The sequence below is a fragment of the Pseudorasbora parva genome, chromosome 18 (genome assembly GCF_024679245.1).
Source record: "Pseudorasbora parva isolate DD20220531a chromosome 18, ASM2467924v1, whole genome shotgun sequence".
NCBI classification, from domain to species: domain Eukaryota; kingdom Metazoa; phylum Chordata; class Actinopteri; order Cypriniformes; family Gobionidae; genus Pseudorasbora; species Pseudorasbora parva.
Genome location: NC_090189.1, coordinates 10281135 through 10353223, shown reverse-complemented (window position 1 = coordinate 10353223; position 72089 = coordinate 10281135). Strand labels below are relative to the sequence as shown.

The window sequence follows — 72089 nt, the reverse complement described above, 5'->3', positions numbered from 1 at the left end:
TCAATGGGGGAAGAAAAAAAAACATTTGTGGTGGTTTTCCTGCTTAGAATAGGGCACTATAAATATTAGCAATAAATATATTATTAATTTATTAATGTATTGTTGTCTCAAGGGAGCATTGTTCCACAATGGACAAATTGAAACATTTGACATTTTCATGTAGAAAAAAAAAGAAATATATTTTTGAAAACATCAATTTCTTTTGTTGGTTAACAGCTTACGACCCAAGACCAGTAGTGAAAAAATTAAGACCAAGAGTCAGGAGTGCAATTAATTAAAGAAACATTTACATCTTAAAACAGCAGAACCCTGCTTCAAGTCTCATAAGGAGTTTGTAGGCTGCGCTGCCTCTCTCACCGTCTCGTTGCCCCGCCCTATCATACATACAATTGTCCCAACAGTTATACTGTTTTCAAGGTCTATCCACGTCATCACTGCAATGTGGATGCTTCTGATTGGCTCAGAGAAAATGCACAGTCATGGCAAATTTCCAAATATTATCAGTTAATCTGATGCATGTCTCCATAGACATGTCACTTGTTGACGCTTTTACCCCAGAATTAGGCCAGAAGTGACCTTGCAGATCTGGAGGAGGCACCAGCTTGCCCAGAACAACCCAGCTCTTAGAATGTCCATTCTTAACACTGATCTGTAACACAGAATACAGCACACATACAAAGATACACAGACTCTTCAAGGTTGGAGCTGATTAAGCTCTAGTTGTAACTAGAATGTTCCCCAAATCATACTGATAACACGCTTTCTCTCAGTGAGAGGTATAGACAATAGTACAGGCAACATTAATCTTGACTCTTTAGTGCTTCAGTAAAAAAAAAAAAAAATATAATAAATGAAATTAAAGACAAATCCATATTGGAAGCTGGGCTAAGTGAGCAAACACTGGTTCTGCATCCCTAGCATGTTAGGGGTGTGATACCTCCAAAATATAAACACACAAAACCTTGCTATCAAGTGTTTAGTGATGCATCACACATCTCTAGGCAAGTCACTCCTCAGAGACCAATTATACACTTTAGAAAACAAGAAACAGTCAGTGGTTCTCTTAAGCAAAATCATAACTGAAAAGAATCATTATAATAACATATAAATATTGATTAAGGCTTTGATTAAGATTTTACACAGGTGTTCAATGGGATTTAGATCTGGACCCATTGCTGGCCACTGCAGAACTCCCCAGCACTTTGTTGCGATCCATTTCAGGGTGCTTTTTTTTATTGTGGGGTAATTGTCCTGCTGGAAGATCTCAATGATCCCATGATCTCGGACGCAAACCCAGCTTTCTGACACTGGGAGCTACATTGCGACCCAAAATCCTTTGGTAAATACTCAGACTTCATGATGCCTTCAAGGCATCACAGTCAAGGCACCCAGTGCCAGGCAAAACAACCCCAAAACAAATTTGAACCTCCACCATATTTGACTGTAGGTACTTCATCATTTATTTGTAGGCTTAATTCCATTTTCAGTGAACAGTAGAATGATGTGCTTTACCAAAGAGCTCTATCTTTGTTTCATCTGTCCACAAGATGTTTCCCAGAAGGATTTTGACTTCCTCACATATATTTTTCAAACTGTAGTCTTGCTTTTTTATGTCTCTGTGTCAGCAGTGGGCTCCTCCTGAGTCTCCTGCCATAGCGTTTCATTTAATTCAAATGTTGATGTATAGTTTGCGCTGACACTGATGCACCCTGAGCCTGCAGGACAGCTTGAATTTCTTTGAAACTTGTTTAAGGCTGCTTATCCACCAACCGGATCATCATGCATCGCAACCTTTTATACATTTTTCTCTTCTGTACAGTGCCATGGGTTGCAAACTTCTTGATCATGTTGCGCACTATGGAAGATTGTTGATATTTTTCCACAATTTTAGTTCAGTCAGGACCACTTTGAGAATGAAATTTATTGACAATCTTTGATTTGGCGAAAGGCTTAGGCTCAAAGATGCTCGAGCTGCCATACTAGGCAGCTCGAGATACAACCCTTGAAACAGAATTCCCCCAGCCATCATAATAACCAAAACATTTCTTAGCATATATTACAGAAAAGTAGAAATGGTAACAATAAGAGTTCTACACAGAATCCAATACTCGATAATGAAGATACTAGTGCTGCGTTCCACTCCACTTTAAGACACGCAAACTTCCCTAAGCACTTCCCCTTGTGGGAATCCCTGCCGCCATTTTGAAGTGCGTTCCACTTTGTGAAGTGGACAAGGGAAGTTTATATGGACAGACCCTTGCTCCCTCGATTTTGACCGAGTGAGCGAGTCTACTTCATATGCACACTTCAGGCAGCTTCATATACCAAAATGCAACGCGATTTTGACGTCACCACATATCGCGTTTAATTTACCCCACCACAATCAACTCTATGATATTTAAAAAAACATTTAAAACAACCCAAACACATCCATATACATATAGAATGCTGCATTAAACAATTTCATAAAGAAAAAGAAAAAATAAATAAATAAACTCCATAGTGGATTCCAAGTGATCAAGGGCTTAGGGCGTTCCAGTCCATTGCAAAGTTTCCGCCAGTAGTGGGCACTCATGCAACGTAAGCAATGACGCACATCCGAGTGAGGGAGGGAAGTTTGCGAGTGAAGTGCATGATAAAAACGAACTGGAACGCAGCATAGGAGGTGAAGGGGTGGAGGTTGGTGTAAATGTCTGTGAGTTTGAATGAGCTTAAATACTATAATTGATTAGAGTAGGTGGAGTAACAAATCAGCTGAGCGTCAGCTGATAACGTTTAGCGATCAGTTGTCTGCCTGAACTACGCTTGAATACCATTCGATCACTCAAGCTCCATTTCTCAGACAGTTCTCTTTTCCATGCTTAGTGTGGCACAGAGAGAAAGCTTTTCCATGCTTAGTGTGGTGAGTTTAAAGGAGCATCACATGCTTAAAACAAATTTATTTATACACAATTTTGAGTGCCAATCATTTTGCCTGGCTCATTTTTGGAGTTTTGTGTGAAATTATGTGAAATAAGCTTTTTTTCCTTTTCTTTTTGTGTTGTACCAGTAAACACAAAGGAAATAAACTGTGTATAGCAGAACGTGTAATTTCAATACTTTTCTGTGAGAAATACTTCATAGCTGAACAGGGGGTTAACCATGGTAAAATGCATTGCCACAAGTCACTTTGAATGTAAGTATTTTTAGTTTAAAAAAATACATGTATTAATGTATTATTATTAATTCATTCATTATTTGTTTTACATTGTTTTCCGCCCTCCTGCATACTTCCGCTCAATTTTCCTTCAGTACTCCGTCTGGGACTGCGGCATATTCTTAGGTCTACACCGTCACAGGACCATGTCACAATCATGTCACGGACCATGTGTATGGCGCATTCCCGATCACAAAACTCTCCCCTCCACCGTGAATAAAACAAACTTCCGAAGGCATGGGTTTTAGTTTGTCACTGAAGTGGTATGCAAATTTATTTTTATGGATTAGGATTTCCATGTGAGAAACAAAGGCTAAAGGCGCATGACATCCATCATGGCCAAACCTTAGCGATTGGTTATGGCGGATCCAGAGTGGCTCTGGGCAGATCCAATAGTTTTAAACTTCAGAGTACCAACCTTCATGGAAGTAAACGCTTGTCAATGGAGAGTGGCCAGACTATCTGTACAAATGAAATTGTGTGTCTAGTAAGACCAGGCTATAGTCCACAGAAAGAAATGCACACAATTGTAAAGTTCTATTCAAATGTTTCAGAACATTTGAATGAGCATCAATAATTTTTCAACCACATACATTTGCTTATGTTTCCTTTCATGTGACATATCCTTGATATATAATTGCAAAACAACTTTGAAGTCAGACTACAAAAACAGGACAGAGTATCATTTACACCCAGAAAGACTGGACATTCACTCTTCAGGTGATAAACACTCTTTTTTGACTTCATTTGTTTATTCCATTCAGTGATATGCAAAAATAAACACGATTAGCACTGTAAGAGTTATGGACAACTGAGATGAATTAGCTGTTGAGTAAAACAGGACAAGGTGCTTTTTTATAGAGATTTTGAATATAACCTATTTTTTATCAAGCTCTGCAGTCAACTTCACCAGACTTAAAGGATTAGTTCACTTTAAAATGAAAATATGACCATGATTTATTCACCCTCAAGCCATCCTAGGTGTATGTGACTTTCTTCTTTCAGACGAATATATACAGAGTTATCTATCTGGAATGCAATGGAGCAGTGCCTTCAACATAATGCAACTCTAAATGAGAGGAGGCCAATACACCTGCCGCAGGACATCTACCTGGAGGTACCAGGTAGATCTACCAGGACATCAACACTTAGGACATCTACCTAGAGCAGCAGCTTCAAGATAATGACTCTCAGACGAGAGGAAGCCAGCTCACTCACCACAGGGGGATTGTTAAGGCGCCTAGAGGGTCGGCTTCTTGAAGTCATGATCTATCTGGAGCATAACTTAATGCCTTTTGACTGTCTCAGTTTGTGTAAATACACTTGGGGTTTAGAGTATTTATTTTTTTCCCACATTAATTACACACGTCTAGTACAATTGTGTGGTTTTGTTTCATTAGTATAGTGTATATTTTTTTCTTAATAATAAATAATAATGCGTTTGATTTATATAGCGCTTTTCAAGGCACTCAAAGTGCTTTACATAGAAGGGGGGAATCTCCTCAACCACCGCCAATGTGCAGCATCCACCTGGATGATGCGACGGCAGCCATATTGCGCCAGAACGCTCACCGCACACCAGCTGATTGGTGGAGAGGAGACCGAGTGATGAAGCCAATCAGGATATGGGGATTATTTGGAGGCTATGATGGACAGGGGTCAATGGGCAAATTTGGCCAGGATGCCGGGGTTACACCCCTACTCTTTTCCGAAAGACATCCTGGGATTTTTAATGACCACAGAGAGTCAGGACCTCGGTTTAACGTCTCATCTGAAAGACGGTGCTCTTTTGACAGTATAGTGTCCCCATTACTATACTGGGGCATTAGGACTCACACAGACCACAGGGTGAGCACCCCCTGCTGGCCTCACTAACACCTCTACCAGCAGCTACCTGGTTTTCCCAATTGGTCTCCCATCCAGGTACTGACCAGGCTCAGCCCTGCTTAGCTTTAGTGGGAGACCAGTCTTGGGCTACAGGGTGATATGGCTTGATTTACCCTGAAAGAATGGAAGTGAAATGTGACAACATGCCCCATAGGCCACCTATGCAATATGAGCAAATGACAGCTTAAAATGTTATCTGATGTAATATAAAAAAAAATCCAAAACAAAAACATTTTGTCAATAAAATACAACTAACAACTTTTTTAAATAAAATAATGGCATTTTTTATCATTAAAAATACACACAATTTTGCTTTTGTCAACACACATATACAGCATAGTTAAAATCAGAATAATAATTAATCATTTCTGAACATTGACCCTAAGCCCTTATTTCTCCTTTTCCCATGGTTTCTCAAAAGAATTCATAAAAGTATAGAATATAATATCATAGTTCGAAAAGGGGCTAATTGTAACGCCGTTTCCTGTAAAAAAAAAATTAAAATTAAACAAATATATATATTAAGTTAACTTAAAGAAAACTCTAAAACAATGCTGGCTTTTAACCCATGTGAGGGTCAAATATTGACAAACCCAACAATTGGTTAACATTTTTTTATAACATTTTCAACCCAACAGTTTTGTTTGCCCTATTTAGTCTCAGACGTCACGCCCACAGACCGTTGGCTGAATGGCTGATTCACATGGCACACTTATCTGAAAACACAGAGTTTCAAAGTCATCATCTGATTGGCTGAATTATACAGGATGTCCAAAAGACGTGTGTGTTGTGTTCTTTAAAGGTCCATTAGGAAACAAATGCCAAGACTAGAAAGGGCCCTTAAAAAGAAGAATGCTGTCGTGTTTACAGCTGTGACAATGAGCACTTGCCATGATCATCTAAATGCTGGATTTTTATATGTGAAGTTTGTGGCTCCATTGTTGCAGTAAACTTGCACAACGTACTTGAATAATTTATGGATGCATGCCATTGACTTTACATTTTCATGCCCCTAAACATGGCGGAACTAAACAAACTGTGATTGGTTGTGTTACATGTCAGTCAAACATCCTCTTGGGTGGTCCATGACCAATTAAAGCTGAGACCTTATGCCAAATCTGAAGGTCTGGCTACATGAGACTAGTTCATATTTACCCCAAACATAAGTTGAAACAACCCAGCATTTTTAGAGTGAAAGTACAAGTATATTTTCTAAGTATTTTGTTTTTATTATAAATATACTATGTTTTAAGTATGTAGCAAGTAACTTGAGAGTAATAGTAGCATATGCCAAGGTTTTGTTTTGTCTTAGTTTTCATTGTGTTTAGTTGTTATTTTCCAGTTTGTCTCATTGTGCCTTATTAATTAACTTGTTAGGTTCTTTTGTTTTCCATCTGTGCAAGCCCTCAGTTTCAGTTTCTTGGCTTGTATGGTTTATGTACTATCAATAAAAAAAAAAAAAAAAAACTTTTAGTTTGCTTCCTGTTTTGTTATACCCTTAGTTGATTAGCCTATATTAACTATGTACTTGGGCTAAATGGTTTGGATTGGCTCACCCAAAGATTGCGACTATATCCTCCATGTCCCAATATCGGGAGTAACTTACACATTCCTCCAGTCCTTCCTCAAGCCCAGATGGTGACTTCTAACCATGCTGACCTAGCAGCAAATGTGGTGGATCCTGCGATTTTTCTCTATCTAGGTGGCTCTGAAGAAATCTTCCCCTCTCCAGTCCCCACATCCAAAGTCTTTTTCAGTGATTGAAATTTCAATCCGTTTCAGTGAGAGAAGTTCCCAAGTCCGTTCTATAGTGATTGAAATTCTAGAGACTGAGATCCAAGAGCCTGCTCCCAAGGACAATATTATGCCACAAAAACACTTGAATTAATGAATTACTAATATGTGTATTCAGTCTTTTTCAAATTAGTTTTCCACAGAGAATTAGAATGTTTTTCTATTCATGTTTACTCAAGATTGTCTGTCTTTAACCTCATGGTTTTCCCTTGATATATTTGCATAGCTAGTGTCCTAAGTGATGTTAGAAAATGAAATTGTATACTCATGGGTTTGTGACAGCTGGGAAGTGATTATATATAACAGCAGTGAGCTTTGTCAATCCAGAGAGATGGAACATCCATTCTTCAGGTGACAATCCATGTTCACTTTGACATTAATTGAGTAAAATAGGTTAGGTAAAAAAAGTAACAGAAACAATATTTTATATTTGAACTTAAGCTATGAAATATTATAATATAGCATGGTATTAAAAACTAGAGTGCATTTATTTTGTGTATAATTTAGGTATTATTACATTTGCTTACAATATTTAATTTTGCCTTTAAATTGTCTGCTTTTTAGACTTTCCTTGGATCATTTGGACTTCTTTGTTCCAGAACTGCAGCATTATTCCGTTGTTCTTCCGATTCTGACTGGAGAAAACCAACATGGAACTAATGAAGAATTTCACCACTCCTCATACTCCTGCCAACGTCACAGAATCTTCATTGTGGCAAATAGGCATATTAGAAATGTGTATATTGACCTTCAACTTCATATCTAGTTTTTCTACACACTCTTATGTTATATGGCTCATCATCACAGGAACAGGAAGTGGAGTCGCATTAGAGTTTTTCAACCTTAATCTCTCTGTTTGTGGGATCTTATTCTCCGTGAACTGTTTGCTCATTCTAGTCACAAAATGGTTTCCATGTCAAAGTCTCACAGCATTAACAAATGTTTTATTTGTGCTTACTGTTACTGGTTATCCTCTGTTTCAGTGTCTGATGTGTTTTGAGCGTTACTTGGCAGTGGTTCATCCTGTAACATTTCTGAAGTTCAAACCTCTCAGATATAGAGTGATCTGCTGCACTGCGGTCTGGATATTTATATCTGGAATTTGTTTGTTCTGCAGGTTTAGTTCTCTCTCATTTAACATGTATGTGTATATATGGTTGAACTCAGTGCAGTTCCTCCTCTTCCTCTCCATCCAGTTGTTTTGTCTTGTGGCTGTTCTCAGAGCTCTGAAGAAGTCAGGACCAGGAGAGAGAAGGAGAGAGAGAAAGGAGGAAAACCACATGAAGAGAAGAGCGTTTTACATTATTCAAGTAACTACTGCTAGCTTGTTTATCGCATATGTTCCATTTATTATCACTGGATTTTACTCTTTTGCGACAAAGCAGTTCATTCAGATCTTTTGGTCAGTTAGTTACATTTGTTTTATGCTGGCTGGTTTTCTTCACTTTGGACTTTATCTGCGTCGGGTTGGGAAACTCTTCTGCTTCTGTTCTTAAAAAAAAGTTATTAATTATTTTATCACCTGCTTCGTATCACCTTGTTGTGTTTCATTGTTTGTTATTAATAGGCTGAATATTACATGGCTTCTTAACAATAAATACATAGACAGGAAATATCAATTTGAGTAATTGTAACTTTTAATGACTGTAGAGAGACATAACCCTATGTTGAGCAGGTAGTAATTTAGTTATATCACTAAATTACAACTGTTATCATTTGGAAATATTTATGTTGCCATTCCCCAATCGGAATCATTTTCTCCAGAGAGACGGATCGTATAACAATTACATCATCTAGAATAGATATTTTAGGTTATATGAAATAAATGTGAATTTGTTTGAATAATTGTAGCACTCCAAATCATTTTTATAATGTTAGCTTATTCAGGGCTTTTTCTGATGGTGTTATGAATCGGTCACGCGGTCGGACGCCCCTCCCATGAATGTTGATTGACCAGCAGCGTTTCAACTCAGACCCGCCCTGAGCGAGCTCAAGCTGTCGTCGGCATAGTCCGCCACGCTGGAGCAGAATGGTGTCTAAGCAATTGTGGTGTTCTGTTCTTGGGTGTGATAAACACAGCAGTCATTCTGATGTTCCTAAATCCGAACCGCTGAAGACGCAGTGGCTGAGTTTTGTTTTCGTCGATGCTTTTATGTCTGCGCAAACCACAAAGCATTTCTCACCAGACTGCTTTATAACCGAGGGTCAGTATAAAGCAGATTTTGCTAAGAAGCTGCTCCTGAATAAAGATCTGTACCAGCTCTTTGCATCTCCAGAAGAAGTGTGTAGTTTGAAACACTTGCACGCTTCACGATGAATGCAGCTGAAGTTTACAGGCTAAGTTAAATTACAGCATGCTTTCTATGTATGACATTCTCCATATACTTCGTAATCCCACAATTATAATGAACAACGTGTTATGGTTATTGTGTTATTGCAAACTGTGTACGCTGGTTTCATGAGCTTATTTTACCCATAAAATGAAGAGCTCAGAAAAGCACTTACCTCTCCCCAGCTTATTATTACGGATCCCTGCTCATGACATGCAGTAAAAAACTAGTAGGCTAAATCGTACGTACAATTACCTCTATACATAAATAGCGTGCAGGTTTTACTAATTAGTTCCCTCGATTTATAAATCATGCGCACATTTTACTAATTCATTCTCTGCAATTTTTACAGCAAAATCATTGCTCAAAAAAACCCAGGAATAAACCAGAAATACAATAAAAAAGGATTTTAGTGAAAAGGCATTGTTACGTTCAAACTTAATTCGCACGGAAGAAGAAGTCAAAGAAGCTTTATGAATACTTCCTTGTTGATCTGCATGGCTTTGTCATTTTAAGGATGATGCCGAAGATATAGCTCACACGCATCTCTTCAAACTGTGGCATCATCTTATACCCCCGTGCTTTAACACCCACGATAGTTGAATATTTTGAAGGTACAAAGACACAGGAAGTATAAGGTTTCCTCTATGAATGAGTTCTCATCATGGAGGTCTTCAAGGAAACTGATTTTGTGGTCCCTCCTCCTGGCCACCAGACAGAAATCAGTCCTCTAGTTTTGAGCACATGGAGGTCTCTTGTTCAAATGACTAGTCTAGCTGTAATCTGGCCACAGCACAAGTCCCCACATCAAGTAATTCCTCAGTCTCTGTCATCGCATGAGGAACGCTCAGAGATAGATAACTCGAAGTCCACAGACCCAAGAAAGTCATCGCCCCCCACTTGAAGTGAATAGGCGCTCAGAGGTTGTGAGAAGGGACAAATGGATCAGTAGAACGAGCGATAGAGACAAACCTGTCTCTCGCTCCTCAACCAAATCCACACTTGAGCCCCATGATGGCCCCCTGAGTGCTGGCCCTTGGAAGTAAGTGAGATGTCTCAATGCTCACGCTCACCCTGCTCCAATGCCATGGGACATGAACATGGAGACACACACCATTTGTTTTGTTGATCACTCATTTATTTACTTTTTTGTCTTTCTACTTGTGTATTTGAGTATGAAAGAGTTTCTGCGCACTGCCTAGCAAATACTAACTCCTAACAGAAGGATAGAGTGCTTCAGAGAGCTGAGTCACACACACATCACAGAGTAGTCTGAAGACAAAAGACCTGACGATGCACCTGTGGCACAACTAATTATAGCCTCTGATGCTGGCGCATTCTGATGATGTCACTAACAGAGGTTATAAAAGCTCTAGGGGTGCGTTCCTTTCGACCGTATAAGTGGACTTTAAAGGGTATACACCATCTTAAGAGAGATTCCAATCCAAAGGGAGTAAACATTAGTGATGGCGAAGTGAAGCTTTCTGAACCAGTGAAGCTTTCAGCACAGTTGTATCAGAAAAAGGTTCATTACTCGAAGCTTTTCAAGTCAGAGCTCAACGAGGACCTCTTCTGGTGAAAGTGAGGGAAAGCGCTGTGTCGCAAAATGTTTTGCAACCGACGCATTATCTAAAAGCAAAAAGTGAATTAATGGATTGATTAATAAATTAACCAATATATTATATATGACATTATATGACACAATCTGTTCCATTGCATACTCCTAGTAACTTAAACCAATAAAGATATGATTTTGTATTGTGAATGTGAATATTTTTCCTGTTTGTAAACAAATAAAACTCACGAATAAAGGAAGTATGCTAAATAAATGCATGCACACAAGGAAAAACACACACTTTCACATGATTATAGAAGGATAAGCCTATACTTGTCTCTAATGTATGAAGTCATAGGCTAGTGTGGATTAAATAAATAAATAGATAAATATATGCGGCAGAACAAAAGCCAAATAAATGATCAACTTTATTGGGCGAAATCAAATGAAAGTGTTCCCACATTTCAGAACGCCCTCTCTTTGCAACAGGGTCCATAACAAACTCGCGCAATACAAAAAACCCGCTCAATGCAACGCAATACACCTCACAGGCACGCCCTGTGTCGCGCATTTTTAAACCTTTCTGAATCAGTCACGTGGGTGTTTGTGAAACGAAGCTTCGGACGTCATTGGTCACGTGGTTTTGATAGAACGAATCAAGCATCGATACAATGCTTCACAGAAAATAGTTTCATTTTTTTGATACACGCTTCGGAGCTTTGGTGTCACTGTTAACATCACTAGTAAACATGTTCAGTTTAAAGGGCACTGTGAACGGTGTAGGGAAGAAGGAAACATCAATACAAAAACAAAACAAAACAAAACAAAACCAAAAACTTAATTTTTGAGATCTTTCATGCAATTTTTATTCTTTTACTGATTTGTTGTGATCAGCTGCTAATACAATAAGAATAAACTTATGAGCATCATATGATACAATGTCATTTATCCGTCTGTTTCTCCAGCAACCAATGGGTGCTGACCTACTTCCACTTTCCGGTATTGTGTATTCTGTTCAGCAGCTAACCTCTATTACCGCGTACCATAATATCGACAGAGAAGACATTACATTGATTAGAATAAGTTGTGTTTAAATGTTGTTAACTTGAGCTCAGGTTTAACTTGTGCCGTTGATGGTTGCCATAAAATATTCAAGATTTTGTCGGAAACGTCTTGCTTCGAATATCAATAACTTTGAAGAAATTGTCCGTGTCCATCGCCCTATGATTTGACCTCCATGCCAAGGAATGAGGAGCGCAAAACAACGTGGCTTGCAGCTTTGAAACTAAAACACCCTTTAAAGAAAGTTTATGTTTGCGCTTTCCATTTCTAAAAAAAAAAAAAAAAGAATATTTGAACATACGGCATCACTCGCATGCATTGAATAAAGTTTACAAAGAGAGACCGTTTTGCCCACGTTTTCTTTTATTATCGCTGTTGGTGTATCACTGAGGAGCCAGTACATGTATCCATCGACAGAAACAAAGCATTATTTTCAAGTTACAACCCATATAGATGCGTCATCAGATGTGAGATGAACCACATATGTCCACAACGCAGACATGTTGCTTTATTTATTTACTTCCTTTATTTAACCAGGTAAATCAGTTGAGAACAGATTCTCATTTACAATGACGACCTGGCCAAGAGGCAGCACAAGCAGCTTACAGTAAAAACATAAAATTTATACAAAAATACAGTGATAAACATAAAATACTATATAAAACGCACAAATAACTAAAAACAAATAAAGCTATCTTGTATCATTGACCAAATTGAATTATTAAAGGAGGATAGTGAAATAAATGAACTAAGCTTTAGACAAGCATGTACAGGTCGCGGTTTCTGTTTGCGTCAGCACAATATTTCGGCCGTATTGTTTTGGTGATGAAAGTCTTTGATAGTCGGCCACCGAAAAAAATTGGCCGAAAATGGCCCAAAAGTGCATTCTCAGTTTTCGGCCAAAAAATTTCGGTGGCCGACTATTTGGTGCATCCCTAGTGTGTATCCACCTCTGTTTTTTTGTCCATTTGTGCTTCATCAATGGAGAATCACCGGCTTTTACAGCAAACAAGATACAAGCTTTAAAACTTACACAAGCTTCGAACGGGAAAAGGACAACTGACTTCCGGTTCAAACCCGCAATGAATCATGGGTTAATTCACTAACCAGAAAAAAAGGTGATTACAAGGGATTCTCAACTGGTGGGTATAGCTGTATCCATGCATTTTGTGAATGTGCGGGGTGACAGAGCTAGACCATATGGAAAGATCCGATACTGGTATGCTTCACCCCGAAAGCAAACCTCAGAAACTTCCTGTGCTGCGGAAGGATGAAGACATGGAAGTATCATGACAAACCAGTCCTTGGATCTGATTCGTATTTAAGTCACAATCTGTTTTAGAGTTAGCATCTTGAATTTGAGTTTCATGGCTGCACGATTTAGATGACAAAGATCTGGAACCCTTCTCTACAATATGCAGGACCCACTACATTATTGAGAAGCTTCCACTCTGCTAGGGGTTGGCAGACCAGCCTCTAGAGGACGGTGAAGTGGGATGGTGTACACTGTGACTGCACTACCCTGCGGGGGCTGCCCTCAGAATTCTGATGCTGATAGCATGAGAATGTTATCATCGTAATGAAATTATATTTTCGGTTATTATTTTGCCATACATGTTGGAGTGTGATTCTCAATGTAATCAGCCAGCATAATTTTATTACATTACATAATTTTATTTATGCTATTTAGACACTTTTGAAAATGTAGCCCAACCCAACCCCACCCCATCCCTAAACCTACTCATTTGTGTATTATATGATATAAAATACAGAATATAACAATTAACAAATACTCAATTTATTAAAAAAGTACAAAGGCCAAGCGATTGATTCATCCACTGGAGATCATGCCATCTGAAGAAATCTTACGTCAGATTTCATAAGCCCCTTTCACACTGCACGTTGGACCCGCAATATTCCCGGAACATTGCTGGGTCACCTTCTGTGTGAAAGCAACCACGTCCCGGAATTGATTACCGAATTGAACCTGGGTCGGGGACCTAGTAACATTGCGGGGTTCGACCCGGGACGAGGCCTGTGTGAACAAAAGCCAAAACTAATGCCGCAACGGATGTGACGTAGTGATGACGTAGTTATCGTGCGACTCCTAGAGCTTGTTTTTTTTTCAATTATACAACCCTGCAGTGTCAGAAGAGCTAGTCGATGTTTTAAATGCAGAGAGTGTTCGTATACAAAAGAAACTAAAATTAAACAAGCAGAAATGTGCGCAAACTGGACACAAGTCCAGACCACGGAGCTCCTTACTATCCTCGCTGAAGCTGAGATCGTTCGCCCGCTCAGTGCAACGGTACGTAATGCGGTTGTTTATGAGCAAATAAAAATAAAAATGCAACAGCATGGTTTCTCGAGATAGAAAGCGCAAGTCATCAGTAAGCTGAAGGCTTTGGAAAAAAAAAAAATCACCAAGTGCTGGATCACAACGGAAGGAGCGGCAGTGGAAAACTAGACTGGCAATGAGAACACTTCCATTTTGCCTTTCCTTATTCCTTGGCGCCAATCTTTTTCGACTCGTACATTATACGTCATATCCGGATGTCACGTGTCAACTCGATCCGGGACCGTGACGGGTTGTGTGTGAAAGCGCACATATTACGGTATTTCGCTGGCAGTGTGAATGGACCAAATCTAGCGGCCCGAGAACAAATGTCGGGTTGCATTATCCGTGTATTTGCCGGAATCACAGTGTGAAAGGGGCTATAGTGAAATTGCATTGGCTTTCGTATTTTTCATGACCAATTCAAGAGTCGTGTGTATCATTTGAATGAGTGAGTGCGCGTGTGTTCACAGAGTGGCAGGATCATCATTTCAGCGATTAAAACATTAACATCAACTCTGTTCTTTACATGAAGATATCATATTTTATAAAAAATAATGTTTAAATAAAAATGCCTTACTCAATTCATAGTCATCTCTCTCTCTCTTCAGCTTCATGTCTGGTCTTCCTACACACTCATATGTGATCGTGCTCATCATCACAGGAAGTGGAACTGCATCAGAGTTCTTCAACCTCAGTCTCTCTGTTTGTGGACTCTTTACTCACTCTATGCATATTGATTCCTGTTTCTGAGTCTCATTATAAAAACATTTTTTTTTTAGGATTTGCCATAACTGGTCATCCTCTTTTTCAGTGTTTGATGTGCGTGGAGCATTACTTGGCATTGGGTGACATTCTGTAACCTTTCTGAAGTACAAACTTCTCAGATATAGAGTGAGCTGCTCTGTTACTGCCTAGATTTCAAATGTTACTTCCTGTGGGATTATTTTGCCTATTATTGTCTCTCTTTGAGTTGTTGTTTGGTTTCATACTGGCACAGCTCATCCTCTTCCTCTCCATTCAGTTGTTCTGCTGTGTGGCTGTTGTCAGGGGAGAACAACATATTTTGAAAGGGGAATTAAGCATTTAGCATTCATTTATGCACCATTCCTTGACTATTTTTTTTCTTTCTAGTATCCTCACCAGTGAATATCTTAGGTAGTTAGGTGGTGATAATTTTACAGATGTTGTTATTGCAGAGATCTTAATAGTCACATTGAAACACAAAACTACTGAAACTAATGGGCTACTTCAGTCAAATGACTGGATTCCAGGGCAACGATCAGGCAAACATGCAAATGTTTAGCCTAATAATTATAATAATGAACATATTAATCCTGCCTAAAACCTCAAGCCTGACTGACTGTAAAGCAATGTATGCAAATATCAGTATGTTTTAACCACAACATAACCTCACATTTATTTAATGCTAAGCTAATAACATGCAGTTGCTTTTGCTACTGTCTAAACAAATATTTAATGCATCGGTGTGCTTTAATTCATATTGAATACATTTAAAGGACAACTCCGGCTATTTTTTAAAGTTTATCTTGATCGTTATATCTTTGTGAGTACAGTCTATAGGAAAAAAAAAAAAAAAGATCCGGATTGGTGCTTGCAACATAGAGTTATTACAGTTAATGTAATTAACTCTCTCTCTCTCTCTCTGTGTGTGTGTGTGTGTGGGGGGGGGGTGGTTGTGAAAAAAAACCTACACACTCTCTGTGTGTGTGTGTGTCGTTTCATGTTTTGTGAAATATTGTGGCTTGTCAATATAATAAGCCATAATTCATAAATTGCAACACTTTGCATTTGCGGCTTAAATGTGTTTCACTCTGTGTCCAGTTAAGCACTATGGATACAACTATTGTTTGCATAGCTTGACAATGTGTCCTGCACATTTCATATCATATTAACTTATGCACATGTACTTATGACAGCTGTGAAGTCAGACTATAAAATAGCAGTGCAGTTTATTTCAATCCCGAGAGACTGGATCTTCACTCCTCAGGTGACTTACTCTTTTTTCACTTTTATTCATAAATTGACAGTGATATATAACAATGTTGCTATCAGTCATATTATTGGGGTTATAGGGAGGCTAGATGGACATTCCTAGAGGGCCACTGTCCTGCAGAGTGCAGCTAAACACACCTGAACCCGCTAATCAAGGTCTTACTACATACTAGACACTTCCAGGCAGGTGTTGAGGCAAGTTAGAGTTAAACTCTGCAGGACAGTGGCCCACCAGAGGTCCATTTTTCGTACCTCGCTTAACACATCTGAGATGATTTGTCAGATCCTAGTTCTTATAATCATGATAACTGATCTGAGGCTAATTTGGCTAATTTCAAACGAATTTGTGGATTGGAATAAAATATTTGAATCAAATTATCTGAGATTACTGCACGTTCCTGTGTTCACTGAAGAGGGCAGATGCATCGATGCTTGAAACCACGATCAGCAATGCACCAATTGGCTGGCGTCAAGACAACGTAATGACATCATATAAGTAATTATTCCATCACAAATAAATCTCTCAGTCAAGTGTATCTATAGTACACATATACACAACATTATAATATTTTTTTTTTTAAATCTGTCAAGTTATTGTAATTATTATTATTATTTAAAGGTATTATTGCCCCGGTTCTGTAAGGAACTCTTTAAAAAAGTAGCAGTGGTTGGGACACATTTCAACGTCGCTTAAATGTGCACTAGTATTTTTCCTTTTAATATCATAGAAACCAGAGGTGGACAGTAACTAAGTACAATTACTTGAGTACTGTAATTAAGTACACTTTTTGAGTATCTGTACTTTACTTGAGTATTATTGTTTTCTGGAAACGTATGACTTTAACTTCACTATATTTGAAAGAGAAATATCGTACTTTTTACGGCACTACATTTCTATCAAGGTCCTCAATGTCAAAAGTCATTTCTGTAGCAGCTTTGAAAGTCAGTGGATTATTTTTTGCTGAAAAGGTGTTTGGGTTTTTGCAGAAAGCCTTTCAGGAATCACTCTAGTAGGGTCCCGTGAAGTTTAATGATTTCCCAGCTTTTTTTTTTTTTTGAACACCGATTTAAAGTTTGTAGCAAAATGGAAGAAGACAGATGTCAAAACTTTCATTTTGTCGAGTATTCACATAAAGTTGATTATGTCTTAAGTGAAAGTACACAGTTGGGACAATATCAGATGTGTATCAGTGCATTGGATCCGTGCATTTGGCCTTAAAGTGACAGCAGCTTTGTAAAGAGCTTTGCAACTTTTAAACAAGTATTTAAATTAGCTTGAGTTAGTCGTATGCTAGTATGTCGGATGGACCATCACTGACTGGCTTAATTCACCATGATGGCATAATGTGCATTTATACAACAATAAAAAAATAATGCATTGACATAGAAAAGGACATTTACTTTTGATACTTAAGTAGTTTTTTTTACAACTTCCACTTGTAACGGAAAAATATTTGACCAGTAGTACTGTTACTTTTACTCAAATAATGAAGTTGTGTACTTTGTCCACCTCTGCAAAAAACACCAGACCAGTGATATTTATTACAATACATAAAATGTTTCCAACTATTTGTAAATTGTGAGAAAAATTGGCGTTTTAACCAAGGAACCGGGACGTATGAGGGAGTCGGCTGTCAATTGCATCATATCTGCGTTACCCTCGGTTTCCGGTTTTATTTGGCAGAAACGCTTTACTCTTAGCAGTGTGAACAAGTGTCACAGCAGCCACTGAGCGAACGCACAGAATAACATCTTAACATAATTTTAGACACACTTAAATGTATCTAATATGATAAACAGAGCTGCGTTACTTTATTCTCATGACCGTAAAAGCGAAAATGCCTGTCCCGTCATAATAAAAGTCCTGCTGCTCATGAGCCATGCGTTGCATAACAATCTTTCCAGCGGCCTTGCTCAGCTCCTCAACACTCAGTCCTGCTCTGCTTCATACTAAAATAATGTTAATCCATTAACATCATTTCTGCCAGCGTCCTATCCCAATCCAATCCTGGATAGAAAAGTGCTTTAAAAAGATGCAATCTAATCCTTTTTACATTAAATAAACCCGAGCAGGTCTACGGTTACGGACCTGAGTGTCGAAGAACCAAACAATCCCAGATCATGCCAAATCAAATCAATCGAGTTGGCGATGTACGGAGAACAGATCCCAGAACAGATTGTGGACACCACTGGGCTGCTAAATAAAAGAGGCATAGCTCTATTTTATTATAATTGTTGTTATTAAACTGACATTGGTTTATTTGAAACCCGTACCTATAGCATTCTTGATTGCATTTCTCTCTCTCTCTCTCTCTCTCTCTCTCTCTCTCTCTCTCTCTAGAGTTCAGTTACAAAAATTATTTACACGTTATTATTTATGATACGAGTTTGTGCACAGAGAAGGCCGAACAGGAGAAAATGAACAACTCTGCAGTGAACTTCACCACACCTGAAACATTCACCAACCTCACATTATCATCACTTCATGAAGGGGAAATGCTAGAATGTTTTACATCAGCCTTCAATTTCATGTTTGGTTTTCTTATACACTCCTATGTTTTGTGGCTCATCGTCAAAGGGACAGGAAGCGGCATCGCATCAGAGTTCTTCAACCTCAATATATCTATTTGTGAGATCGTGTTTTCTCTGAATTGTTTATTAAGTATAGTTGTAAACGCCACAAGAGTTAACGGATTCACAACAATACCACAATTCTTACAAGGACTTGCGTTCACCGGCCGTCCTCTGTTCCAGTGTCTGATCTGTGTTGAGCGTTACCTCGCGGTGGTTCATCCTGTAACCTTTCTGAAGTACAAACCTCTCAGATATAGAGCGATCTGCTGCACTGTGGCCTGGATAATCACTCTTGGATCCTGTTTGTTCTGTTTGCTTTCTTCAATGTCATGTACGTTTTATATATATTCATGGTTTTTCTCGATTCAGTTGCTACTTTTCCTCTCCATTCAGTTGTTTTGCCTTTTGGTCATCCTCAAATCTCTGAAGCAGTCTGGACCAGGAGAGAGAAGGAGAGAGAAAGAGGAGGAAAACCACATGAAGAGAAGAGCGTTTATTATCATTCTAATAACTACTGTGACCATGGTTATTATGCTTGTTCCATATACTATTACTGGACTTGTCACTGCTGTGAAACAGTTTTATTCAGCTCTTTGGGTTATTAGTTTTATATGTTTTATGCTGGCTGGTTTTGTACAGCCTGTTCTTTACCTGCACCGGACTGGGAAACTATCCTGCCTCTTTTTCTTCATAAAAACTAAAATAGTGATAATTTGTTGAACTATAGGCTGCCAAGCTTTAACAAAAGGGCTTTTAATTTAACTCTAAACTCTTATACCCAGTTTTACAGACAAGGTTTAAGCTTAGTCCCAGACTAAAATGCATGTTTGAGCTGTTTTAACTGAAAGCAATTTGCACTGATGTGATATATCAGTGTCAGTGCCATTGTTTTTTCTCAAGATACGCACAAGTGTTTGTTTCTAAGACACGTTTTAAAAAGATACTTAAATGTCCTAATTTAATTAAGGCATAATCCTGGCTTAATCTAAACCCTGTCTGTGAAACCAGGTCTTTATGTTTATCTCAGTCTTACTATATTTGTCTTTGGTACTGCATTTTTACATTCAAAGTGAAAACTTTTTCCTTCCCAGGCCACACAATTTGTTGCACATTTCCCTTTTCTCTTGTGAATTTTTCTGGGATAACAGAGAATATATAAAACCTATATTGTGTATAGGTAATGCATTATGGGAAATAAATAAGAAATGGTAGATGATTTGGTTAAATGGGTTTTGTGATGTTAATACAAGTGTCAGGTTTCTTTTTTTTTTGTGCTGTGCTAAAAATCAGTTGTCTTCTTCTTCTTCTTCTTCTTCAATTAATTTACTGTGATGTGAGCTAGGAATACTTACAGTCCATTTGCTAAATAAAATGATTTACTGTTTTAAAGCCATCTAAACTCAAAAGCATTGAGGACCTCTGCTGGTTAAGGCATTGTCAATGCAATAAGAAAATAGGAGGGGAAAAAGCCTTTTTTCTTTTTTTAAAAGGCAGAGAGAGCGCTACGTACTGCAACTGATAAAAACACATGCAAATAGAACATCAGTAAATTAAGAAAACCTCTTCATCAGTTTGACAACTATGAGTGAAAAGTCATTCATCATCATATATCAGACATTGCCACCTTGTTGAATAAAGGTGAATAGCACTTATTCAATCATCAAATATTCAGTTATTGTCAGTTATATAATATCTATGTGTTAAAGAGTTTAGTGAGGCAATTAGAGATTAAGTTCTCTATCATTCTGCAAACTTGCATCAAATTTGTGTTGATTGTTTAAGATTGATTAGCTGTCAGCCAGATAAAATCCTTATCTAGTTCCTTGTCTACTCTTCTAGGTTTAGTCTTCCTCAATGGATATATCTGATCAAATATGGAGTTAGTCCGTGAGCCCATAATATCAACTTTTCCAGTTTGTTTAAAAAAAAAAAAAAAAAAGGAATTGAGTTCTGACACAGTCACTTATTTCCATGTTCCAGGTGTTCAACTCATTAGTCAAGCTTAACATGAAGCTTAAAGGGATTGTTAACACAAAAATAAAAACTGTCATTGTTTACACACTCTCAAATGTTTACAAACCTGTATGTCTTTGTTCTGCTATACAATGTAAGATATTTTGAAATGCGCATTTAAGTTGAATGATATTCTCATCTGTCCATGGAAGCACTGCATGTTTATTTTACCAGGAACACGTTAATGAGGTTGTGTAGCCATGAACACCATCCTACACACTAGTTAGCATATTCCGCTAACAATACTTTAAAGCCTTTTGAAATTATGGCTTATGCAAATTTCTACAAATGGAAATGGAAATGCAAATTATAGGCTTTTCAAATAAAGTGTGTAGTAAAATAGAAAAACATAAATTAACATTAACAATGGACAAAGGTTTTTTTTTCTTCTTTCTTGTCTAATCTCTGATCTCTGTGTAAAAAACAGTACCCCTCCCCCTAGGAGCGTCTCCTGACGCTCCCAGGAGAACCTACCTGTTGATTGTAATCATCGATAAGGGAGTGGTCCAGGATGTCCCTAGCAGGAACCCAACTTCTCTCCTCTGGACCGTAACCTTCCCAGTCCAACCGGTTATGGAAACCGCGTCCCCTCCGTCTCGAGTCCAGAATACGATTAACCGAATAAGTTGGTTCCCCATCTACGAGACGCGGCGGTGGGGGAAATGGGACTGGCGGATTAAGGTGGGAATGAAAAACAGGCTTCAATTTGGATACATGAAAGGGGGGGTGAATTCTCCTGTCCGCAGGAAGAAGTTTGAGGCGGACTGCCACCGGACTAATGATCTTGGTGACAGTGAACGGGCCAAAAAATTTGGGAGCAAGTTTATTAGACACGGAGCGGAGCGGAATGTTCTTAGTAGAAAGCCACACTTTTTGACCCACAACGTATACGGGAGGCTTAGACCGGTAGCGATCTGCTTTAGCCTTAGTGCACGCCCCTACCTGGAGCAGAGTCTCACGGGCTCTGGTCCATGGGCGGTGGCACCTCTGGACAAAGGCGTGAGCAGAGGGAACCGCGACTTCGGAATCCAGACTAGGAAAAATAGGTGGCTGGTAACCTAGACTACACTCAAAAGGGGAAAGGCCCGTGGATGACACTGGTAACGCGTTAGGATGAAGGATTCTTGGAAACCAAACATTGCAACACTCTCTCCAGATTCTGATTGGCTTGCTCATTTTGACCATTGCTCTGGGGCTGATAACCCCGAAGACAGACTAACTGTCGCCTCTAGTGACCATTTTTTTATTATTATTATTATTATTTATTTTTTATTTTTTTTAATTATTATTATTGTTTTTACAACTGTTTTTAACTATGCTTGTTTTAAATTTTTATTCGTCCATATTGTACTCTTTTTTTTCTCATGCATTTGTTACCACTGTTTTAATTAATTTCTATGTAAAGCACTTTGAATTGCCATTGGGTATGAAATGTGCTATACAAATAAACTTGCCTTGCCTTGCCTAGTAACTTACAAAACTCTCTCCAAAATTTGGACACAAATTGGGAACCTCTGTCAGAGACCACGTCCATCGGGAGGCCATGTAACCAAAAGACGTGATCTGCCATCGCTGTCTCCTTGGCTGAGGGTAATTTGGGCAAGGGAATTAAATGCGCTGCCTTCGAGAACCGGTCCACTACGGTCAAAAGAACCGTCATGCCATTAGAGGGTGGTGAAAAAATCTAGTGCTATGTGGGACCAGGGTCTCAAAGGAATCGCCAGCGGCTGAAGTAACCCATCAGGAGGTCGGTTAGACGTCTTACCAACGGCACAAATTCAGCAAGCCAAGACAAAACTGGATGTCACGAGCCATAATTGGCCACCAGAATCGTTGCTTTATTAAACTGCAAGTGCGGTTTACTCCTGGATGAAGCGATGTTGGAACAGTGACCCCATTGAAGACCGTAACTTCTCCGGTACAAATAATCGACTCGGTGGGCAACCGGGACCTTCGATTCGACCTCCCATGTGAGTGCAGAGATAACTATCTTCGATATTAATGCACTCGGGAGTAACCGGGCGTTCGGAAGGATCAAAAATGCGAGATAAGGAATCGGGTTTGATGTTCTTAGACCCGGGGCGGTACGAGAGAGAAAAGTCAAAACGTCCGAAAAAAAGTTTCGGGCTTGCCTGAAACCGAGCTTGCCTGGAGTTAAGTCTTTTGGCAGATCTAATATATTCAAGGTTCTTATGATCGGTCCAAACTATAAAAGGTACCCCCGACCCTTCTAACCAATGACGCCACTCTTAATACGCCTCGGCTGTATTAGACCACCTGAACGTAATTCTGGGAGAGGTCAAGGCGGTCAGAGATGCGGCTAGTTGGCTGAAGTTGCAAATAAAACGGCGATAGAAGTTGGCAAACCCCAGAAACCTCTGTAGGGCCTTACAGGAATCTGGACTTGGTCAATCTATCACAGCCTTAACCTTGTCAGGGTCCATACGCACTCCCTCAGACGAGACGATATACCCTAGGAAAGGAACAGACTGTGCATGAAAAGAGCATTTCTCCACCTTGACAAATTCCCATTCTCTAGCAACCTCTGAAGCACTCATCTGACGTGTTGAATGTGTTCCTGGAGAGACGAAGAAAAAAATCAATATGTCATCCAGGTAAACATATATGAACTGATCAACGATGTCTCTCAACACATCATTGACGAGTGCCTGGGAAATCGTTGGGGAGTTGGATAGCCCGAAGGGCATCACCAAATATTCAAAATGGCCCCTGGGGGTGTTAAACGCAGTTTTCCATTCATCCCCCTTCCTGATGCGAACCAAATGATAAGCTTTACGCAAGTCCAATTTTGTGAAGATGGACGCTCCCTGCAACCTCTCGAAAGCTGAAGACATCAACGGCAAAGGATAAGTATTCTTAACCGTGATGTTGTTCGGATGAATTTGGAGGCTAGAGAATCAGAAATATATTGCTCCATGGCCTCCCTCTCTGGGACAGAAAGAGAGTAAAGGTGGCCTCTAGGCAGAGACTTACCTGGAAGTAAATCTATAGCACAGTCATAGGGACGATGCGGAGGAAGAGAAGCAGCCCGGGACTTACTGAACACTTCCTTCAGGTCGAGGTACTCCGAGGGCACGTTAGACAAATTCGTCGGGGTAGGGGAGGAAAACCACATGAAGAGAAGAGCGTTTTATCTCACTCTGAAAAACAGAACGGGACAGGAGACGGACAAGCAGATACAAGACAGGACTCATAACATTTAGTGCTCCAAGATGACACAGAATTGTGTCCCCAGTCAACCCTGGGGCAATGCTAGATAAGCCAGGGATGACCGAGGACCACGGGAGCCAGTGGTGAGTCCAGGAGAAGAAATGAGATCTGTTCTGTGTGATTTCCCGATGTGATGAGTGTCAGAGGGCCTGTGGTGAGCGTGATGGATGGGAGTTCTTGACCATTGAGTGCGCTGACAGATATGGTGTTCTTGAGGTGAGTGATGGGTAAACCCAGGTTACGTGCCAAACATAAATCCATAAAATTACCTTTAGCGCCAGAGTCCAGAAGGGCTTGACAGGTGTGAGTCCGGGCTGCCCGCAGCAGTCTGACCGGAAGGAGAGTAGAGGATGAGGTCTTCTCCACGGAGATCCCGCCCGACAGTAGCCTTCCTCATAACGCCGGGCGTGGTCTTTTAAAGGACAGTTATTAAGGAAATGTCCGGCTCCACCACAGTACATACAAAGACCACGGGATCTCCGTCTTTCTCTCTCCTCCCGGGAAAGCTGAGCACGACCCACCTGCATGGGCTCGGGATCGTAGACGGGGCTGACCGCATGCCAACTGCTGGCCTGAGGGCATTCGATATTCCCAGACTGAAAACCCATCCTAGGTCGCTGTTCCAGACGGCTGAGCCAGGCATCCACCCTCAGCGCCAGCTCGATGAGTCCATCGATCTTCTCTGGTAAGTCCAGGGTGAGAATCTCCTTCTGGATGCGGTCAGCCAGCCCATGCAGGAACATGTCCCACTGTGCTTCCTCGTTCCATTTGCATTAAGCAGCCAGGGTGCGAAACTCGATGGAAAAGTCAGAGACCGAGCGGTTACCTTGGCGAAGATCGGCAAGTTGGCGAGCTGCCTTCCTTCCTCTCACCGCCCGGTTGAACACTCTCTTCATGAGTGTTCAATGAAGTGTTCTTGATGATGAAGATGAAGACGAAGAACACTCAGGACACAGGCAACAGGCGGAACACAGGGAACATCCAAACAATGCTCTGACAAAGACAGGTAGAATGCAGTGAGTCTAAATAGGTTGAGATAATGATCTGCAGCTGGTGCACTGATCAGCTGCGGCAGGTGGAAACAATGATCAGCCAAGCAGCAGCTCCGCCCCAACACAGACACACATACATACACACACACACACACACACACACACAGACAAGTGTGAGACAACGAATTCATGAACCGTGACAAATTAAATAAGACACATTAGAGGGAGTATTTTAATAATCCTATGAATGCATATAAAAAATGCAGAATCTAATCAAATTAATCGAATCGCATCGAATTTTACTCTGAATCGTCTCACATTGAATGGGACGTGCAACAACTAATGTTGTGCGTGTGCAAGATTTTATAAATCTGAATATTTCTGTGCGTATGCACGTCCTATATTTCATCCGTACGCCACTTCTGACGCAAATCCTACACAAAGTTTTATAAATGAGGCCCCAGGAGAGAGAAGTATTTGGTGTATGACTTTTTAATCCACATTTGAATACACAATTTAAGTTACATCACTCTATGAACACTATATATTTTTGCACCTAAACTGACCCCTACCACCAAAATCTAACCATTTCTCAAAATAAAACCATATCAAACAATACAAAGCTTGTAATTGGCAAAAAGAAAATGTATTTAAAATATCAAAATCTTGTGAGGCCACTGATCTTCACTTTCTGTCTTCTGAGATACCTTTACGATTTTTAAAGGCAGCATAGATGTATCCTCCGCTGCCTTTTATATCCCACAATCCTGTTCCTCCCATTCTGTGAAAGTTTGGCTAAAAAATAAAGATGGCATCTGAAATTTGTGGTTGGTGGTCAGGTTGTGTAAATGTTTGTTCGTTTTTCTTTTCTTTTTTTAAATGCCATTCCACCTTTTATGGCTATGTTCATGGCAAGAGGCAGATTTTTTTCCCTTTCTTTTTTTTTCTAAAAACTTTAAGACTATTTTGATATCCTTAAAAACCTTTTCAACAGAATAAAATAAGTTTATCATAGGGGTAGTAGTATTACAGTACAGCAAATATGTTTAATGGGCAGTGGATTCTGACAAGATTTTTTATTTAATTTTTTGTCCAACGTTTTCCTTATTAACGTGTTGTTATTTCTAGCGAGAAATTACTATTGTAATTAAATATTTGCTTAATTATCGCCAAAGCCCACACTATTTTGCTGTAGATCATTAAACTGTTTCACTGCTTCACTGCCTACAAAATCATTGCCTGATTAGAATTGCTTTTTTTTTTTTTTTTTTTATCAGGATATCCATCCGTCGTAAAGCTCAAATCCCACAGACACTTATGCAGGATTTCTTGTTTAAAGGGGGGAGTGTAATACTATTTCAAGGGTGCGGTCTAATGATATGTTTCTGACAAATTTACACTGTTAAAAAGCTGGATTATCATGCTAAAAATGGCCAGAATTTGGCCAAAAACAGAGGAGAGTCTTCTGGAAAAAAGAGAAACACAACAGAGCATATTATGATATATCATATTAAAATTAAAATCACCTTTGGCTCTGCATTTCAGAGATGGCGAGAAATTAGTGATTTGAAATGCTGTAAAAGCGACATAGAGATGCCGTTATTATTATTACTAATTAATTCATCATATTCATCCACACAGTCACACAGAGCCGAACAGAGGAGTAGCGCAAAAAAATCCCTTTCCTAGAAATCACATTCGCTGTGATAGAGAAAATGTACTGAGAAAATGTATAATTTTAAGGGGAAAATAAGTTGATTTTAAATTTAATGGCATCAACTGATCTCAAAAAGTTGGGACAAGGCCATGTTTACCAGTGTTTCCCCTCTTCTTTTTATAAAAGTCTGCTCAAGTTTAGGAATAGGAATGTTGTCCCATTCTTGTCTAACACAGGCTTCTAGATACTCAACTGTCTTAGGTCTTCTTTGTCGCATCTTCATCTTTATGATGCGCCAAATGTTTTCTATGGGTGAAAGATCTGGACTGCAGGCTGGCCATTTCAGTACCCGGATCCTTCTTCTACGCAGCCATGATGTTGTAATTGATGGAGTATGTGGTCTAGCATTGTCATGTTGGAAAATTCAAGGTCTTCCCTGAAAGAGCGACTTCTGGATGGTAGCATTTGTTGTTCTAGAACTTGGATATACCTTTCTGCATTGATGGTGCCTTTCCAGATGTGTAAGCTGCTCATGACACACATACTCACACAACTCAACCCCATAACATCAGAGATGCAGGCTTCTAAACTGAGTGCTGATAACAACTTGGGTTGTCTTTGTCCTCTTTAATTCGGATGACATGGCGTCTCAGTTTTCCAAAAAGTTAAATTTAAAATTTTGGTTCGTCTGACCACAGAACAGTTTTCCACTTTGCCACAGTCCACTTTAAATTAGCCTTGGTCCAAAGAAAACGCCTGCGCTTCTGGATCATATTTAGACATGGCTTCTTTTTTGACCTATAGAGTTTTAGCGGACAAGCAAATGGTACAGTGGATTGTGTTCACCGACAATGTTTTCTGGAAGTCTTCCTGAGCCCATGTTGTGATTTCCATTACAGTAGCAGTGCCATCTAAGGGCCCAAAGAGACTGGGCATCCAAAATGATTTTCCGCCCTTGACCCTTACACACAGAGATTGTTCCAGATTCCCTGAATCTTTGGATGATATTATGCACTATAGATGATGATAACTTCAAACTCTTTGCAATTTTTCTGAGAAACTTCTTTCTTATATTGCTCCACTATTTTTCGCCGCAGCATTGGGGGAATTGGTGATGTTCTGCCCATCTTGACTTCTGAGAGACATTGCCACTCTGAAAGGCTCTTTTTATACCCAATCATGTTGTCAGTTGACCTAATAAGTTGCAAATTGATCCTCCAGCTGTTACTTGTACATTTAACTTTTCCGGCCTCTTATTGTTACCTGTCCCAACTGCTTTGGAATGTGTAGCTCTCATGAAATCCAAAATGAGCCAATTGTGTCATGACATTTTAAAATGTCTCACTTTCAACATTTGATGGTATCTATATTCTTTTGTGGATATAATATAAGTTTATATGATTTGTTAATTATTGCAATCCTTTTGTATTGACAATTTGTACAGTTTCTCTCCCTACACAATACGTTTTACATATTTAGTCTCTTTTGTCTGTTTTAATGTTTTTCTCATTAGTCTGTCTAATTTTACATTGAACCATAATTCCATCCCCGAAACTGTTTGTAGCCTGTGGTAAATATTTTCAAAAATGTACCACTCATTAAAGCATCAGGTCACAAACTTGCATCAGCCTAGCTTTAATTTGTGTGCATCATATCCCATAAGATTTGCATTGATGTAAAAGCTTTCAAATGTAAATTTTCTACAAGAAAATAAAGACAAAAAATTAAATATTCAAATTCTAGTTCTAATGTTACTCGTCTTTTTAACATGTTTTCCACACTAAATATTTAAATATCTGGTATTGTATGGAATTCGTGTTGCATTCAGTCAAGCACATAAATACTTGTGACTCCATGTCAAGTCATTCAAGAGATTTATTTTGATTCATTGATTCAAGACATTCAGTATCCAGGTGACAGGACTCTAACTTGTTGATTATTTTCTGTTTTGACTGAATAATACATGAAATAACATTTTTTATTCTTTTGTCAGCAGGTCCTGGGGTTCGGGATAAATACTGAAGATATGAGTATGATTGTATGACATGTTATAAGATTTTCCATAAATCTAGGCATAGACAATATTTTATGGACTGCATTTATATAGTGCTTTTTACTTTAATTAGAATGATTTATGATACTTTTAGTGTACTTTTATCATATAGTGTACATTTTGCTATTTGGTATTTATAATCTTTACACTATGAATGTCTTGCAAACTTCTATGAAAATTTAACAAGTACATTATTGCACTCAATATCTGTATTTGTGCAATTGTGAACAGTTGAATGTCTCCACTGGAAATGGCTCTTCACCTGGAGCTCACCCTTCTAACAACATCACAACACATGAAGTTTCATCACAGGATGGACTCCGGATCGTTGTTCTATGCTTTAATCTACTGTCTGGTCTTCCTACATACTCCTATGTTATATGGCTTATTATCAGGGGAAGAAGTGGAGTTTCATCAGAGTTCTTCAACCTCAATCTCAATGTTTGTGAGATTATTTTCTCTCTGTCAGCTTTGGCCTTTCTACTGTCACAGATGTTTCCAAGTTTTTTGCCGTTGCAGCAATTTTCACTCGGACTAGCCATCACCGTTCGTCCTCTGTTCCAGTGCCTGATCTGTGTTGAGCGTTACCTGGCGGTGGTTCATCCTGTAACCTTTCTGAAGTACAAACCTCTCAGATATAGAGTGATCTGCTCTGTTATTGTGTGGCCAATGGGCCTTGGTTCCAGTTTGTTTTGTATGATTAGCTTTCTCTCACACAAAATTTATGCATTTACATGGTTCTTCCTACTGCAGTTCCTCCTCTTCCTCTCCTCCCAGTTGTTCTGCTGTATGGCTGTTCTCAGAGCTCTGAAGCAGTCAGGACCAGGAGAGAGAGGGAGAGAGAGGGGGGAGGAAAACCACATGAAGAGAAGAGCGTTTTATCTCATTTTGATAACTACTGTGACAATGGTAATCATATATGCGCCTTTTATTGTCACAGGAATCCTCTATATTCTAACACAACAAGAGGTTTCAGTTCTCTATCCAGTTAGTTTTATTTGTTTTATTCTGGGTGGATTTGTCCAGCCTGTTCTGTATCTGCACCGCACTGGAAAACTTTCTTGTTCCTGTTCTTTTTAAAATCTTCTACTTGTAACTACTTACAATTATTACACCTACCGCTTACTTTTGTTGATTGTAAAAAAGTGACTTCAGCCTACTTATTAAAAAAAATAAATAATCTTAAAACAGTACTTTCAATAAAGATAGGGTGAAAAATGTAATCAAATTTGTTCATAAATCAGTGTCATTTTGTAATCTGTTTGTTCTGTGCTTTTTTGTTTCTCTTTCAACACTTTACAATAAGGTTTCATTAGTTAACATTAGCTGATGTAATAACTAACAAACATGAGTATTACATTTCTTACTGGATTTGTTCATCTTTTTTTAACGTTAGTTAATAAAAATCCAGCTGTTCATGGTTTGTTCACAGTAGTTCACAATGCATTAACTAATTTTAACAGGATTTTAATAAAGTATTAGTACACATTGAATTTAACACTAAATTATAAAACATAAATAAATGCTTTATAAGTGACGTTTATTATTAATTAATGGTAATTAATGTAGCTAATTAATGAACCTTATTGCAAAGTGTTACCGTTAAAGGTGGGGTAATTGTTATTTCAAAACCATTTTAGAAAAAGGACTCGGGCAGAGTGGAATAACAAACTTGTAGCCAATCAGCAGGTAAGGGGCGTGTCTACTAATGATGGTGAGAAGAGCGCTCGCTCTCACTCTGTGCACGTCAATATTCAAAACACACAAGTCACGCATGATGGACTTTTTCATTGAATATTCGACCTGGATTAGTTACATAGATTCTGCTACAGTCGTTGCCTGGGTTACATATGTGTGGGGCGGAGCTATCAAAATAGGGCCGAGACCCTTTTGGGGGTAAGGGCGTGTGTGTTTTGGTGATTTGAAATATCAACGACGGTTACCAGAAAGCACTTACCCCACCTTTAATGAAATTAATGAAACATCGACTTCGGCTGTTCAAAATTAATTATTTGTTTCAAATCAGTAGCCTGTTATCAGTACTGAACTCTTATTATTTCACTATGGCAAGGTTAATTCATTTTTTCATTCTAGGGCACCTTTAATTTTATGAATTGCTTATGGCTGCAATGCAAAAAAAGATGATAGGAGGATAGTTAATTGTTCCTAATTGTCTTAATTTTTTTAATACCTCCCTAGTAATACACAACACAAGCACAACAAATGATTTCTTTGTAACTCAACAGGTGAGATATTCATTTTATTAAACAGATACATTGGTAAATGTAGATCTCTAACAGAGTTCATTGTATTAGCCAGCAGCCATATCACCCTGTAGCCCAAGACTGGTTTCCCACTGAAGCTAAGCAGGGCTGAGCCTGGTCAGTACCTGGATGGGAGACCAAATGAGAAAAACCAGGTAGCTGCTGGTAGAGGTGTTAGTGAGGCCAGCAGGGGGTGCTTACCCTGTGGTCTGTGTGAGTCCTAATGCCCCAGTATAGAGATGGGGACACTATACTGTCAATGAGCACCGTCTTTCGGATGAGCCGTTAAACCGAGGTCCCAACTCTCTGTGGTCGTTAAAAATCCCAGGATGTCCTTCGATAAGGGACACGGTGTAACCCCAACATCCTGGCCAAATTTGCCCATTGGCCTTTGTCCATCATGGCCTCCTAATAATCCCCATATCCTGATTGGCTCAATCACGCTGTCTCCTCTCCACCAATCTGGTGTGCGGTGGGCGTTCTGGCGCAAAATGGCTGCCGTCGCATCATCCAGGTGGATGCTGCACATTGGTGGTGGCGGAGGAGATTCCCCCCTTCTATATGTAAAGCGCTTTGGGTGTGAAAAGCGCTATATAAATTAATTGAAATGAATTATTATTATTATTATCTATTATGGAGGGTCATTTCATGATGGTTTTTGAAGCTGTGCTGGAATTTATTTTCAAGGGAGTACCATGTCTATTAATGGGTATAGCTACAGTAACATCTTCAGTCAGCTTGAGATTCTTTCTATCAGCCAGGTTAAATCTCTTAGTAGTGAATGTTTTATGAGCGGTATGATAACCATATTCATCTGCAAAGCCGAAGCACAACCATAGAAAAAAACAGAACTCAGTATGATGAGCACAGAGCATATGCATTCTGCTCTGTTTGCATTAGCTTGGTTTAAGGGTGCACACACAAACTAAAGTCTATGTTCATGTTTTCTCACACAGTAATAACCCACTCTGTGCAGCTCTTTTTATTATTAGCATGTTAGCTGGGGTTCAGGCAGCAATGACAGTATTTCATTTGTATTTAGCTTGTGGAATGCTTCTCCATTTATCAATTTATTAAAGGTGCACTATGCAACTTTCCGTCCACTAGAGGGTGCCTATTAAAAAAAAAGGCGTAGTTTGATGACGCCAAGTTTGAGCGTAGTATCTTAGGACATGTGGTCTTCACTTCACAGCTGGTGAAAAATAGGACATGGGCAGAAATCATGTTCATGGATGCGGTTATTAATGTTACTGTAGTGTAAAGCAGAGCAGGGCCAAGTGTTGTGGAGCTGAGCACAGCTGCTGGAGCGATTGTTACACAAACACGGGTCGCGAGCACCGGGGCTTTTATTATGACGGGATGGGACACAGTCGCCGGACGCCTGCACTATTTCCGCTTTTCCGGACATGAGTATAAGGCAAGTGGCAACCTCCCGCGATCTCTCTTGAAGCCATTACAGAGGTAATGTAAACTGCAATTCTTCAACTGGCCACTAGGGACAGGCTCCAGAAGGGAGCAGAATCGTATTGAGCCCCATGTTAAAATTCTCAACTTTACAGCAGAAAAAAAACATGTTTACAGTCTGGCACAAATTGTGGTTTTGGCCTATTACGGCTAATTTTGACCTTCATGACAACTGTGAGGGGGGAATCATTCGTTTTTGTTATATAAAGCCTTAAAGTTCTGCATTATTAAGGGTGTGGTTACAGGTGGATAGCCATTTATCTGCCGTATATAGTCATTGCGTCACCTAAGCTCCGCCCGCATCCCGCCTTTTTGCCCCTTTTCTGTTTTCAGTGTTTAAAATGATGTTATGACGTTACTCTGTGCGTTCGCTTGGCGCTGCTGTGACATGTTCACACTGCTAAGAGAAAAACGTTTCTGCCAAATAAAACCGAGGGTAATGCAGATATGACGCAATTGACAGGCAACGTCCTCAAACGCTATGCTAACACGTACCGGATCCTTGGTTAAAATAGCAATTTTCTCACAATTTACAAATAGTTGGACACATTTGGGATATTGTAGGTACTCAACTGAACAAAATATATAACAAGAGCCTAGTGGTTTTTGGATATTTTACTGCAAAAATGCTACATAGTGCACCTTTAAGCTGACTTCATTGCACTTGTCAGGTGATGGTTAGGTGCTTTTGCATTCAAATTGCAGTAAATGTTTGGATCTGAAGACCTTTTTAAAGCATTTTGGTGGTAATTTGGGAAGCCATGATTTGAAGCATTTATACCTTTATGCATTTTTTGTAGTAAACTGTTTTAAATATTCTTTTTTGTATTATACCCCCCCCCCCCTTTTTTTGTGCATATTGCTCAGCTGATATTGTTGCTTCAGTATAGACAAAATCTTTACAACACTATACAATCACAGAACACAGTCTGTCTATCAAGGGAAATATGATGACTGTGTATTTGCATGCCACTTTTTCACACTTCACATGACCCATTCCTGATAAAGAGGTGTCAGTTGAATCTTCTTCACACATTCACTTGGAAGGCAGACAGTCTAGCTATAATAGACTACATTTATAACCCTGTCTGCGTTTATTTTAATTTATAAATTCAATCATCCTCTCGTTGTGGACAACAGCACAGGACTGAGGTAAAATAACCAAGTAATTCAAACAGAACTGTTCTCTTTTACTAATGTGTGCTTTTAAAGTAGTTTTGATCGGGTTTACTCTGCACCGTCTCAGAATGTTCTGGTGGACTAACACTTGTATCTCTCATTCATAGATCACAGTTGTGTTTTTGACTGCACACAGTGAAGAGATGAACATCTCAAGCGATATCTTCTCCACTGATGGATCAAACTCTTCTGATCACTTATTTTTCAATGACACTGATGATAAAATTGGTTTAAATACGTTCTCACCTGTATATTTTATCACCTTTCTGTTGGGTGTTCCTATCAACTCCTATGTGATATGGCTTATAGTAAGAGGAACTGGCAATGGACTTGCAGCAGAATTCTTCCTTCTGAATCTCGCTGTCTGTGATATGTTCTTTTATATACAATGTTTATTATTTTTTTTAAGCTATGAATTTATCGATCTTTGGACGGCTGTGTTTTTTTTAGATGGATTATCCATAACCACTCGTCCTGTGTTTCAGTGTCTGATGTGTGTTGAGCGTTACCTGGCAGTGGTTCATCCTGTAACCTTCCTGAAGTACAAACCTCTCAGATATAGAGTGATCTGCTCTGTTTTTATTTGGCCAATAAGCCTTGGCTCCAGTTTGTTCAGCATGTTTAAATTTGTCTCACTCTATTCTTTTGAATTAACAATGCTCTTCCAGACCCTCCTCTTCCTCTCCTTTCAGGTGTTTTGTCTTGTGGCTGTTCTCAGAGCTCTGAAGCAGTCAGGACCAGGAGAGAGAGGGAGAGAGAGAAAGGAGGAAAACCACATGAAGAGAAGAGCGTTTTATCTCATTTTGATAACTACTGTGACAATGGTAATCATTTATGCCCCTTATATTGTCAATGTAATCCTCTTAATTCTAGCACAACAAGAGCTTCCAGTTGTCTCTACAATTAGTTTAATATGTTTTATTCTGGGTGGATTTGTCCAGCCTGTTCTGTATCTGCACCGCACTGGAAAACTTTCTTGTTTCTGTTCTTTTTTTTGAAATATACTCCTGACAATTATTACACCTATTGCTTGCTTTAGTTGTAAACTTGAAAACGTATAGGCATCCTTCATCCTGTAACCTTTCTGAAGTACAAACCTCTCAGATATAGAGCGATCTGCTGCACTGTGGCCTGGATTATTACTCTTGGATCCTGTTTGTTCTGTTTGCTTTCTTCAATGTCATGTACGTTTTACATATATTCATGGTTTTTCTCAATTCAGTTGCTACTTTTCCTCTCCATTCAGTTGTTTTGCCTTTTGGTCATCCTCAAATCTCTGAAGCAGTCTTGACCAGGAGAGAGAAAGAGGAGGAAAACCACATGAAGAGAAGAGCGTTTATTATCATTCTAATAACTACTGTGACCATGGTTATTATGCTTGTTCCATATACTATTGCTGGACTTGTCACTGCTGTGAAACAGTTTTATTCAGCTCTTTGGGTTATTAGTTTTATATGTTTTATGCTGGCTGGTTTTGTACAGCCTGTTCTTTACCTGCACCGGACTGGGAAACTATCCTGCCTCTTTTTCTTCATAAAAACTAAAATAGTGATAATTTGTTGAACTATAGGCTGCCAAGCGTTAACAAAAGGGCTTTTAATTTAACTCTAAACTCTTACACCCAGTTTTACAGACAAGGCTTAAGCTTAGTCCCAGATTAAATTGCATGTTTGAGCTGTTTTAACTGAAAGCAATTTGGACTGATGTGATATATCAGTGTCAGTGCCATTGTTTTTTCTCAAGATGCGATTTCTCAAGTGTTTGTTTCTAAGACACGTTTTAAAAAGATACTTAAATGTCCTAATTTAATTAAGGCATAATCCTGGCTTAATCTAAACCCTGTCTGTGAAACCAGGTCTTTATGTTTATCTCAGTCTTACTATATTTGTCTTTGGTACTGCATTTTCACATTCAAAGTGAAAACTTTTTCCTTCCCAGGCCACATACTTTGTTGTACGTTTCCCTTTCTTGTGAATTTTTACTGGGATAACAGAGAATATATAAAACCTATATTGTGTATAGGTAATGCATTATGGGAAATAAATAAGAAATGGTAGATGATTTGGTTAAATGGGTTTTGTGATGTTAATACAAGTGTCAGGATTTTTTTTTGTGCTGTGCTAAAAATCAGTTGTCTTCTTCTTCTTCTTCTTCTTCTTCTTCTTCAATTAATTTACTGTGATGTGAGCTAGGAATACTTACAGTCCATTTGCTAAATAAAATGATTTTTTATTTACATGCAAATAGAACATCAGTAAATTAAGAAAACATCTTCATCAGTTTGACAACTATGAGTGAAAAGTCATTCATCGTCATATATCAGACATTGCTACCTTGTTGAATAAAGGTGAATAGCACTTATTCAATCATCAAAGATTCAGTTATTGTCAATAATATAATATCTATATGTTAAAGGGTTTAGTGAAGCAATTAGAGATTTAGTTCTCTATCATTCTGCAAACTTGCATCAAATTTGTGTTGATTGTTTAAGATTGATTAGCTGTCAGCCAGATACAATCCTTATCTAGTTCCTTGTCTACTCTTCTAGTTTTAGTCTTCCTCAATGGATATATCTGATCAAATATGGAGTTACTCCGTGAGCCCAAAATATCAACTTTTCCAGTTTGTTTAAAAAAAAAAAAGGAATTGAGTTCTGACACAGTCACTTATTTCCATGTTCCAGGTGTTCAACTCATTAGTCAAGCTTAACATGAAGCTTAAAGGGATTGTTAACACAAAAATAAAAACTGTCATTGTTTACACACTCTCAAATGTTTACAAACCTGTATGTCTTTGTTCTGCTATACAATGTAAGATATTTTGAAATGCGCATTTAAGTTGAATGATATTCTCATCTGTCCATGGAAGCATTGCATGTTTATTGTACCAGGAACACTTTAATGAGGTTGTGTAGCCATGAACACCATCCTACACACTAGTTAGCATATTCCGCTAACAATACTTTAAAGCCTTTTGAAATTATGGCTTATGCAAATTTCTACAAATGGCAAATTATAGGCTATTCAAATAAAGTGTGTAATAAAATAGAATAACATAAATTAACATTAACAATGGACAAAGGTTTTTTTTTTCTTCTTTCTTGTCCAATCTCTGATCTCAAGAGGCTCCCAATCTCCTGATGCTCCCAGGAGAACCTACCTGTTAATTGTAATCATCAATAAGGGAGTGGTCCAGGATGTCCCTATCAGGAACCCAACTTCTCTCTTCCAGACCGTAACCTTCCCAGTCCACCAGGTACTGGAAACCGCGTCCCCTCCGTCTCGAGTCCAGAATACGATTATCCGAATAAGTTGGTTCCCCATCTACGAGACGCGGCGGTGGGGGAACTGGGACTGGCGGATTAAGGTGGGAATGAACAACAGGCTTCAATTTGGATACATGAAAAGCGGGGTGAATTCTCCTATATGCAGGAGGAAGTTTGAGGCGGACTGCCACCGGACTAATGATCTTGGTGACAGTGAACGGGTCGATAAATTTAGGAGCAAGTTTATTCGACACGGAGCGGAGCGGAATGTTCTTAGTAGAAAGCCACACTTTTTGACCCACGACGTATATGGGAGGCTTAGACCGGTAGCGGTCGGCTTTAGCCTTAGTGCGCGCCCCCACCTGGAGCAGAGTCTCACGGGCTCTGGTCCATGTGCGGTGGCACCTCTGGACAAAGGCGTGAGCGAAGGGGACCGCGACTTCGGAATCCAAACTAGGAAAAATAGGTGGCTGGTAACCTAGACTACACTCAAAAGGGGAAAGGCCCGTGGATGACACTGGTAACACGTTATGAGTGTACTCAACCATAGAGAGTTGTTGACTCCAGGATGAAGGATTCTTGGAAACCAAACATCGCAACACTCTCTCCAGATCCTGATTGGCTCGCTCAGTTTGACAATTGCTCTGGGAGTGATAACCCGAAGACAGACTAACTGTCGCCCCTAGTAACTTACAAAACGTTCTCCTAAATTTGGACACAAATTGGGAACCTCTGTCAGAGACCATGTCCATCGGGAGGCCATGTAACCGAAAGACGTGATCTACAACAGCCACCGCTGTCTCCTTGGCTGAGGGTAATTTGGGCGAGGGAATAAAATGCGCTGCCTTCGAGAACCGGTCCACTACAGTCAAAACAACCATCATGCCATTAGAGGGTGGTGACAAAATCTAGCGCTATGTGGGACCAGGGTCTCAAAGGAATCACCAGTGGCTGAAGTAACCCATCAGGAGGTCGGTTAGACGTCTTACCAACGGCACAAATTGAGCAAGCCAAGACAAAACTGCGGATGTCAGGAGCCATAACTGGCCACCAGAATTGTTGCTTTATTAAACTGCAAGTGCGGTTTACTCCTGGATTAAGCGATGTTTGAACAGTGACCCCATTGAATGACTTCAGACCATAACTTCTCCGGTACAAATAATCGACTCGGTGGGCAACCGGGCGGAGGCGTTACCTCTTCTAAGGCCAATTTGACCTTCGATTCGACCTTCCATGTGAGTGCAGAGATAACTATCTTCTCTGGCAAAATGCACTCGGGAGTAACCGGGCGTTCGGAAGGATCAAAAATGCGAGATAAGGAATCGGGTTTGATGTTCTTAGACCCGGGGCGGTACGAGAGAGAAAAGTCAAAATGTCCGAAAAAAAGTGCCCACGAGCTTGCCTGGAGTTAAGTCTTTTGGCAGATCTAATATATTCAAGGTTCTTATGATCGGTCCAAACTATAAAAGGCACCCCCGACCCTTCTAACCAATGACGCCACCCTTCCAACGGTTACCAATGTCTCTGTTACCAATGTCATAGTTACGTTCGGCAGGTGACAGACGATGTGACAAAAACGGGCAAGGATGCATCTTATCGTCTGAAGTAGAGCGTTGGGATAGAACTGCACCTACCCCCACCTCTGATGCGTCCACATCTACCACGAACTGACGTGAAGGGTCAGGGGCCACAAGGATGGGAGCTGAAACGAAGCGACTTTTCAGATTGGTAAATACAGCCTCGGCTGTATTAGACCACCTGAACGTAATTCTGGGAGAGGTCAAGGCGGTCAGAGGTGCAGCTAGTTGGCTGAAGTTGCAAATAAAACGGCAATAGAAGTTGGAAAACCCCAGAAACCTCTGTAGGGCCTTACAGGAATCTGGACTTGGTCAATCTATCACAGCCTTAACCTTGTCAGGGTCCATACGCACTCCCTCAGACGAGACGATACACCCTAGGAAAGGAACAGACTGTGCATGAAAAGCGTATTTCTCCGCCTTGACAAATTCCCATTCTCTAGCAACCTCTGAAGCACTCGTCTGACGTGTTGAATGTGTTCCTGGAGAGACGAAGAAAAAAATCAATATGTCATCCAGGTAAACATATATGAACTGATCAACCATGTCTCTCAACACATCATTGACGAGTGCCTGGAAAACCTTTGGGGAGTTGGATAGCCCGAAGGGCATCACCAAATATTCAAAATGGCCCCTGGGGGTGTTAAACGCAGTTTTCCATTCATCCCCCTTCCTGATGCGAACCAAATGATAAGAGTTACGCAAGTCCGATTTTGTGAAGATGGACGCTCCCTGCAACCTCTCGAAAGCTAAAGACATCAACGGCAAAGGATAAGTATTCTTAACTGTGATGTTGTTCAGCCCTCGGTAGTCAATGCAAGGTCGCAGAGTGCCACCCTTCTTACCCACAAAAAAGAACCCCGCCCCCGCTGGAGAAGAGGAAGGGCGAATGAATTCGGAGGCTAGAGAATCAGAAATATATTTCTCCATGGCCTCCCTCTCTGGGACAGAAAGAGAGTAAAGCTTGCCTCTAGGCGGAGACTTACCTGGAAGTAAATCTATAGCACAGTCATAGGGACGATGCGGAGGAAGAGAAGCAGCCCGGGACTTACTGAACACTTCCTTCAGGTCGAGGTACTCTGAGGGCACGTTAGACAAATTCGTCGCCTCACTCTGAAAAACAGAACGGGACACAGACGGACAAGCAGATACAAGACAGGACTCATAACATTTAGTGCTCCAAGATGACTCAGAATTGTGTCCCCAGTCAACCCTGGGGCAATGCTGAATAAGCCAGGGATGACCGAGGACCACGGGAGCCAGTGGTGAGTCCAGGAGAAGAAATGAGATCTGTTCTGTGTGATTTCCCGATGTGATGAGTGTCAGAGGGCCTGTGGTGAGCGTGATGGATGGGAGTTCTTGACCATTGAGTGCACTGACAGATATGGTGTTCTTGAGGTGAGTGATGGGTAAACCCAGGTTAGGTGCCAAACATAAATCCATAAAATTACCTTCAGCGCCAGAGTCCAGAAGGGCTTGACAGGTGTGAGTCCGGGCTGCCCACAGCAGTCTTACCGGAAGGAGAGTGAGGATGAGGTCTTCTCCACGGAGATCCCGCCCGACAGTAGCCTTCCTATTACCGCCGGGCGTGGTCTTTTAAAGGACAGTTATTAAGGAAATGTCCGGCTCCACCACAGTACTTACAAAGACCACGGGATTTCCGTCTTTCTCTCTCCTCCCGGGAAAGCCAAGCACGACCCACCTGCACGGGCTTGGGATCGTAGACAGGGCTGACCGCATCCCAACTGCTGGCCTGAGGGCATTCGATATTCCCAGACTGAAAACCCATCCTAGGTCGCTGTTTTAGACGGCTGAGCTGGGCATCCACCCTCAGCGCCAGCTCGATGAGTCTATCGATCTTCTCCGGTAAGTCCAGGGTGAAAATCTCCTTCTGGATGCGGTCAGCCAGCCCATGCAGGAACATGTCCCACTGTGCTTCCTCGTTCCATTTGCATTCAGCGGCCAGGGTGCGAAACTCGATGGAAAAGTCAGAGACCGAGCGGTTACCTTGGCGAAGATCGGCAAGTTGGCGAGCTGCCTCCCTTCCTCTCACCGCCCGGTTGAACACTCTCTTCATCTCCTCCGCCAGCGCCTGGAACGAGGAACAGCAGTGATGTTGGTTCTCCCACACCGCCGTCCCCCACAAAGCTGCTCAGCTGCGTCAGTAGTGTGAGGACAAACGCCACTTTAGATGCTTCCTTACTGAAAGTCAGAGGTTGTAAAGCAAAGAACATGGAGCATTTAGTCAGGAAAGCTCTGCAATAATTAGTCTCACCCGAATAGCACTCTGGCGACTATAAGGCGTGGTTCATGATGGTGGCTCGTAGTAGCGGGGAAAAAAAATAAAAAAAAAATAAAAAAATAAAAAATAAATACAATTTGGCGGTGGGCTGGGCACAGTGGGACTAGCGAGTTGTTGAAACAGGCAGAACACAGGAAACATCCAAACAATGCTCTGACAAAGACAGGTAGAATGCAGTGAGTCTAAATAGGGTGAGATAATGATCTGCAGCTGGTGCACTGATCAGCTGCGGCAGGTGGAAACAATGATCAGCCAAGCAGCGGCTCCGCCCCAACACAGACACACATACATACACACACACACACACACAGACAAGTGTGAGACAACGAATTCATGAACCGTGACAAATTGACTAAGACACATTAAGGGGAAATATTTTAATAATCCAATGAATGCATATAAAAAATGCAGAATCTAATCAACTTAATCGAATCGTATCGAATTTTACTCTGAATCGTCTCACATTGAATGGGACGTGCAACAACTAATGTCGTGCGTGTGCAAGATTTTATAAATCTGAATATTTCTGTGCGTACGCACGTCCTATATTTCAGCCGTACGCCACTTCTGACGCAAATCCTATGCAAAGTTTTATTAATGAGGCCCCAGGAGAGAGAACTATTTTGTGTATGACTTTTTAATCCACATTTGAATACACAATTTAAGTTACATCACACTATGAACACTATATATTTTTGCACCTAAACTGACCCCTACCGCCAAAATCTAACCCTTTCTCAAAATAAAACAATATCAAACCATGCAAAGCTTGTAATAGGCAAAAAGAAAATGTATTTAAAATATCAAAATCTTGTGAGGCCACTGATCTTCACTTTCTGTCTTCTGAGATACCTTCATCTCATCAGTTTTTAAAGGCAGCATAGATGTATCCTCCGCTGCCTTTTATATCCCACAATCCTGTTACTCCCATTCTGTGAAAGTTGAGCTAAAAAATAAAGATGGCATCTGAAATTTGTGGTTGGTGGTCAGGTTGTGTAAATGTTTGTTTGTTTTTCTTTTCTTTTTTTAAATGCCATTCCACCTTTTATGGCTATGTTCATGGCAAGAGGCAGATTTTTTCCCTTTCTTTTTTTTTCTAAAAACTTTAAGACTATTTTGATATCCTTCAAAACCTTTTCAACAGAATAAAATAAGTTTATCATAGGGGTAGTAGTATTACAGTACAGCAAATATGTTTAATGGGCAGTGGATTCTGACAAGATTTTTTATTTTATTTTTTGTCAAACGTTTTCCTTATTAACGTGTTGTTATTTCTAGCGAGAAATTACTATTGAAATTAAATATTTGCTTAATTATTGCCAAAGCCCACACTATTTTGCTGTAGATCATTAAACTGTTTCACTGCTTCACTGCCTACAAAATCATTGCCTGATTAGAATAGCTTTCTTTTTTTTTTTCTTTTTTTTTTTGATCAGGATAACCATCCATCGTAAGGCTTGGGGGGGGGGGGGGGGGGGTAATAGTATTTCAAGGGTGCGGTCTAATGCTATTTTTCTGACAAATTTACACTGTTAAAGAGCTGGATTATCATGATAAAAATGGCCAGAATTTGGCCAAAAACAGAGGAGAGTCTTCTGGAAAAAAGAGAAACACAACAGAGCTCATATTAAAATTAAAATCATCATTGGCTCTGCATGTCAGAGATGGCGAGAAATTAGGGATTTGAAATGCTGTATAAGCGACATAGAGATGCCGTTATTATTATTACTAATTAATTCATCATATTCATCCACACAGTCACACAGAGCCGAACAGAGGAGTAGCACAAGTAAATAGACTCCCTTTCCTAGAAATCACATTCTGACACTGAGAAAATGTATAATTTTAAGAGGAAAATAAGTTTATTTTGAATTTAATGGCATCAACTGATCTCAAAAAGTTGGGACAAGGCCATGTTTACCAGTGTTTCCCCTCTTCTTTTTATAAAAGTCTGCAAAATTCTGGGGACTGACAAGTTGCTCAAGTTTAGGAATAGGAATGTTGTCCCATTCTTGTCTAACACAGGCTTCTTGATACTCAACTGTCTTAGGTCTTCTTTGTCGCATCTTCCTCTTTATGATGCGCCAAATGTTTTCTATGGGTGAAAGATCTGGACTGCAGGCTGGCCATTTCAGTACCCAGATCCTTCTTCTACGCAGCCATGATGTTGTAGTTGATGGAGTATGTGGTCTAGCATTGTCATGTTGGAAAATTCAAGGTCTTCCCTGAAAGAGCGACGTCTGGATGGTAGCACTTGTTGTTCTAGAACTTGGATATACCTTTCTGCATTGATGGTGCCTTTCCAGATGTGTAAGCTGCTCATGACACACATACTCACACAACTCAACCCCATAACATCAGAGATGCAGGCTTCTAAACTGAGTGCTGATAACAACTTGGATTGTCTTTGTCCTCTTTAATTCGGATGACATGGCGTCTCAGTTTTCCAAAAAGTTAAACTTAAAATTTTGATTTGTCTGACCACAGAACATTTTTCCGCTTTGCCACAGTCCATTTTAAATGAGCCTTGGTCCAGAGAAAACGCCTGCGCTTCTGGATCATGTTTAGACATGGCTTCTTTTTTGACCTATAGAGTTTTAGCTGACAACGGCAAATGGTACAGTGGATTGTGTTCACCGACAATGTTTTCTGGAAGTCTTCCTGAGCCCATGTTGTGATTTCCATTACAGTAGTATCCCTATATGTGATGCAGTGCCATCTAATGGCCCAAAGAGACCGGGCATCCAAAATGATTTTCTGGGCTTGACCCTTACACACAGAGATTGTTCCAGATTCCCTGAATCTTTGGATGATATTATGCACTATAGATGATGATAACTTCAAACTCTTTGCAATTTTTCTGAGAAAATTCTCTGATATTGCTCCACTAATTTTCGCCGCAGCATTGGGGGAATTGGTGATCCTCTGCCCATCTTGACTTCTGAGAGACATTGCCACTCTGAAAGGCTCTTTTTATACCCAATCATGTTGCCAATTGACCTAATAAGTTGCAAATTGTTCCTCCAGCTGTTCCTTTTATGTACATTTAACTTTTCCGGCCTCTTATTGCTACCTGTCCCAACTGTTTTGGAATGTGTAGCTCTCATGAAATCCAAAATGAGCCAATTGTGTCATGACATTTTAAAATGTCTCACTTTCAACATTTGATGTTATCTATATTCTTTTGTGAATAAAATATAAGTTTATAAGATTTGTTAATTATTGCAATCCTTTTGTATTCACAATTTGTACAGTTTCTTTCCCTACACAATACGTTTTACATATTTAGTCTCTTTTGTCTGTTTTAATGTTTTTTCTCATTAGTCTGTCTAATTTTACATTGAACCATAATTCCATGCCCCAAACTGTTTGTATCCTGTGGTAAATATTTTCAAAAATGTACCACTCATTAAAGCATCAGATCACAAACTTGCATCAGCCCAGATTTAATTTGTGTGCATCATATCCCATAAGATTTGCATTGATGTAAAAGCTTTCAAATGTAAATTTTCTACAAAAAAATAAAGACAAAAAATTAAATATTCAAATTCTAGTTCTAATGTTACTCGTCTTTTTAACATGTTTTCCACACTAAATATTTAAATATCTGGTATTTTATGTAATGCGTGGCATTCAGTCAAGCACATAAATACTTGTGACTCCATGTCAAGTCATTCAAGAGATTTATTTTGATTCATTGATTCAAGACATTCAGTGTTCAGGTGACAGGACTCTAACTTGTTGATTATTTTCTGTTTTGCCTGAATAATACATTAAATAACATCTTTGTTATTCTTTTGACAGCAGGTCCTGGGGTTCGGGATAAATACTGAAGATATGAGTATGATTGTATGACATCTTATAAGATTTTCCATAAATCTAGGCATAGACAATATTTTATATTTTAATTAGAATGATTTATGATAATTTTAGTGTACTTTTATCATATAGTGTACATTTTGCTATTTTGGTATTTATAATTTTTACACTATGAATGTCTTTCAAACTTCTATGTAAATTCAACAAGTACATTATTGCACTCAATATCTGTATTTGTGCAATTGTGAACAGTTGAATGTCTCCACTGGAAATGGCTCTTCTCCTGGAGCTCACCCTTCTAACAACATCACAACACATGAAGTTTCATCACAGGATGGACTCCGGATCGTTGTTCTATGCTTTAATCTACTGTCTGGTCTTCCTACATACTCCTATGTTATATGGCTGTCACGGTTCATAGATTCCCTGTCTCACTCTTGGGTGCGTGTTGAATGTAGGTGAGGGCGGAGCCTGGGATTGGCTCATCCGCACCTGTGGCTGATCACCTGCACCAGCTGCAACTCATCACCTTCACCCTATTTAGTCTCTCTGTTTCTCTCTTGTCTTTGTCAGAGCGTTGTTGGATGTTTCCCCTTGTGTCTCCGTGTTGGTTGTCGTTTCCCCCTTCCGTGAAACGCTGGATCCCTTCCCGGATTACCTGTACCGATCTCCCGAGTCAGAGCTGCTCACAGCCTGCCCGTGTCGCCAACAGAGCCTCTCTCACTGCTCCGTCTTATCCGGACTTCATCAGTGTTCTGAGTTTTGACTTTTGTGACACAATCTGTCAAATAAACTGAGGTACTTGCTATTGAATAAACTGAGTTACTTGCTACCTGCCTCTGTGAATCTGTTACAATGGCTTATTATTAGTGATGGCCAAATGAGGCTTCCTGAACCACTGAGGCTTTCCAGCCCATTGGTTCACCAAAAGGTTCATTTTCCCGAAGCCTCATGAAACAGTGTGCTCCCTAGTGACACCTGCTGTGCAAAGCAATGTATCGCACACAAATCTATTCATCCTGAGCAACCAAAATTTTCTATTGCCTGTGTATTAATAAAGTATTTTACTCTGCTTGAATTAACCTATGCACACACAACTCACACAAACACACAACTTTGTGTTCAACTATTCAGGAGTTCTTTGGGTTAGTGAAGACAGTGAATGACTCAAATTATTGTAAAGGAATTATTATGAGTGCAGTGCTGATTGGGAGTGCAATAGTGCAGTGCTTATGGGACTGGGAGTGCAATAGTGCAGTGCTTATGGGACTGGGAGTGCAATGCTTATGGGACTGGGAGTGCAATAGTGCAGTGCTTATGGAACTGGGAGTGCAATAGTGCAGTGATTATGGGACTGGGAGTGCAATAGTGCAGTGCTTATGGAACTGGGAGTGCAATAGTGCAATGCTTATGGGACTGGGAGTGCAATAGTGCAGTGCTTATGGGACTGGGAGTGCAATGCTTATGGGACTGGGAGTGCAATAGTGCAGTGCTTATGGGACTGGGAGTGCAATAGTGCAGTGATTATGGGACTGGGAGTGCAATAGTGCAGTGCTTATGGAACTGGGAGTGCAATAGTGCAGTGCTTATGGGACTGGAATTGTGGAACAGCAAACTGCAACAGGGATGGGAAAAGTGTTTACTGGTTTTTATTTAGAAACAATTTTTTTTTTACAGTATTTGGACTGAGACGGTTTCTCTTTTTGGAAACCACCTCTCCAGCCTTAGAAAATACCCTTTCACAGGGCACCGATGATGCTGGACAACATAAGAATGTCAGTGCCAGCTTGTATAAATTGGGATATTGGAGCTTCTGTTTGTTCCAATATCCCAGCGGATCCTCAGTCCTTGGCAGATTTGTCTCGGACAAATAACGATCCACCTCCATTGTAGCATCTGCAGTCACACTGGAGCTCCGTCTGCTGTTATCTACTGTGCTGTCCAGCAGATGCCAAAGGTCACCTATAATTATACAAGGGAAAAAACTCACTTCTCAATGGTTTACATTACATGACAATACAAATGTGAAAATTCACACTACACATAGACTACTTACCACAGGTTGTAGATTGGCCAGCTTGTGAGGCAGGCAGCTGAGCTTGGGGTGTTGTATCCGAACTTCTTTTAACATTGATACATTCTGACTTCAGTCTTGTGATAGCTTCTTGCAGCTTCACTGGACTTAGGAACCCTAGTTTTTTTAACCTAGGGTCCAGCAATGTAGGCATTGTCATTACACTAATTGATTCCATTTGTAATGCATGCTCTCTGACACGACGAACAAGGTTGTCAGCCAGCTGTCTTGCCATATTTGATGTTAAGCCCTCTGACTTTCTTGCAATTGTGTGGTTTAGCATCTTCATTAGGGGAATAACCTTTGAAGCTGACACTCTTTTTTCTGCAGAAAGCTCTACTGTGGCCTGGTGGAATGGGGCCAGTATGTCGAGAGCATCTTTCATTGTGTCATACTCCAATGAAGTAGGAGGGCTCACATCTGTCCTTAAAGATGCTAGAGCTGCCCCCACTGGCTCTCTCAGGTCATACAGCCTTTCCAGCATGCTGTATGTGCTGTTCCAACGGGTGTCCTTTTTCTGTTGTGCTGGTCCTGAAGTAGGTGACAAGCTTCCTTCATTTGGTGCGAAGCTCATTCAAGGCTGCCACATCGTCAAAAGACTTCTTCACAATTAAATTCAATGCATGTGCAATGCATATCGCATGCCTAACATTTAATGCCCTGACACAGGCAATCATATTGGCGGCAGCATCCGTGACAAGGCACCTCACCTTATCCTTTATGCCCCACTCCTCCATGACCATAGTATGGGCAATAGCTAAGTTTTCTGCCGTATGGATGTAAGGGAAATGTTGCACCCGAAGCAAGATTGTCCCAAGCTGGTCATTGGCATCAATGAAATGACAAGTCACAGCCAGGTAAGCCTCCATGTTGATAGATGTCCACATGTCAGACGTAAGGCTAACAGCAGTAACATTGCCCAATTTCTCTTTGGCCTTCTACTTAGCCTCCTCATACCTGGTCTCAACCATGGACTTCAAAGCCTGAGAACAAAAAATGAGATTTGTTATTCATTCTGACTTGATAACAAATATTACTACTTTACTCTATTCACATACAGTACCTTTCTTGTTGGGAGAACATATGATGGATCCAGCACATGCACAAGCTCCCGAAATCCCACGTCCTCCACAACAGAAAAGGGCTGGGAGTCTTTGATGACCATGTTGACCAAAGCCTCATCCACCATTTTCTTTCTGTAATCTATAACACATTACAATGCTGGTGTATTGTAGGAGCCTAACACATGATTTAAATAATGAAATAAAGATTAAATATTACTTTGACTAATGCCTGGTGTGTTTGCAGCAGGTTGCACATCCTCATGCATTGCACGATAATGCCTTAGCATGGAGGAGGTGTTGTTGCTGTAAGTCAGCTCTTTGCGGCACAGCACACATTTCACCTTCAACATGCAGATAATACACATTGTGATTATACAGCCATATGGTGAGGATTATGTGATATTATGACAATAAATTATATACATTTATACAAACCTTGTTATGTGCAACCAATTCAAAATGCTCCCAGACAGGATAAGTTATCCTCTTTCTTGGTGGCTCCATTGTAAGGAGGACAAAAAGGCCTCTAGGTTTGCCTATAAGGTTTGCACTAGACCAACTTTCTAAGCTTTCCTTAATACAGTCTAGTGTTATAATAATAATAATGATGATAGTAATAATAATAGTAATAATAATAATAACAATAATAGTAATAATACTAGCAATAATATATATAATAATAACAGTAATATAGGCTATAAATATAATATAATCTATATCTATCTATCTATTTATCTATCTATGTCTCTCTCTCTCTCTCTCTCTCTCTCTCTCTCTCTCTCTCTCTCTCTCTCTCTCTCTCTCTCTCTCTCTCTCTCTATATATATATATATATATATATATATATATATATATAATTACGTATTATAGGTATTATAACTAGGCTAATTTACTGTAATAATCTACTGAACTATGTATAATTTACTCTAATAATCTACTAAACTAAGTATAATGTAATATAATATATAATACAAGCTATGATATATAATTCTAACTATGCTATAACAAACTCGCTACTACTCACTACTACTCGGTACAACCAACACCTCAACGCCAATGCAAACGCCTACTGCAAACCCCACAAGAGGCGCGAGGTTTCGAACCACTTTTATCCGGAAGCGATACTCAGGATGAAGCAATGACGTAATCAACAGAAAACGAGGCCTCGTTTGTCATCGTCACGTGATTTTCACGGAAACGATACAAGCCTCGAATCGGGGCTTCATCTGGAACGCCCCTTTTTGCTCGACACAAGCTCCGGAGCCTCGCTTCAGATGTCCCATCACTACTTATTATCAGGGGAAGAAGTGGAGTTTCATCAGAGTTCTTCAACCTCAGTCTCAATGTTTGTGAGATTGTTTTCTCTCTGTCAGCTTTGGCCTTTCTACTGTCACAGATGTTTCCAAGTTTTTTGCCGTTGCAGCAATTTTCACTCGGACTAGCCATCACCGTTCGCCCTCTGTTTCAGTGTCTGATCTGTGTTGAGTGTTACCTGGCGGTGGTTCATCCTGTAACCTTTCTGAAGTACAAACCTCTCAGATATAGAGTGATCTGCTCTGTTATTGTGTGGCCAATGGGCCTTGGTTCCAGTTTGTTTTGTATGATTAGCTTTCTCTCACACAAAATGTATGCATTTACATGGTTCTTCCTACTGCAGTTCCTCCTCTTCCTCTCCTCCCAGTTGTTCTGCTGTATGGCTGTTCTCAGAACTCTGAAGCAGTCAGGACCAGGAGAGAGAGAGGGAGAGAGAGGGGGGAGGAAAACCACATGAAGAGAAGAGCGTTTTATCTCATTTTGATAACTACTGTAACAATGGTAATCATATATGCGCCTTTTATTGTCACAGGAATTGTCACAAGCTCATTCTGAGCTGACAGGAATCCTCTATATTCTAACACAACAAGAGGTTTCAGTTCTCTATCCAGTTAGTTTTATTTGTTTTATTCTGGGTGGATTTGTCCAGCCTGTTCTGTATCTGCACCGCACTGGAAAACTTTCTTGTTCCTGTTCTTTTTAAAATCTTCTACTTGTAACTACTGACAATTGTTACACCTACTGCTTACTTTTGTTGATTGTAAAAAAGTGACTTCAGCCTACTTATTCAAAAAAATAAATAATCTTAAAACAGTACTTTCAATAAAGATAGGGTGAAAAATGTAATCAAATTTGTTCATAGATTAGTGTCATTTTGTAATCTGTTTGTTCTGTGCTTTTTTGTTTCTCTTTCAACACTTTACAATAAGGTTTCATTAGTTAACATTAGCTGATGTAATAATTAACATAAATATGAGTATTACATTTCTTACTGGATTTGTTCATCTTTTTTAACGTTAGTTAATAAAAATCCAGCTGTTCATGGTTTGTTCACAGTAGTTCACAATCCATTAACTAATTTTAACATGATTTTAATAAAGTATTAGTACACATTGAAATTAACACTAAATTATAAAACAAAAATAAATGCTTTATAGGTGAAGTTTATTATTAATTCATGGTAATTAATGTAGTTAATTAATGAACCTTATTGTAAAGTGTTACTGTTAAAGGTGGGGTAAGTGTTATTTTAAAACCATTTTAGAAAAAGGACTCGGGCCGAGTGGAATAACAAACTTGTAGCCAATCAGCAGGTAAGGACCGCTCGCTCTCGCTCTGTGCACGTCATTATTCAAAACACACAAGTCACGCATGATGGACTTTCATTGAATATTCGACCTGGATTAGTTACACAGATTCTGCTACAGTCGTTGCCTGGGTTACATATGTGTGGGGCGGAGCTATCAAAATAGGGCCGAGACCCTTTTGGGGGTAAGGGCGTGTGTGTTTTGGTGATTTGAAATATCAACAAAGGTTACCAGAAAGCACTTACTACCCCACAAGCACAACCAATGATTTCTTTGTAACTCAACAGGTGAGTTATTCACTTATTAAACTGATACATTGGTAAATGTAGATCTCTAACAGAGTTCATTGTATTATCTATTATGGAGAGTCATTTCATGATGGTTTTTGAAGCTGTGCTGGAATTTATTTTCAAGGGAGTACCGTATCTATTAATGGGTATAGCTACAGTAACATCTTCAGTCAGCTTGAGATCCTTTCTATCAGGCGGGTTAAATCTTTTAGTAGTATGTGTTTTATGAGCGGTATGATAACCATATTCATCTGCAGAGCCGAAGCACAACCATAGAAAAACGTCTTCCACAAAATTCATGCACTTTTGTACTTAAACTGCTGTAGGAACAAAATAGCGACCTTTAAACAGAACTCAGTATGATGAGCACAGAGCATACGCATTCTGCTCTGTTTGCATTAGCTTGGTTTATGATTGCACACACAAACTAAAGTCTATGTTCATGTTTTCTCACACAGTAATAACCCACTCTGTGCAGCTCTTTTTATTATTAGCCTGTTAGCTGGGGTTCAGGCAGCAATGACAGTATTTCATTTGTATTTAGCTTATGGAATGCTTTTCCATTTATAAATTTATTAAAGGTGCACTATGCAACTTTCCATCCACTAGAGGGTGCCTATTAAAAAAAAAGGCATAGTTTGATGACGCCAAGTTCGAGTGCAGTATCTTGGGACATGTGGTCTTCACTTCACAGCCGGTGGAAAATAGGACATGGGCAGAAATCATGTTCATGGATGCGGTTATTAACGTTACTGTAGTATGAAGCAGAGTAGGACCGAGAGTTGTGGAGCTGAGCACGGCTGCTGGAGCGATTGTTACACAAACACGGGTCGCGAGCACCGGGGCTTTTATTATGACGGGACGGGACACAGTCGCCGGACGCCTGCACTATTTCCGCTTTTCCGGACATGAGTATAAGGCAAGCGGCAACCTCCCGCGATCTCTCTTGAAGCCATTACGGAAGTAATGTAAACTGCAATTCCTCAACTGGCCTCAACAGGCTCCAGAAGGGAGCAGAATCGTATTGAGCCCCATGTTAAAATTCTCAACTTTAATGCAGAAAAAAAACATGTTTACAGCCTGGCACTAATTGTGGTTTTGGCCTATACAGCTAATTATGACCTTCATGACAACTGTGAGGAGGGATTTTTTTTTTTTTGTAACTCATTCGTTTATGTTATATAAAGCCTTAAAGTTCTGCATAATTAAGGGAGCGTGGTTACAGGTGGATAGCCATTTATCTGCCGTCTATACTCATTGCGTCACCTAAGCTCCGCCCACATCCCGCCTTTTTGCCCATTTTCTGTTATCCGGGAGCGACACGCGATGACTCGCTCGCCCCTACTTTACGCTTCAGAACGGCTTATCGGAATCCTGTGGGTGACATCACTACGTCCATATTTTTTTTTACAGTATATGGTATAAGGTAAAGCAGCTCTGCTTATCATATTAGATACATTTAAGAGTGTTTAAAATGATGTTATGACGTTCCTCTGTATGTTCGCTCGGCGCTGCTGTGACATTTTCACACTGCTAAGAGAAAAGCGTTTCTGCCAAATAAAACTGAGGGTAACGCAGATATGACGCAATTGACAGGCGACTACCTCAAACACTATGCTGACACGTCCTGGGTCCTTGGTTAAAATAGCAATTTTCTTACAATTTACAAATAGTTGGAAACATTTGGGATATTGTAGGTACTCAACTGAACAAAGTATATAACACTGGCCTAGTGGTTTTTGAATATTTTACTGCAAAAATACTACATAGTGCACCTTAAAGCTGACTTCATTGCACTTGTCAGGTGATGGTTAGGTGCTTTTGCCCAAGATCATGCAAATTGTATTAAATGTTTGGATATGAAGGCCTTTTTAAAGCATTTTGGTGGAAATTTGGGAAGCCGTGATTTGAATAATTCATACCTTAATGCATTTTTTGTGGTAAACGGTTTTAAATATTGTTTTTAGTATTATACACCCCCCCCCCCCTTTTTTTTTTTGCATGTTGCTCAGCTTATATTGTTGCTTCAGTATAGACAAAATCTTTACAACACTACACAATCACAGAACACAGTCTGTCTATGAAGGGAAATATGATGACTGTGTATTTGCATGCCATTTTTTCACACTTCACATGACCCATTCCTGATAAAGAGGTGTCAGTTGAATCTTCTTCACACATTCACTTGGAAGGCAGACAGCCTAGCTATAAGAGACTATAGATATAACCCTGTCTGCGTTTATTTTAATTTATAAATTCAATCATCCTCTCGTTGTGGACAACAGCACAGGACAGGACTGAGGTAAAATAACCAAGGAATTTAAACAGAACTGTTCTCTTTTACTAATGTGTGCTTTTAAAGTAGTTTTGATCAGGTTTACTCTGCACCATCTCAGAATGTTCTGGTAGACTAACACTTGTATCTCTCCTTCATAGATCACAGTTGTGTTTTTGACTGCACACAGTGAAGAGATGAACATCTCAAGTGATATCTTCTCCACTGATGGATCAAATTTTTCTGATCACTTATTTTTCAATGACACTGATGATACAATTGGTTTAAATACGTTCTCACCTGTATATTTTATCACCTTTCTGTTGGGTGTTCCTATCAACTCCTATGTGATATGGCTTATAGTAAGAGGAACTGGCAATGGACTTGCAGCAGAATTCTTCCTTTTGAACCTCATTGTCTGTGATATGTTCTTTTATATACAATGTTTTTGTTTTTTTTTAAGCTATGAATTTATCAATCTTTGGACGGCTGTGTTTTTTTTAGATGGATTATCCATAACCACTCGTCCTGTGTTTCAGTGTCTGATCTGTGTTGAGCGTTACCTGGCAGTGCTTCATCCTGTAACCTTTCTGAAGTTCAAACCTCTCAGATATAGAGTGATCTGCTCTGTTTTTATTTGGCCAATAAGCCTTGGCTCCAGTTTGTTCAGCATGTTTAAATGTGTCTCACTCTATACTTTGTATTTAACAATCCTCTGCCAGATCCTCCTCTTCCTCTCCTTTCAGGTGTTTTGTCTTGTGGCTGTTCTCAGAGCTCTGAAGCAGTCAGGACCAGGAGAGAGAGGGAGAGAGAAAAAGGAGGAAAATGGCATGAAGAGAAGAGCGTTTTATCTCATTTTGATAACTACTGTGACAATGGTAATCATTTATGCCCCTTATATTGTCAATGTAATCCTCTTAATTCTAGCACAACAAGAGCTTCCAGTTGTCTCTTCAATTGGTTTAATATGTTTTATTCTGGGTGGATTTGTCCAGCCTGTTCTGTATCTGCACCGCACAGGAAAACTTTCTTGTTTCTGTTCTTTTTTTTAAATATACTACTGATAAGTATTACACCTTTTGCTTGCTTTTGTTGTAAACTTGAAAACCTATAGGCGACACTTTTTAAATACAGTACCTTGAATGTAAAAAGTGAATTTCATTTGTTCTTAGTATACAGTAAACAGAGTGTAATTCTGTAATTGTTTGTTAATTGTTAGGTATTGTGTATAATTGCAAAACCCTGTCTAGCAAGCAAGAGTTACAAATTAATAAAAAGATACAACATTTTACTGCACCCTCATATTATTTGGTATTTACTCATTTGTAGATTGAGCCTAAATATGACAGAATTTAAATTTGTGTGTAAACTATTATTTAACTATGACTTTTTAAAATGAATCCTTGTTTATATATTTATTTTAATTTTTCTCGAATCAGTGGTTTGGAGCTCGTTTTAAAACTCGCCAAGGCATGTGATTTCAGGAAACCATTATAAAGTCATACTGATTCAAATCTTGGTTGGTTTGCTGCTTAGATGGCGTCGATCTGGTGAACAAGTGTCTGGTGGTTTTAACCCTTTCATATTCTAGGATTATTTTGAATTAATTAAAAAGATGATAGGAGGATAGTTAATTGTTCCTAATTAGCTTAGTATTTTTAATACCTCCCTAGTAATACACAACACAAGCACAACAAATGATTTCTTTGTAACTCAACAGGTGAGTTATTCATTTTATTAAACCGATACATTGGTAAATGTAGATCTCCAACAGAGTTCATTGTATTATCTATTATGGAGTGTCATTTCATGATGGTTTTTGAAGCTGTGCTGGAATTTATTTTCAAGGAAGTACCGTATCTATTAATGGGTATAGCTACACTCAAAAAAATGAATCATGGCATAATTTATAATTATTTATTTGTATCCCTTTGATTTTATTTAAATAATATGTTTTTTAAAACGTATGTAGCCAGATTGCTTAGAGTCAATGTAAATTTGTTAATTCTGAAAACTATTAGATTTAATCAGTTAAAAATTATGAATATGGTTTAAATAGAGCTAGCTGTGGAACGAGCCATATTCAATTAGTTAAATTGTATGAGATTGGTTTGCATAAAGTTTAGTTTATGGAAAATGGAAATGATGCCGATCCATACTCCAGTCGGTAGGTGGCAGTACTGCGCATAGACGTTTCTGCACCTACAAAGAAAAAGCAGCAGGAGCAGATGGAACTCATGGACCTGATTGTAAGGTAAGTTACATCTCTATCCATCGTATATTATTTGACTGTTTTCAGTGTTTATACATGTGTTAATAGTGCTGTTGATATCGTATTTTACTAATACCAATGCACTGACCATCAAATTTTAATTTAGTCCACTAGATAGCTTAACTTAACTTGAACATGGTGCTAATAAATAAAAGATAATATTAGCATCTTTTTTTTTAGCTACAAGTCCCTCGTCATTGGACAGTATTACACATATAACTAATTAAATCAAACCCAGTGTGATTTGTTTTGTATTTAACGTTAGCCTATATGAATTTCCGTATTTATTTTCATGAGTGCATGATTTTACTCAGAACTAATCATACTAGCTGTCTGAGATTATTGTTTGCTATATACTATCAGTATGGTCGCATGTCATTTTTTCTCTTTATAACGTTTTGAAAATGTACACTCCTCGCATTGTTGTCCTGCGGCAAAACATGAGGAGTCACATTGTAGACCAAACATAATGGTGGTGGTAGCTTATATGAGAGTACTAATAATTCTCTAACAATTAATGCTGGCTTTGTTATTTAATAAGCAAAAGTATGCATTTTGTTTTTAACTACAACTATTTTTCTTTTACAGATACCTATGGCACAAATGTATGGTGGACAACCTCCTAGACCTTGTATGTAAGCTACAAAAATGTATTTACAATACATAGAAAATTCAATACATTAAATTACTATCAATAAATCTCCGCTTGAAATGTTTATGATTTAACAAAAAGCATAACGTAACATGTGATCTTGTTTTATGAGAAGTTTATTCTGTTGTGTCCTTTTTCATCTTTATTTCAGGTTTGGAGTTCATGCGTATAACTACGGTTCCGCTGACATCAAAATACATCGGTCAACTGGACAAATACACAGATGACTTGAGTTTCTGATTGATGGGTTTTCCGTCGCAAAGGAGGATATGCAGGACAGAATATCCTCACATAATGGCACTGACAGCCAAAGTAAGTGTGTTTTTATGTATTGCATCATATGTTCTACTGGTTACCCTTTTGCCTTATTTACGATAATTGTGCGTGTATACTTGGAGTTAGTAAAAAATAATAATAATAAACTCTGTCAGTTACTACCCCTCATGTCTCTCCAACCCCTAAAACTTTAATTTATCTTTAAAACACAAATTAAGATATTTTTTAAAATATGAGAAATTTCTGTCCCTCCATAGACTGCTATGCAACTACCACTTTGATGCTCAAAAAGTTTGTAATGAGATCGTAAAACTAATTCATATGAATCATGCTACATTTTCTGAAGATTTTATTCACATATATTCATTCAAAAAATGTACACATCAGTTGTGGTAGACAGAAACTCAAGCATGTTAGCTTGAAGTGTGAGAACCAATGAGGTTCATTCTCATGTTACGCAGCACGTTTGAGCTTCAGCGAGAACCAATGAGGTTTGTTATCATGTTTCAAGCAAGTATGGTTAAGCTTCTGATGAATGTTAATATGCAAATAAAAGCCCCTTCACAAAAGTCTTTTCAGAAACTTTGGACTAAACCGCTCAATTCATATGGATTAGTTTTACAATTTCTTTATGAACTTTTTGAAGCATCAAAAAGTAGTTGTGTGGACTGGCAACAGAGTGACAGAAATCTTTGATTTCCTTAAAAATATCTTAATTTGCGTTCTGAAGATGACAGAATTTTAAAATTCAGCCTTATTTAATCTAACTTGATGACTAATTTCATGTTTTGTTTTTTCTTATGCTTATCTGAGAATGAAGACCTAAACATCAAGCGTGACTGTATCGTGAGGTGCCTGAATATGTGGTAAGTGTGAGTCAACCTTCTCTCTTTGTTATAAATGTAAATATAAATGGTTAGTTCACCTAAATTTTGTCATGATTTACTCACCCCCAAGTTGTTCCAAACCTGTATGAACTTCTTCTGTTGAACACAAAAGAAGATATTTCAAAGAATTTTAGTAACCGAACGGTTGACTGTAGGCATTGACTTCCATAGCAGGAAAATGGTTATAGTCAACTGTCTGGTTACCAGCATTCTTAAAAATATAATATTTTGTGTTCAACAGAAGGAATATATGGGTGCATTTGTGGGTGAACTATCCCTTTAACGTTAATTTTTAAATTTGCAACAATTAAACAACTTTGATTGGTTGGCTTGCAGGTTGACAAAATTAGCGTAGTATATTGGTGGAACATTTTAAAGGGATACTTCACTGATTTTTCATATTAAACTATATGTTATTCCCTTAACTAAAACGAGTTGATACATACCTCTCTCATCTGAGTGCGTCACTTAATCTCTCTGACACGCGGTGACGATCTGATAGCATTTAGCTTAGCACACTAAGCCCAGTTCATTCACTATGGTACCAAACAGAGATCAAGTTAGAAGCGACCAAACACCTCCACGCTTTCCCTATTTAAATACAGTTACACCAATAGTTGAACGATCAAGTATGATGACATAAAATAAAACGTGGCGCTTTTCTAAGCGGATTAAAAAGGAGAACTATAATGTATGGCGGAATAGCACTTCTGAGAGTACTTCGACTCGGCGCAGTAAAAAGTCCCGGCCGAAACATCTTCCCTCACATCTCCCCCTCCCCCCTATTGACAGAAATGAGAGAGTGAGGGGGAGACATGAGGGAGGATTTTTCAGGCAGGACTTTTTACTGCGCCGAGTCGAAGTACTCTCAGAAGTGCTATTCCGCCATACATTATAGTTCTCCTTTTTAATCCGCCACGTTTTATTTTATGTCCTCATACTTGATCGTTCAACTATTGGTGTAACTGTATTTAAATAGGGAAAGCGTGGAGGTGTTTGGTCGCTTCTAACTTGATCTCTGTTTGGTACCATAGTGAATGAACTGGGCTTAGTGTGCTAAGCTAAATGCTATCAGATCGTCACCGCGCGTCAGAGAGATTAAGTGACGCACTCAGATGAGAGAGGTGTGTATCAACTCGTTTTAGTTAAGGGAATAACATAGTTTAATATGAAAAAGCGGTGAAGTATCCCTTTAAGGGTATGGACTAGCTGTCTGAGTTTTTTTCCCCTAAGGTGATGAGTGCTTTTGCAAACTGGATGGTAAGGCAAATGGGTGATCTGTGTTTAGGTCTTTCTGTGGTTGTATTTGTGAGTTTTGAAAGTGTTCCATTTATTTTACATGTATACATTTTATTGCGTCTACATATCTGAAATGTCAGTTTGCTAAACAATGTGCCTTTAATATTTCTGAATTTAAAAATATGACTGTCATTGGGACACAACTCAATCTCTTTGTCTGTTCTCCAGGACTGTGAAAGTGAAGAGGCTGAATCTGGGATTGCACAGACAACAACAGGAATATATGCCATTCGGGGCATTCTGGAAGGGATTCAAGTTCTGCAAAACCTGCAAAGTGTCACGATTGGATGCTTTTTGGACTGATGTATGCCCTTAATTGCAATTCAAAAATATTGCATGTCACAGATTTGTAAAAATGTTTGTGTAATGTAAACAAATATTATCATTGAATCAGATGTGATCTGATTTATCTGTCTACCTCAAGTTCTGTCTTTCTCTGTTATCTGTCTACCTCAAGCTCAGTTCTTGAGCAAATGTCTTATTTCTGGACTTTGAAATTTTCTTTGCATATATTTGTGAAATGAGTTTGTTTGTGGCACAAAAAAAACTGTTTAAAGTATTCAGCCTTGAAGCAATAAATAAATAAATATATATAAAAAATGTTAAACAAGGTGGTCTGGCCATTTTTGTATGTTGTGATATGGGGGGGGGGGGGGGGGTGAATAAATATAATAAAATATAAATATGACTTTAAAATACATTGGGTTTATGAATAAAATTACTTAAATGGGAAGCATTTTAAGTAAATAGGGTTTATTACATAATCCAAAATCCTGTTTCTTATTTATTTAAAACAAATTGGATTTATTTAAACTTTTACATAAATCTCATTCTTAAACGTTTGATTTGTATATGACTTACACATACATATCACATAAAGTTTATTACTTTCTTTAAGTTAAAAATATGTAATCGAAATGGATGGAAAATTTATATGCAATCAAAATACATAAATCTTATTTATTGGGCCTAAATTTTTTTTTGAGTGTACAGCATTTTTGGTGGTAATTTGGTAAGCCATCATTTTAATCATTAATATATTTAGGCAATTTTATAGTAAATCGGTTTCAAATATGTTTCGTATTATACCCCACTTCTTTGCATATTGCTCAGCTGATATTGTTGCTTCTTGTAAAAAAATCTTCACAACATTACACAATCACAGAACACAGTCTGTCTATGAAGGGAAATATGATGACTGTGTATTTGCATGCCATTTTTTCACACTTCACATGACCCATTCCTGATAAAGGGGTGTCAGTTGAATCTTCTTCACACATTCACTTGGAAGGCAGACAGTCTATAAGAGACTAGTTATAACCCTGTCTGCGTTTATTTTATTTGATCTTATTTTTTTAATTCAATCATCCTCTCGTTGTGGACAACAGCACAGGACTGAGGTAATATAACCAAGTAATTCATACAGAACTGTTGTCTTTTACTAATGTGTGCTTTTAAAGTAGTTTTGATCAGGTTTACTCTGCACCGTCTCAGAATGTTCTGGTGGACTAACACTTGTATCTCTCATTCATAGATCACAGTTGTGTTTTTGACTGCACACAGTGAAGAGATGAACATCTCAAGCGATATCTTCTCCACTGATGGATCAAACTCATCTGATCACTTATTTTTCAATGGCACTGGGGATGAAATTAGTTTTGATACATTCTCAAATGTATATTTTATCACCTTTCTGTTGGGTGTTCCTATCAACTCCTATGTGATATGGCTTATAGTAACAGGAACTGGCAATGGACTTGCAGCAGAATTCTTCACTTTGAACCTCACTGTATGTGAGATATTAATTTGTATACAATTGCTTTTAATTATTTTGAGGTATAAATTTATCATTCTTTGGACAGCTGTGCTTTTTTTAGATGGACTAGCCACAACTGGCCGTCCTCTGTTTCAGTGTCTGATGTGTGTTGAGCGTTACCTGGCGGTGCTTCATCCTGTAACCTTTCTGAAGTTCAAACCTCTCAGATATAGAGTGATCTGCTGTGTTTTTATTTGGCCAATATGCCTTGGCTCCAGTTTGTTCAGCCTATTTAGCTATCACGCACGCAATATTTTTATATTTACAATCCTCTTCCGGTTCCTCCTCTACCTCTCCATCCAGGTGTTTTGTCTTGTGGCTGTTCTCAGAGCTCTGAAGCAGTCAGGACCAGGAGAGAGAGGGAGAGAGAGAAAGGAGGAAAACCACATGAAGAGAAGAGCATTTTATCTCATTTTGATAACTACTGTGACAATGGTAATCATATATGCCCCTTATATTGTCACAGCAGTCCTCTTAATTCTAGCACAACAAGAGTTTCCAATTTCCTCTGCAATTAGTTCAATATGTTTTATTCTGGGTGGATTTGTCCAACCTGTTCTGTATCTGCACCGCACTGGAAAACTTTCTTGTTTCTGTTCTTTTTTTAAAAAATATACTACTGATAAGCATTACACTTATTGCTTGCTTTTGTTGTTAACTTGTTCATAGATATACAGTAAAGGGAGTGTGATTTTGTAATCTCTTTGTTAATTTTTAGGTAATTGTGTATAATTGTAAAGCCCTGTCAAGCAAGGGATACACATTAATAAAAAAGAACCAACATTTTATAGACGCTTCATATTAATTGGTATTTACTCATGTGTAGATTACATTCAATACACTTTCATGAAAACATTTGCAGTTGGTTTGCAGAATGTTTCATTATACCTACATGTTTTTGTTACATATACCATTTTGAACTGCCAGTGCCAAAACAAATTATACAAGCACTTTAAAACAGTGAATCATTTTGAAAAAGCTTTGTTTCTAGTAAATAAGCACTTTGTTGAATGTTCACCGGTTTCCGCCTCCTTCCCATCTCCATAATCCTTTACAGTATCACTTATATTTGTGGCTGAAGTTATGCAATCATAGTTGGGGACATGGCAACTTTTAACTTACTTGTGATTATAACATACTAAGACATTCGTTTTAATGAATTAATCCTGGGTACATATTATTGTGTTCTGTGGTAGCGGGGGATTGATGAGCATTTAGAAACAAGTATTAGCCTATTTTTACACAAAATATACCACATTATTATGGGGACTCAAAAAGCACCAAATGCTAGAAATGACCCATATCAGATTGAAATCTGATCAGATTTAGCGAGTGTGAACAGCAAAAAACAAATCAAAACATATTTTACAAATTAGTTTTGAACTGTGGTTTTTCAATTAACATTTCTGTAAATCTGCTAATTGGATTTCACATGGTTTATGCCACATCAAACATAAACGTCAGATGTTGTTTTAGGGAGCATGCTGAAAGTCGCTGTACAAACAAGATTTTGTTGTTGCATTGTGCCAGACGAGCAGAAAATGACAATATAATGGAGTTTTGAAACTGGCGGAGATGACAACATAGAATAAAACCATGCCTCCAGCGTTTCTCCCGCTGCCTCATGAGACGCAGTACTCCAGTGCAGAAGCTACACATTGTCATGTTGTAAATAAGACAACATCTCTATACCCTGGGGTTGTTGTTTTTGGCATATGCAACAGCATTGCCCTAGAAACCAATGCAGACAATCTGGAAAACGAAAGAGCAGCATGGACGTACAAATCGGGTCTGTTGAGACATAAGCAACAGTGGACAGTCAGTCATTTTAGATCAGATTCCAATCGGATACACACATTTTGGACTAAGGCTGCATTTACACTGCAGGTCTTGATGCACAATTCCGATTTGGTGACTATTTCCGATTTTTTTGATGACCCCCTTACATCATCTTTTCAAAAGCGACCCGTATCCGATATTTGCATTTACACTGCACACTGGGAAAACAGCCCAAGATGTTCTTAACCGGTGAAAGGAAGTAAAACAGCGCGATATGCAATGGAGGCAGACAAAATGATTGCACAATGTTTTGCTGTCTGCACTGTTCCACACATCTTTAAAGGTAGGCAAAATATTTCTCTGTTATGGCGGAGAAAATGAGGAGAGCCCTTGACGGGGTTGCCAGGTTTTCTCAACAAACCCCGCCCAATTGCAACTCAAAACTGTGTTAAAGTAGCCCAATTCCGCATGTTCCACGGAATATCCGATTTGACCGCTTACATGGCAGATGCTAATGCACGCATCCGAATCATATCGGATTTACCACATATGAGTGAGGCCTATATCCGATCTGAGGATATCGGAATTCAAGCGTTTTTTTACTGCTTACACGTTCACATGTCATATCCGATCTGTGCCACATGAGAGGGAAAAATCGGAATTGGGTCACTTGAACCATGCAGTGTAAATGGGGCCTAAAAGTATGAACATATCCTATGGATTTGAACAGAATTCCACATAAAATGCCTGAGCATCATGCCACAGCATTTGCATTCTGCTCCATTTATAATATTGTTATGGTTACGTACACAAACTAATAGTTTTGTTATTGTTTTCTCACACATTAATAAACCACTGTTTTTTATTATTAGTGGGGTTCAGGCAGCAATGACAGTATTTAATTTGCTTCTGGAACAATTCTGTGTTTGTAAGTCAATGTCCTAAAAGGAGTCAGGACACTTAATTTGTTGCACCTGCCTGGTGATGGTGATTTGCATTATTGTCAGGTGTGTGGCTGTTACGAAGCTCACGGCCTAAAACGGTCTTTAATCAATAAATTCACAATGGAAAACTCCAGTATATTGTTGAAGATTAACCACTTTCAACTTAGATAAGACAATAACAATCAAAGATCTAGGAAAACTCAGGGTTTACAGACGAGTGACCAATTGTGTAGAATTAAGAACTTTGAAAACAAAGGTAAACGGGAACAGAGTGAAAACTAAACTAAAACAGAAAAAACCATACATTTAACAGTATGCCAGGGTGGGGAACGTTGATCCAGAAGGGCAACTCTCTTACAGAGTTTAGCTTCAACCCTAATCAAACACACCTGAACCTAATCAAGGTCTTCAGGATTACTAAAGGCTGCGTCCGAAAACCTAGACAGCTGACTCGTCGCCTCACCAGACAATGACTCTTCAGGCAGCGTTTTGTGCATGAAGGCACCTCACAAAACTAATTTCAGACAGACTTTTAAAGGCAGTGTAACAGTTTAATTATCTACAGCAAAATAGAGAGAGAGAGCTTTGATGAGAACTAAACACATATAATTACTACAGTGGTGATTTCTCGCTAGAAATGACATCAGAAGTGTAAGTGTAAAAAAAACCGTTCATTTACACAAAAACTGTCCCGCAAACGCAACTTCTGGACGCCATCTTTTTTCCCCAACTCAACTGTCACTGAATGGAAAGCACAAGATTGTGGGATATCAAAGGAAGTGAAGGACACATGTATGCTGCCTTCAAAAATCAATCAGATGAAGGCATGAAGACAGGAAGTGAAGCGAACATTAGATTCGAATTCAGCTTGATGGCTTCCTGCCTTCAAATGTGTCCTCTGAAGACAGCATTTTCCAGAGTGGCCCTTCTGGATCAATGCTCCCCACCCCTGCCCTGTACGTAGACGATCCAGCGAGGTCCCGAAGTCATAATGTAAACACCTTAATCAATCCGGTTGATCTAGGTCCAAATGAAATTTTGATCCGATTGAAAGTGGCGCTTTATTCCTCTTCTAATCTGATCGAGAGAACATTTAAACACTGATCTATGTTGAGCGTGACCTGGCAGTGGTTCATCCTGTAACCTTTCTGAAGTTCAAACCTCTCAGATATAGAGTGATCTGCTCTGATATTGTCTGGTTGGCAGGTTTTGGCTCTGGTGGGGTCAGTATTATGACTATTCAGTTGTTTCTCTTTGATTTGTCCAATTGTCAAATGCAACAAGCTATTCATAATTTAAGGCAGTTGAACCATGTTTCAACCGAACCAGGAAAGACCTTAATTGGTTAGACCTACAACCAATCAGAGCAACGAAGTGACGGATTGTCAAATGTCAACAGAGCTCAACTTCACTGTGTTGCCAAGTCTTGCCAAAATAACACACATTTACCTCCCAAACACCATTTTTCCCTGAACACCATTGCCCCTTTGATGACGTGCATGATTACGTCATGCACGTCATCAAAGCGGACAGATACTGTTGATCATCTGTCCGTCATCGTCTAAAGCTCGCCCTGATGATTTTTAATTGGTCCGAACAGTTTTCTGTTCCGGGATAATTACTCCTCTATGGATCAAGGCCAGACCGAACCGCCGGACCTAAAAAATTTGTGGGTGGGGCTGAGTTCGACTGGCATCCAGGCTAGTTTTAGTATGATTTCATTGTACAGTATCTTTGTGGCATGTGATCATTAGTATCTGCTTTCAGTATTATGAATGAGTTTATTTATCAAGTGATCCTTCAGTGACTTTTGTGAATTTGGTCTTTGTCAATGCTGAAATTATTACTTGCTTGTACATATGTGTAGAATCAGCACTCTCGCTATGACACGGTTGATCTTTTGGATAATAGCAAATATGATGTCACTTAGTGTATTTGCATGTCATTTCGCAAGGCTTCAGCACTCGAGCCTGACAAGTTTCATCCCATTAACACTTGAATTTTGAATGCAGACAGTCCAGCTATAAGTGGCCAAAGATCTGTCCACTATTACGCGATTATATATTCTGCTTTCAAGCCTGCAAAAATCACACTATTTATTCAAAATAAATATTTCATCTTTGTAGAGAGGAGCACAGGACTGAGGTAAAATAACCTGATGATTAAAAACAACAGAACTGTTGTCTTTTTCTAATATGTGTTATAAAGCCGTTTTAATTGGGATTGCTACAGTCCCAGAATGTTCTTGTGGACTAACACTTTTTTTCACATTGTGTTTCTGACCGCACACAGTGAAGAGATGAACATCTCCAGTGAAATCTTCCCCACTGATGGATCAAACTTTTCTGACTACTTCATTTACAACGGCACTGAGGATGAGATGGGGTTTTCAATGACCTCGCTGGCAGATATCGTCATCCTTCTACTGGGTTTTCCTATCAACTCCTACGTGATATGGCTTATAGTGACAGGAACAGGGAATGGACTCGCTGCAGAGTTCTTCAGTCTCAACCTCTCCGTCTGTGAGATGCTCTTTTGTATAGAATGTCTTTTTAATCTTATCAGCTATAAAGAGAACACATTTTTGATAGCTGCACATTTTTTTGATTTACTTGCCATGTTCAGTCGTCCTCTGTATCAAAGTCTGATCTGTGTTGAGCGTTACCTGGCAGTGGTTCATCCTGTAACCTTTCTGAAGTTCAAACCTCTCAGATATAGAATGATCTGCTCTGTTATTGCCTGGCTGTTGGCTTTTGTCTTTGGTGGGATCAGTTTCATAAATGTGATCATGAGCCAATATGAGTTGTATTATATTTTCCTCATGGCACATTTCTCTCTCTTCCTCTTCATCCAGTTGTTTTGTCTTGTGGCTGTTCTCAGAGCTCTGAAGCAGTCAGGACCGGGAGAGAGAGGGAGAGAGAGAAAGGAGGAAAACCACATGAAGAGAAGAGCATTTTATATTATCTTAATAACCATTGTGTCCATGCTAATCATATTTTTACCCTACATGATTTTAATAACTTGTTCTGTTTCAGTACCTAATGTAGAAATAGTCATGATTATTGCTTTTGTTTGCTTTGTTTTGGCTGGTTTAGTGCAGCCTCTTCTTTTTTTCTACCGCGTAGGGAAACTTCCCTTCATTAAATGTCAATAATTCTTGTCTAATTATCATTATGACATTTCTATAACCCATTTTCTACTGCTCTACTGCAATGCCGAAGTACAAGGTTGTACATTTAGTATAGTCATTCATTTTTGATGCTAGAAAAATTCAAATGAATTCAACTTTTGACAAGAACTGAATTGTTCTCAAGCTCTGTAGTTTTTTGTAATGTAATGTAATTGTTTTGTTTATGTTTATTATATTAATTGCAATTAGTAATATTTATACACAAATAAAGCATATATACCTTTCAAGACAATTAGTGATTCTCTCTCTCTCTCTCTGTTCATTTGTGTCTCAAATCTTGTTTAATTTTTACTTTCATTTTCACTTTCATATTTGACTGCATACAAAAAGTGTTTGTTAGTTTGTGTGTGGGAGGCTAGCATGTAAACCAACACGCTTCTCATAACGTATAGTAATATCACTCTGTCCATTTGTAAAAATAGTTAGCTACACTCAAAGTTAAAAACAACAAGTGCACTATTAAGATGGTTTTAATGGCTTTTTTGTCATCAAAGAACCTTTTATCCATGACACCTTCCCATTGATTCTTGAAAAAAGGCTCTTTAGCTTATTGAAATGTTCTTTTTGACATATATTGTAGAGGTTATGACTTATGGAGGGACAAGCGGAAATCTAAATTGTTCAGGAAATACAGAGATTTGATCTACTCATTGTCATTTGCTTTTTATTCCATTTTAATTTTATGGTAGACAATTTGTCAAACTAAATGATTAGATTACATTTATTAAAACAGCCATGCTCCACTAAAGCATGTTGAATTTCTTTACCAAATGATCTGTGTGGTAAATCACAGAGTTATTCCTCTCTTGATTGATTTCCTTTGTGAAGCTTTCATGTGACGTTTGTGAACTTTGTTCTTCTTTATTGTTAAAATGTTAACTTGTTTTGTGTAACAATGGTACTTTTGCTTTTTCACAGCTCCACTGTCTCATTGTTAAATTTCAAATAACGTATTTTTAAAGCAAATTATGTCGTCACTTAATATATTTGCATATCGGCTTTCAGGACACATCCCAGATACTAAGAACAAGTTTCACCCCATTAACAGATCAACTTAGAATGCAGAAAGTTCAGCTATAAGGGGAAGAATATTGCATGAATTATACCATTTATACTGTAGACGACAGGACAAAGGTAAAGAGCTGATTAATAGTACTTGTTTTGGTCAAATAATGTACAATAATAATTTAATATTCAGAAGACAGATGCTGATATAGATAGTGTTAATAAAACTTTTTTTTAAGGTAACACTTAGATTCATGTTCCTTCATTAATGAATAACTACATAGGAGCAAATGAGTAACGTACTTCTAACATTCTATTAATATTAACGAAGAAACTCTGATTAACAAATTAGTAAGTGCTTAGTTGAAAGTGGTAGTTCACTAATCAATAACTATTTTTTATACTTCCCAGAAGAATACTAATAACTACTATTTTACTGGTTCAATGTAAATAAAGTGTAATTCATTCTAAAGTGAAGGTCATGGTTACCCACTAGTAATAATATAAGTATTACAACATTTGGATCATTGTTCTAAAGTGAAAAGCATGAACTCCCTCACTAATGTTGACTGAAGTCATTGAAAGCCTTTGAGGTTTTTGCAGGGGTTTAGATGGTAATGATACTATCAAGTGTTACTACATCCTTATAAAGGAATTATTTGGATCAGTAATCTTATCACTCAAACGTGACCAAATGTATTTTAAGGAATTACTATTCAAAACCTTACAAAAAGCTTACAATGACATCAGTCATTACTATACTAAAGTGTTACGAAAATGGATTATATAGAGCAATTTTGAACTGTGGACTAACACTTGTATCTCTTATCCGTAGATCACGTTTGTGTTTTTTGACTGCACACAGTGAAGCGATGAACACCTCCAGTGAGATCTTCCCCACTGGATCAAATTTTTCGGATTACTTGTTTTACAATGACAGTCTGTTGGAAGTCAGATTTGCAATGACCTCACTGGTAGATATCATCCTCATTCTGTTTGATCTTCCTACAAACTTTTATGTGATGTGGCTTATAGTGACAGGAACCGGGAATGGACTTGCAGCAGAGTTCTTCAGTCTCAACCTGGCTGTCAGTGAGATCTTCATATGTGTGGAATCTCTCTTAAATCATTTAACTTATAAAGTTACAATTCTTTGGATATTTGTGGGATTTTTTGATGGTCTAGTCACTACCGGGCGTCCTCTGTTTCAGTGTCTGATGTGTGTTGAGCGTTACCTGGCAGTGGTTCATCCTGTAACCTTTCTGAAGTACAAACCTCTCAGATATAGAGTGATTTGTTCTGTTGGTGTCTGGATGGCAAGTTTAAGCGCCAGTGTGATCATTATCTTTTTTAGCATGTCCCAGATAATGTTGTACTGTGTTTTTTTGTACGCACAGTTCTTCCTCTTCTTCTCCATCCAGTTTTTTTGTCTTGTGGCTGTTCTCAGAGCTCTGAAACAGTCAGGACCAGGAGAGAGAGGGAGAGAGATAAACCACATGAAGAGAAGAGCCTTTAATATAATTCTAATAACTAATGTGACCATGTTTATTTTATATGCTCCTTATCTAATTGCAGTTGCTCTTTTAAATTCAACAACAGATAGTGATGTATTATCAACTATTATCTTTGTTTGTTTTACTCTGCCTGGTTTGGTGCAGCCACTTCTCTTTCTTTACCGGGTGAGGAAACTGCCCTTCATTAAGTATCAATAATTTGACTTTAATCATCATCAATGTACAACAGCATAATCTGTATTTGATCTGTATTGATGTATCTGAGTACATATTTATATGATGATGCTAAAAATAGCATTAAAGAAATGATAGCAATAAAAAGTAAAAGTTTTAACTAATTGTCTGTGAACTATTCCCTGTTTGTCATGCCACTAAGGGTTTAAAGCAGTCTTAAACAGACATGAAAAGACACCAGAAATTATCTTTTGTATTATATTAATGTTGCTTTTTAACATTAAAACATTGTTATTGTGTAGGGGTTTGGTGTACGATAAAATGTCCTTGGAAAATGATTGTTCATTTAGTTTCTACCTTTAAAAGGTTTTTTTTTAAAACAAAGTTTAAAATTGTTTTAAATTGAATTAAGATATTTCAAATAAATTACAGTCAATATTTATTTATATCATTGTTTCCTGCAACTTGAGTAGAAGGGTTGATTTGTATAAAACATAAAAAGTCTTGCAATTATATTTATTTTTGTTATTCCTGTGATGCTGAAGAAATTGTTTTGTACACAAAATTAGGCATTTTAAGTATTTGTTTTGTTTTTAAAATTATAGGCCATAATTAAAATTGTTGAAAACAATGATCTGACAATTGATTCAATAATAATAATAATAATAATAATAATAATAATAATTAAAGCTGCAAGCAGCATTTAGCGGGGTTCAAGCGTTTAAGGCCTTTTAAGCACATAGGCATTAAAGACATTAAGTTTTATTTAGCAAGATTTTAAACACTGAAATAATAGATGGAAAAGTCCATTTACAGCCAATATAGGCAATTTACCATAAAAATGCATGGTTTTTATAGCTTTTTAACAGTTATAGCGCCACCTATAGTCCGATCTCTTTAAAACTTTTCATGCTTCATCAGCATGTCATGCTACATATACCCAACAATTTTCGTGAATTTTTGAGCTTCCCTTTTGAGTTAGCGCCAACTAGTGGCCGATTTCTTTCAAAAATCTTACAGACCTCTAGGACCATGAGTCAAACATGCCCACCAAGTTTCGTTCCGATCGGCCTCTGTTAACCTTGTCTAATAGGTGCTCAAATTTCATTGGCCGATGGCGGCCATGTTTTTTGAGATACGCCAATGTCTGCATACCAATTTTCAGGTTAACTGTACTAGCGATCGCGTGGTTATAGCCCTTTTCATGTTTTTTCACATTATAGCGCCACCAAGTGGCCAATCGTCGCAATATTTTTATCGTGACCTCAAATTGAGCCGATATACATGTGTACCAAGTTTGGTGACGATATCTCATTTCCTTCTTGAGTTATAGCCTTTTTAGTAAAATAGGCTCCGCCCTGAACGACCATTTTGAAGCCAATTAGCAAAAATGAATGGAAATTTCAACTTTTTTTCGATAACTATTGATAAACATAGACCAGAGAACATTTTGACACTGGTTTGGTTCCGATCGGTCAAAAAACCAGGGACTAGTTTGCAAAAGTAAGTTTTTAACATAATTGTGAATATTTAATTAATGATTTGATTGACAGCAATGGTTCCAGAGGCAAATTTGTTCAGCATGAGGAGATCTATCATATGATATGCATATTTTGTGGATGCGTGAAAAAACACGTGATTTCAGAGCCATAAAACTCGTTAGCGCCAACTAGTGGCCGATTTCTTTCAAAATTCTTACAGACCTCTAGGACCATGAGTCAAACATGCCCATCAAGTTTCGTTCCGATCGGCCTCGGTTAACCCCATCTAATAGGTGCTCAAATTTCATTGGCCGATGGCGGCCATGTTTTTTGAGATACGCCAATGTCCTCATAGACGTACATGGGGCCTTGGACCAAGACACTGCATACCAATTTTCAGGTCAATCGGACTAGCGGTCGCGTGGTTATAGCCCTTTTCATGTTTTTTTCGCATTATAGCGCCACCAAGTGGCCAATCATCGCGATTTTTTTATCGTGACCTCAAATTGAGCCGATATACATGTGTAACAAGTTTGGTGACGATATCTCATTTCCTTCTTGAGTTATAGCCTTTTTAGTAAAATAGGCTCCGCCCTGAACGTCCATTTTGAAGCCAATTAGCATAAATGAATCGAAATTTCAACTTTTTTTTGATAACTATTGATAAACAGAGACCAGAGAACATTTTGACACTGGTTTGGTTCCGATCGGTCAAAGAACCAGGGACTAGTTTGCAAAAGTAGGTTTTCAATAAAATTCAAAATGGCGGAAAAATTTGCATACTGTAAATAAAATCTGAGATATACATTTTGTTCGCCAAGGACTCAGCTTTCCAATGATATATGACACTTGAGTGTGGACCAAACGGTTTAGGAGTTATGAGCCTTTTCTCGCAATTGATTGCTATAGCGCCACCTATGGGCCAATTGGGGTCATAGCTTCTCAGGGTCTCCCCAACATGAGTACTACCATCTGACAAAGTTTCAAATTTCCAGCTCTTACGGTTTGGTCTGCACGATGCGTTTTAGCGGAGAATAATAATAATAATAATAATAATAATAATAATTAAAGCTGCGAGCAGCATTTAGCGGGGTTCAAGCCATTTAAGGTCTTTAAGCATTTGACGCCTTTTGCATGAAAGGTTTTTAAGCACTGAATGAATTTGAGAGATATCAGGTGAAATGAAGTGATGAACTGACAAAATGTGATTTTAAATATTATAATAGTGACTTTATAAAGTCTAAATATGAATTGATCAGGAGAGTGCAGAGAATCATACTGCTGTGGTTTGGTTCCGATCAGGCAAAAAACCTAGGACTAGTTTAGAGGCAAAGTTGTTCAGTATGAGAAGATCTATCATAATATATGCATATTATGTGGCTGTTTTAACCCCACCTGATTACAGAGATGGAAAATACCATTTACAGGCAATTCACCATAGGGAATACATGGTTTTCAAAGCTTTTTAACACTTATAGCGCCCCCTATACTCCGATCTCCATAAAACATTGCATGTGTCTTCAACATGTTATGCCACATATACCCAACAATTTTCGTGAAGTTTTGAGTTTCCTCTTAGGATTTATAGGCTTTTGAGTGTATTTTGCCACGCCTCTTTTCTAAATGGCTCCGTTATAGCCATCCAAATGCAAAAGATCAACTTTTTTTGATAATTATTGATCTAAAGAGTCCAGAGTATTGTCCTAGACTGGTTTGGTTCTGATAGCGCAAAAAACCAGGGACTAGTTCGCAAAAGTAGGTTTTTAACATTATTGCAAATATTTATTTAACAATTTGATTGACCGAAATGATTCTAGAGGCAAAGTTGTTCAACATGAGGAGATCTATCATATGATATGCATATTTTGCCGATGTGTGCAACACCACGTGATTGCAGAGCCATAAAACTCG

The 72089-nt window shown here is 38.7% G+C and overlaps 2 protein-coding genes and 1 long non-coding RNA gene across 4 annotated transcripts; all 3 read left to right on the top strand.

Moving 5' to 3' along the window:
• Nucleotides 1-18593: 18593 nt before the first annotated feature.
• Nucleotides 18594-19469, top strand: LOC137047084 (chemokine XC receptor 1-like). The gene has a single exon (XM_067424643.1). It carries the CDS (start codon nucleotides 18594-18596, stop codon nucleotides 19467-19469), a length of 876 nt encoding a protein of 291 aa, XP_067280744.1.
• Nucleotides 19470-54807: 35338 nt separating this feature from the next.
• LOC137046594 (uncharacterized) lies at nucleotides 54808-58838 on the top strand. 2 transcript variants are annotated; one of them, XR_010899012.1, is made up of 5 exons: nucleotides 54808-55143; nucleotides 55750-55792; nucleotides 55965-56125; nucleotides 56903-56955; nucleotides 58444-58838. It is a non-coding gene; the product is annotated as an uncharacterized lncRNA (long non-coding RNA). The 2 variants fall into 2 exon arrangements; XR_010899011.1 differs by having other exon boundaries at nucleotides 54808-55792.
• A 1007-nt stretch (nucleotides 58839-59845) lies between these two features.
• Nucleotides 59846-67877, top strand: LOC137047082 (chemokine XC receptor 1-like). Its single transcript, XM_067424642.1, has 4 exons — nucleotides 59846-60526; nucleotides 64021-64037; nucleotides 65107-65332; nucleotides 67845-67877. Exons 1-4 carry the CDS (start codon nucleotides 59846-59848, stop codon nucleotides 67875-67877), a joined length of 957 nt encoding a protein of 318 aa, XP_067280743.1.
• Nucleotides 67878-72089: the final 4212 nt, after the last annotated feature.

Excerpts from the sequence above, each read along its gene's own strand:
- LOC137047084 (XM_067424643.1), top strand. The coding sequence starts at position 18,594 with ATGAACAACTCTGCAGTGAACTTCACCACACCTGAAACATTCACCAAC.
- LOC137047082 (XM_067424642.1), top strand. The coding sequence starts at position 59,846 with ATGAACATCTCAAGCGATATCTTCTCCACTGATGGATCAAACTCATCT. Across the intron at positions 65,333-67,844 it reads TCTTCAGTCTCAACCTCTCC|ATCACGTTTGTGTTTTTTGA; the intron begins GTCTGTGAGATG and ends TCTTATCCGTAG.